At 40.4% G+C, this 72,089-nt stretch overlaps 1 protein-coding gene across 1 annotated transcript; it reads left to right on the top strand.

The window, feature by feature from the left end:
• Positions 1-17,830: 17,830 nt before the first annotated feature.
• LOC126299452 (V-type proton ATPase 21 kDa proteolipid subunit c''-like) lies at positions 17,831-69,892 on the top strand. The gene is made up of 7 exons (XM_049991366.1): positions 17,831-18,427; positions 19,164-19,212; positions 23,176-23,259; positions 28,671-28,818; positions 44,684-44,819; positions 57,028-57,143; positions 65,798-69,892. Exons 1-7 carry the CDS (start codon positions 18,367-18,369, stop codon positions 65,828-65,830), a joined length of 627 nt encoding a protein of 208 aa, XP_049847323.1. The 5' UTR covers positions 17,831-18,366; the 3' UTR covers positions 65,831-69,892.
• The last annotated feature ends 2,197 nt before the right edge of the window (positions 69,893-72,089 follow it).

Genomic DNA, 72,089 nt, shown 5'->3' with positions numbered 1-72,089 from the left:
CAACAACAACAACAACAACCATTTATGGAACATTTGAACAAGCTACACTCCTGGAAATTGAAATAAGAACACCGTGAATTCATTGTCCCAGGAAGGGGAAACTTTATTGACACATTCCTGGGGTCAGATACATCACATGATCACACTGACAGAACCACAGGCACATAGACACAGGCAACAGAGCATGTACAATGTCGGCACTAGTACAGTGTATATCCACCTTTCGCAGCAATGCAGGCTGCTATTCTCCCATGGAGACGATCGTAGAGATGCTGGATGTAGTCCTGTGGAACGGCTTGCCATGCCATTACCACCTGGCACCTCAGTTGGACCAGCGTTCGTGCTGGAAGTGCAGACCGCGTGAGACGACGCTTCATCCAGTCCCAAACATGTTCAATGGGGGACAGATCCGTAGATCTTGCTGGCCAGGGTAGTTGACTTACACCTTCTAGAGCACGTTGGGTGGCACGGGATACATGCGGACGTGCATTGTCCTGTTGGAACAGCAAGTTCCCTTGCCGGTCTAGGAATGATAGAACGATGGGTTCGATGACGGTTTGGATGTACTGTGCACTATTCAGTGTCCCCTCGACGATCACCAGAGGTGTACGGCCAGTGTAGGAGATCGCTCCCCACACCATGATGCCGGGTGTTGGCCCTGTGTGCCTCGGTCATATGCAGTCCTGATTGTGGCGCTCACCTGCACGGCGCCAAACACGCATACGACCATCATTGGCACCAAGGCAGAAGCGACTCTCATCGCTGAAGACGACACGTCTCCATTCGTCCCTCCATTCACGCCTGTCGCGACACCACTGGAGGCGGGCTGCACGATGTTGGGGCGTGAGCGGAAGACGGCCTAACGGTGTGTGGGACCGTAGCCCAGCTTCATGGAGACGGTTGCGAATGGTCCTCGCCGATACCCCAGGAGCAACAGTGTCCCTAATTTGCTGGGAAGTGGCGGTGCGGTCCCCTACGGCACTGCGTAGGATCCTACGGTATTGGCGTGCATCCGTGCGTCGCTGCGGTCCGGTCCCAGGTCGACGGGCACGTGCACCTTCCGCCGACCACTGGCGACAACATCGATGTACTGTGCAGACCTCAGGCCCCACATATTGAGCAATTCGGCGGTACGTCCACCCGGCCTCCCACATGCCCACTATACGCCCTCGCTCAAAGTCCGTCAACTGCACATACGGTTCACGTCCACGCTGTCACGGCATGCTACCAGTGTTAAAGACTGCGATGGAGCTCCGTATGCCACAGCAAACTGGCTGACACTGACGGCGGCGGTGCACAAATGCTGCGCAGCTAGCGCCATTCGACAGCCAACACCGCGGTACCTGGTGTGTCCGCTGTGCCGTGCGTGTGATCATTGCTTGTACAGCCCTCTCGCAGTGTCCGGAGCAAGTATGGTGGGTCTGACACACCGGTGTCAATGTGTTCTTTTTTCCATTTCCAGGAGTGTAGCAGAACTGACGGCAGACAATACGGAGTTGAGAAATGAATTAAAATCTAGAAGTGAGCGGGAAACCAAATCTGATCAGTCGTTGTTGCCTAGGATGCAGAAGATTGATCCAGCGGCCGCGAGTTTGATTATTCCGTTTTCTGGCTAAGCATCTGAGGATGTGCCCTCGTTTGTGGAGAACTTGGAGACTTCAGCGGTGATGAATGGTTGGGCTGATGAGTAGTTGTTACATGTAGCCAAGATTATATTAACGGTGAAGCAAAACATATGTAAGGTGTTCTGAGGCCTTAAGGAAGGCGGGAAAGTTTAAGCAGTTAAAGGAAGGACTTTTACTGTGGTAAAAAAAAAAACAGAATAGCGCTCGGTACTTTAGAGAGGGGTAAAGTGCAATGTCAAAGAGATAGGGGGAGACGATGGAGAAATCTGCTGACAGGAAAGGGAAATAAGTGAGTATACTTACGAGTTGGGTCAGAGCGATGAGGTGAATAGTGTTCTGTTGTAGAAGGCCGAGCAAAGGGCACTTGATGTATTTTTGAGAGCGTTACCGGCGCATATGTCACGGAAATTGCGAAAAGGGACTCCGAAAGACCATTCAGCTGACAATTCAATGTAATCGAAATAGACGTGGCAGCAGGCGTACGCGAGTGGCAAACAGTGTTTACAGTGGACGTGAAATGTTTTAAGTGTGGTCATACAGGGCATGTGCAGAGGCAATGTACCTAGTCACGGAGGAATAAAGGAAGGGGAGGATGGGGAAGTGGAGATTGGAGAGATGGACAAGCGTTAAACGACAGAAGGAGCCCAAGACCCACTTACGGGAGCTCCCGTTTAATTTCAATACTACGAATACGTACGCAGAGGTGGAATGTTCAGTAGTAGGATCCATAGGAACTAAGAAGTTTAAGATTTTATTTGACACAGGGGTGCAAGTGTCAGTGGCTACTAGGAAAATAATGGGACGAAGGAAGCTAGACCCACCACGTTATAGGATGCGTGGAGTAAGGGATAAGGAGGTCACGCCTTTGGTGTCGGTGACAGTTGACTTTTACATAGGCAAAGTCCGATTTAATGCATGCATGGAGATAGTACCATGGGTAAGCTAGGGATATGACATGATCCTAAGAGTAGATTTCTTGTATCAACATCATGCCAAAAATGACCTTAGACAACGAATTGTGGAACTTGGTGGAATATTATTTCAGCTAGGGGAAATTGTTTTCAATGCAGAGCTGTCACGAGAGGCGTTCAACATAATGAACAAATCAACTGAACCACGGAAATTAGGATTAAGGCTTAATTAGCATGCGTGTGTGTCTAGTGGCACCGGGAAGTCGCTTTGGGTAAGTGTGGAGCCGAATCTACCAGTGGTTACGCTATGTGTTATGGAACCATTGGAGGATAATGAAGTTTTGTATTCACTGGGTTGTTTTGAGATACGTAGTGTTGTACGCGTACAGGAGGGAACGACAGGCGAGTAGTTCCCGCGAACGTGGATAATTTTAGCGCTGTAGATGCGAATTTGAGGAAAGGAGTTTTAGTAGCAAATTTGGATGTGCCACATGACGACGACTGGTGTTCGAGAGGTAGGCAACGCAATCAACCACTAACTACCGATAGAGCTGCATTAAGTGACCAAATTAAGCCTTTGAAAGGAGGAGAAAGAGAGCATATGGGAGAAATATTGTGGGAATTCAAGGATTTTTTTCCGCAAGGGCCGTTACCAGCAGCTCCATTAGTTCAACATACGATACCAACAGGGAATGAAGCACCTGTTTACCGTAAACCATACAGAATACCGAGATAATTGTAGCCGATTGTGGAGGATTTCATTGATTAGAAACTTGCGGACGGTATTATAGATCACAGTGACAGTTGCTGGGGAGCGAGCATTGTCATTGTGCCTAAAAAAATCTATGGATGGAACTAAGAAATACAGGTTCTGTTGTGACTGTTGATACCTCAATAATAAGACAGTAATGGACGCATACCCCATTCCACACATATCGGAGACTTTGGATCGCTCAGTACTTTTCTACGATGGATTTGACAAGTGGTTATCATCAGTTAGAGGTGGCTCCAGAGGATCGTCCAAAAACTGCTTTCTCTACACCTAGAGGCCATCACCAGTACATTAGAATGTCATTCCGTTTGAAAAAAGCTTCGGCAACGTTTCAGAGATTTTTAGACAGTGTCTTGAGGGGTTTGAAACCACGGCAGTGTATTGTCTATTTGGATGACATTATAGTGTTTTCAAGTAGTATGGAGCAACATAGACAGCGGTTAAGGGAAGTCTTTATGACGTTAAGAGCAGCTCGTTTGACGTTGAACCTGGAGAAATGTCAGATCCGAGGTTGTTATAGACTGTAAGAGATTTTCGGGAATCGAAAACAGTTAAGGAATTACTCAACACAAGAGAGGGAGAAGGGGCATGTGGTCAGCACACCGCTCTCCCGCCCGTTGTCTGTTTTCGTGACCGGAGCCGCTACTTCTCGATCAAGTCGCTTCTCAATTTGCCTCGGAAGACCGGACGGTAACCAATCCAAGTGTTAGCCAAGCTCGACAGCGCTTAACTTCGGTGATCTGATGGGAACCGATGTTACCACTGCGACAAGGCCGTTGGCAGTAAGAGTACAATAGTTCAAAAAAGTTTATTAGTGTATTTTCCGCAATTTCATCTTATATATTTGTCGCAGTGCCAGAGGTAAAACAGAGGACTTCGTACGCAGGTATCGTCAACTCATAAGTGCCGTCACAGTTTGCCAGAAACATGGCTGCCACAGCGGCGTTTTCCACTCTCTCTATCTAAAGTCGACTCGTTGGGTGTCACATCTACCACCAGCACTTGCAACCCCACAAAGCTCAGGGTATAACGTCCAGTTTCATGTCCTGGAAGGAAGTAGTAAGGGCAAAACAAGTGAAAATTGTCTAGGAAACATGGACTCTAAAATTCATTCCTTAAGAGCTATGAGCAGTTGTTGAGTAGAAGAGATGTGTTTCACAGTACCTAAGATGAACAAGTGCTCATGGCTCTTAAAGTGTCCATTTTAGAGACCATGTTTACTTGACAATTTTTTTCGTGTTTTGGTCAATACTGCCACATTTGAAAAGTTTGTTGGTACAGTTCTGGTTCACCTCAGATGCACGAAAATTAAATCGAGGGAAAGAAAAGCTGAAGTGCTTAGGCTGATGAGAAGTCTGATACAAGAAGCAGAAGTTATTACCTCTATAACATATGTGTTTAACTGACTACACATGCTATTACAACAACATTTTAATTTTAAACTCCAAGAACTTAAGTCTCAAAATACAAGGTTTTGAAGAATTATTACAGAGCCAGTAGTGGGACTTAGATGCAAACACTGATCTAGAAAAAAGCGCCCAACAACGAAATATACAGGGTGATTCTTACTAACGTTTAAAAAATTCCAAAGCGACCTAGATGACGCTGAGACAAGAAATTTAATATAAGGCACATGGGGCAACAAATGTCGGGAAACACCCCAAAAGTAGCTGACAAATGTTGAACATGGGACGTCACCAGATGACGTACCTCATCGAACGTGCAGCGATTGAGCTTGTCGATCCTACCCTCGCCGATAGGGGGCAGTGGTACACATCATTCCACTAGGCTACTCTGTTTTTGACGAAACCTTTTGTAAATATGATCTGTTGTAAACCTAGAAGTGCAAAATTATTGTCCTCGCTGTAACCAAGCAAATGCTGTTCTAATTTCGTGTTTCTTCCCTTTTGTCCATTCTTTTTTGTTTACGGACTTCAATTAGGAAAGATCTTGTAAGTCATTTACTGATAGTGATACAATTCGGAAGCTTATTTTTATTTACTTGTGACGCAATACAGTAGGTCTTTGTTGTACTGTACTTAGCAATTAGCCATCGTAAAACGCGAGACCGATAAAGAAAACAATGAATGCGTACACAAATAATTGTCTATTGCTATGAGAAAAGTACTGCCTGAGAGGCGAAGCCTCGATCCCTGAGCTCGTAGGCCCGTAGCCACACTGACTGAGAGGCTGAACCACTGCATCATCTGGTGACGTAAAATGATCAACATCTGTCATCCACTTTATGTATATCCCGATATTTCCGACCCCAAGTCTCTTAAATTACTTGTCTCAGCGTCATCTATGTCGCTCCACGGGTTTGTAAACATTAATATGAATCACGCTGTCTATCTTTACATTGCAGACATTTGAAACATCTGAACAAAGCCATTCACTCGCGTATAAGCTTTGACAGAGCAAATCGTTTCAAAGGCTCATTATTCTGACAGAGGGAAAAGTCGCAGGCAAACTCCAGAATATTCGAAAGAAGCAGAGGTGGATCATGAATGAATAATTAATAGTGGAAGCAGCTATCTTGTTCTATATGCATCCAATGTGAAGGTAGCTAATTTTTATCACGAAAATTTGCATGACTGCAGGTGCAAATTCATTTGTACTGCATGTCGAGTCTGCTCCATCCATCAATGCACATGTTCATCAAAAAATCTTATGAGACTTAACTGCTAAGGTCATCAGTCCCTAAGCTTACACACTACTTAACCTAAATTATCTTAAGGACAAACACACACACCCATGCCCGAGGGAGGACTCGAACCTCCGCCGGGACCAGCCGCACAGTCCATGACTGCAGCGCCCAAGACCGCACGGCTAATCCCGCGCAGCACATGTTCATCCACAGACTCCAGAATCAGGAGGAATGTATAGCCTACTCATTTCGTCTGCCTTCACAAATGAAGCCAGTCATTCAGTTCAGTAAACGTCAATAATTTTCGAGCTGTTAATGGTCACATCAATGGAGATATATTACATATGTATGAAGAAAGGGAACTAAAACTGGAAAAAACATACACATGAACAAAAGTTTTCCACCACCCTGATATGTCCACATCATCATGTTACACACAGAAGGCTTGTCAATCAAGGAAGTTGCTTGACATGTGCACTAGAGTCAAAGTGGTATGGAGACGTAGTTTCTTTCAATTGACAGTTTTTGGGACGTACACCACACAGGCGGTCCACTTTCGACAGGTGCACAGGAGGATCGACATCTACGACTATTGACTCAAAGGAGTCATGAGCTGAGTGTTCCAGAACTGAATTTGGCGATCGAAGAGGCTACAGGACGACATCATGTATCGCATCAAACTGTAAGGAGTGATTCATGCAAATCTCCACTCCTAACGACTGTAGCGAGAGCCCTGTCATACACCATAACACTAGAGAGCCCGTTATAGACGCGCAAGAATTAATATAGAATGGACGCTCCAGGATTGGCGCTGGATGTTCCTTAGCGACGAAACTCGGATCTCTCTGTGCCCTGATAATTGCAGAAAATGTGTCTGGAGACAACCCAGCAATATCGAGCACCTCCATCACTGTGTTCCCCGTGTGGAGCCAAGTTCTGGGGTGGCATTACATAGCACCACCCTTCCCCTTTTGTGGTGGTTGAAGGCAGAGTCGCTTCTCTACAGTACAGGGACGAGAGTCTGTAACCAGTAGCAGGACTGTATCGCCAACAATTTCATCTTTATGGGTGATACCACTCGTACTCACCACTGTGTTCTCGTGAACACGTCCCTTCAGCATACTTGGATCACCAGAATAGAATGGCCTGCCTCTTCCTCGGATATGAACCCTATTAAAAGTGTCTCGGATCTATTGAAACGAGCTGTTTTTGGATGTCAACAACGACCATGTATTCTGCGTGACTTATGTGTAATCGTCTTGAAGAGTGGCACCAGTGCTCACTTGATGATCTCATCAATGGTATGCCACTATGGATTCAAGCCTGCATGCAAACAAGGGAACATTCCACCATGGACTGACATTCGTCATTAGGCTTCTGAAATCCACCTCCCCCTCCTCCTCTTCCCCTCCCCCACATGGGAAATAGACTATTTGTCGTTGCACAATTTTTTTTTTTGATCTGATGAAATGGACACATTGCAAATGAATGTGTATAAGTGCCTCAGAGATAATTTTAGTTTTCTGTCCTATGAATGGAGAAAAGTGGTGCCACATATTACACAAATCAACCAAAGTTTTGCATCACTTCTTTATTTAGAAATTCATGGCATAGAAAATAAAAATTGGGCCTGAGCCATGGATACATATTCATCTGCAATATGCCGAATTCACCAAATAAAAAAAACGAACATTTGTGTGACGACAAAATAACCTGTTTCCCATGGGGCGTGTGGGTTTTACAGCATTCATGAACAATGCCAGTCTATGGCCTACTGTCGTCTTGCTCGGATGCAGACCTGAATCCCCTATGACATATCATCGACGAGATCATCAGGCCAGCCTTGACCCAGCCTGTCCCACTCCTCAATTACGATTTTGTATAAGTTGCACAGAGTACATGGTCATTCTCGACGTTGAAAAACAGCTCGTTTCAATCTGTCCTAGGCTTATTCGATTGGGTAAATGTCCAGGCAACAGACAGCCCACTCCGTTATGATTATCAAGGAATACTGTAGGAACGTGTTCACGAGAATAGCACAATGAGCACGTAAATAATTATCCATCAAGATGAAATTGTCACCAAAATTTTGACGATGTTGCCCCACTATTTGTTGTAGAGTCTCTCCCCTCTACCGTAGAGCAGTGAAATTTCCCTCAATAACCATGAGATGTGTATAGTAGAACAACTGTATTTTCTTATAGATATAGGCTATTCATAGAACAATAAAAACTATTCTGCAGAACATCATTCCACCACCATCTTGTTGCACATGTGGGACACAGCGTAGCAGGAGTTCGATATTACTGGGTTGTCTCTAGACACATTGTGGTTATAAGGGTACAGAGAGATACGAGTTTCGTCTCTAAAGATCACACTGCTCCAATTCTGGAGCGTCCATTCTGTATGAGTACTTGTTCATGTATAACGGGTTCTGTGGTGGTGTAGTGTATGACAGGGTGCTTGCTCTGACCTTTAGGAATGGAGATTTGCATGAATCGTCTCCTTACAGTGTGATTCGATGCACGACGTCCTGAGGCCTCTTCGATCGCCGAATTCAGTTCTGTGACACTCAGCTCATGGTTCCTTTGAGTCAAACATCGTGGATATCAATCATCCTGTGCGCGTGTCAACAGTAGATAGCCTGTGCTGAGAAGGTCTCAACACTAACTGTCAATTGAAACCGATTCCATGTCTGCAGTAGCCTACATCACTCTGACTCTTTCATACTTCCCTAGTGGCTAGTTGGCAAGCCTTCTGTGCATAACGTCATTATATAGATCCGATTTTTGGCCGTAACTGTCCTTCGTGGCATGATGGATATTTAGTCTATGGTTCCATATACGTCTCTAAAGAGTAAATACTGGTGCTTCACTTTCAACTGAAATACTGCAGTCCACTGGAGTACGGCGTTCTACCTGTAGATTACGCTCACGTTAATTGTGTGTACTTGTATAATTACAAACAACGTCAGGGTGACTTTCTAATTGTTACAGGAACAGTCACAATACCATCACATCAACAATACATATTGGGGTGATGCTACACTTTTGTTGATGTGTGCACTTCAAGAAATCATATGCATTTGAGATACAGTACATTACTACATTTGTTACAAGATAGTGAATCGATATACTGAGTTTTACTAAGGGTGAGATATTTATTTACATTTTAATTGTAGCATTTGTTAGTGTTTCGAAATTCATACCGTAATTCTACTCTTGCCACTGCGTTTCAGTCAGTGAAATAATGCATAAATAGTTGTCCTTAATGTATCTGAAGAAGTTTTAATTTGTGCTTTGAGCTCTGCAGCTCAGTGCTGTGTTTCTTCTTGTTTCTTGGGAGTTGTATTTTCTATAGATATAGGCTATTCATAAAACAATAAAAACTGGTTTTAAGTGACTCGAAGACCGGCGGTATACAAGAAAAGACAACATTTTGTAACACGACTTTCGAATCAGCTGCTCTCACCAGTAGAGAATGTACATGTAATACAACAAGTAAAAGGCATTCCTTTAGCGAGTGTATTTGTGTTTAGTGTTTATACTACTGTAGCTTATTGGTCAGCATGTATAACTGTGATGTGGAGGACCTACATTCAGTTCACGACATGCCAAGAATGTTTCCTTGGTTGGGAGAACTAGAATGGAGTGTATTCAGCGTCATGAGACTAACTGAGGAGCTATTTGAATAAGAAAATGTGACTCTAAAGACTGAAAAGCTGACAGTAATGGAGAGAGTCCTCTAATGATTGCATGCCCCTCCAAATGACGTTATATTACAGTGCACCACATGCCAGCCAGTCAGTAGCGCATGGTCACATGTTTATTTATAAGCCCTTTAGCATGTTTACAATGCAGTTAGCTTTGTCAATTGAAAAACTATATATGTATATGTACTTTTAGTTAAATACATACTTTTTTAGCACGTTTACAAATTGATGATTCTCATTACATAATTTACATTCTAATGTATCTTATTACACATCTGCACATTCAGATATAAGTAAATACTCCATCTATTCCATTGTGTATTTGCATATTAATTACAAACATACATAAAATTCCTTCCAGTTTCACATTATGTGTATGATATATCTACATTCCACATGAATGGAAAAGTATATTATTATTACACAGCTATGAGACTCTCAAGACCAATTCACATTGGCCGCCATGTCACAGCACCATCATATGGGGGTTTATTCACACTGTCCATCACTTCAAGTCAAGTCATGTGATCTCAACTCTCATGGTTGTCCTCAACAGTTTTTTCGCGGGAATTGTGGTCTTCACAAGATAATTCTCAACTGTTTTTATGAGCAAAGTGCTCATAGACAATGCAATAGCATATCTACGTAGATGTTAGAATCCACTTTTATACGAAAATTACTTTTATCGGACACACATGGTTTGCAGCTTGTGCGGATTCCTTGTATATTAGAGAAGGGAAACAGAAGAGTGAAACAATGCAAAAAAAGATTGTGGTTCCAAAAAATGGCATTATGTGGAACGGAATGGGAATTTCATGCTCTCTACAAGGAGTCTGAATAAGAGAAATCTGCATTTTATAGATTTTTAGAAAGTCGAAGCACCAATTTTTTCATTTGTTACATCAAATCACACAAAATTACTAAGAGAAACGCAGTATTATGAGCTGCTGTAACACCCCAGGTGAAATTGGTCGCTATAGGGTTAATTTTAGTTTGCATACCAGTGCAAATTTTCATGTAATAGTCGTATCTCTCTCAATACATTTCCCTTCAAGATTTATAGGTTTTCTTTGCACCTTATATTTGGTTTTTAATAGTTCCAGTGCCTTATTTGTACTGAGGATTGCTAGTGAAACCATATAAATACTGACTATAGATGCTGGCAAAACTGTTTCACAAACAATCCAGAGAGCTACTTAAATGTCACTTCACAATCTATCTGATTCTTCCCACAGTACTTCTTTCACTTCACGTTGCAGTCATATTGCAATGCATTTAACTGCAAAATATTAAATACCTCACCGGCATGTATAAAAATCCACTTCATAAATGTAGTAGAGGGCAAGAGTTTTAGCATGTTTGTGTCGCACAGTTCAGACTGCTGCCTCACAGCTTCAATTAATTTTCGTCATTGAGTATGAAACCACGAATTTTAACAAAAGAAATAACAAAACAAAACAGTTTGTTACAAACAATAAAAATGACGAACAACAAAGATTTAGAATAACAGGTGATATCAACAACGAAAAGTACGACGAAACAAAGTATGGAGATGAACGAACGGCTGCGAATCGGGAGGAAACGAGAACTTAGATGTTAGCGCCAGACGTCATCCTAGAGCTTCGGGCTGAACGCTAGCAGGAAGAGCCGAACTGCTATAGTTTACGAAGCGACGCTGCAATCCATGCTCTCAAAAGAAGTGCCAGTAGCTTTCTCTTATTGCATTTGGTAGTGCAATCTGTGAAGAAAGCAGTAGCTCTTCGTTATTGTATTCGGTGATGTTGTTTATTCAACACGAATATGTCGTTCTCAGAATGTGGGATTAGGTACAAACGCAACAAAAATCTGCAGAAGCATGTTTCTAATGTTCACCAAGAGAAACTTAATGAATCACGTCATGAATAAAGCGACAGGTATCTTTTGCACATAGCTGTCAAAAATTTCAGTTTCACAATTTGAAACGACGTCATCGAGATCATGACAATGAACCACTGACTGACAACGAATTCCTTGTGTGTGAGGTCGCAAGTTCAGTGTATTGTAAGGCTCATTTGAGAGTGTTGTGTAAACAATTATCACAGGAAAAATATTAGTTGCTAATGAGTCACCATGTGCATCAGGAGGGCGAGAGAAAATGGGTGTCTGAAGTTGCAGAGATCAGCCTCCTATGGGATGTATGTATTAAAGTTCACAAAATGGACATCGTTAACAGTCAAGAAATGTTCGAAACAAACCATTAACTTGCTCCATGAACACACACTGAAAAATGGCGTGCTACAGAAATTACAAAGGCTCATGGCATCAAGATCGAAGGTAAACTCCTGGAGACTTACAAACCATACAAGACATTCAGCTAGGTATCCACTCTCAAAAAATGCTGATAGAATCAGACTGATGGAATGGGGTGATGAGAACTGATGGAATGTAATGGCATGCAACTGAATGCAACACGGTCTGTTGTGGAGCTTAACATGAAACAAGCTATCCTTTAAGGCATAGCAGATAGTGCGATAATATGTTTTATAGACATGGAAGAAACAGATATCCAAAGGCTGAATGTGTCCAGTGATTCCATGTGGTATGATCTGCAATGTCACAACTTTTTAGGAGGAGCAGTTTGTTCTGAAGGAGTATTGTATGAAGCAAAAGCAAGTTATTTTCATCGGCTATTGGCCAAAAGCATTGCGCATATCATAGCTGTAGTTCTCTTACTCCCATTTTCCCATTCTGTAACATAAATATTACCTACTGCCGCTGCAAGATCACACATATTAGGAAGGATCGTAGGGGACAGAGCACCTACAATTTCTTGCAGCACAATAAATAATTTTCAAGCCAATTTATCATCCAGATTAACAGTCAGCGTAATGGTTTACGAATGTGTTAAGGCATTAACGTTAGTTAACTCCCTAGGTACCCCTAATTTTCAGGATTCCTTTCATATGCATTTCTTCTTCATATTTCTACTGGTTGGAGTTGAAAACAAAACTGAACGATAGGCTCAATTTGATTGTCTTACCTACAAATTTCCAGGCCGATTTCACAAGTTTTCGGTGCATTTTCAATTTGCTGCTTTGTATGAAATTTCCTTATCTTATGTCTTTTAATTGTGTAGCACTGTTTGAAGTTATGCAACCATCCACTGCTTCCCTTGAAATAACTATAATCTACGTTGCACGCAATTTTATGTGCATAACATAGTAGGTCACTATCATGCACATCCTGTAAATTGTATCGACCATCCTTGAAAAACACAAACACCACTTTTTATAACAAGTCAACATTGTCCTCCCTTAAATATCCGTGGTTTTTCTTAGGCACTACATGGTCGTATTGCTGCGGACTTATTCGAATTCTGTTCATCACTTTTTTTTTTTTACTGTGCTGCAGATGATCTTCCATATGCGTAATTGTATTTAATATTTGCTCCTTGGATAATGATTGTTCTTTACTATGTTTCACTGGAGATGGGATTTGTGGCTCCCTGTCTGACAAGGATGATGAACTACATCACTCAACACCTATTTCAATATCACTTTCACTTGTTAAGCACATATTGTCATCATTGCACTCCTCATATATGTAGTTCACACAGTCGAGCATATACACCACTCCTTCCACTAACTCAGTTTGCAGAAACGCTATTACTTCATCTACCGCTTCTTTCTCACTCTGCGAAATTCCTTGGGTCCCTTTCTGACGAAATTTCAACTTTGGCAACTGTTGTTGTAGATACAATGCAATGTTTGCTTTGTTTATCGTTTCCATTGCTCTGCTTTGTATCGACACCATTAGCACTGTTGCACTGTTGTCAATTACTCGACAACTAAGCAATTCAACTACACTCTATAGTTTCATACTGCACTCACTAGCCGGCCGCTGTGACCGAGCGCTTCTAGGCGCTTCAGTTCAGAACCGCCCTGCTGCTATGATCGCAGGTTCGAATCCTGACTTAGGCATGGATGTGTTAGGTTAGTGAGGTTTAAGTAGTTCTAAGTCTCGGAGACTGATGACCTCAGATCTTAAGTAACATAGTGCTTAGAGCAGTTTGAACCATTTTTTGTACTCACCATTGGATACCTCCAATCCTGCACCTTGTTGCCATTAGAAGCCAAAATTGTGGTTGCTTGGTAGAGAATTTATGGGGCATCAAATGCTGTAAACATCATTGGCCTTTTGCGAACTCACACTCAAGGAGTTCCTTGTGGGACAATATCAGTCAAGTCTAGAATATGTAATTATGAAGTTCTTACAGAGCACCATTATTTTGAACACTCAGGATTGGCACAGTCCGAATAGCTACATTTTTCATCATTTAAATGGAAAGTAGAAACTGAGAAGTCTGCACAAGTGATGTTTGTAAAATATCACACTCACATTCTGCCACTGACAACAGTATGACATTATTACGCATGTTATCGCTCAGAGAATTCTGTGTTGAGCAAAGGTATCAGACTGCTCAAATTACAAGGCAGCCATAAAATTTGTGAATGTTGTGCAAAAATAAAGTCACTTGGGTCATAGGTAAATCTTGCCATGTCAAATTTGTGTCTACTAACGTTGACCACACACACAAATTAAGTCACTTGCGATTGACTGAAACTGAAAAGAAAAGTGTAACTGTGGATATCACAAATAAAGTCCCTTTCCGCACTCTGCCAAATAAAGTTTGAGACTCGGTTTCTGACCCTCAGCTTGAAAGAATTCACCTGTTAACAAGGCAAGTCTTATGTAACACTGAGCATTACCACAACCTGTGCTCTGCAATGGCTAGGCATCATAATGATGCTATCAGCGTAGATGCGTGGTGCATAAAGTTAATGAAGGGCAAAGTCTGTGTGAATTATTTTATAAACTGCAGGACACAATTAAGTAGTCACACCCAAAGCTGAAAAGCACAGATTTTCTGTTAATTACAATGAACAATGTGCAGTAATTGTGATTTTGAGGACATGACTGGTGTTGGATGATATGAGGCAAGGATTCCCATGTGTCCTCCTCACATCAAACAGAAGCAATCAATAAGCACTGTCCGTATTCTTCGAGTACACAGAAGCTGTGGTTGGAGTCATTTTACCAAAAATTATCATGTCAGACACGGCAGAAACTTTCTTTAATGGGTGGAAGGTTTCAAATGAAGCTCGAAAGAGGATACACTATTGCATGGGGCACTTAGACAAGGCCTGCAGGAAAAACATAAACATTAAATTAAAGGGGCCGAGAAAAACAAGAGGAGGTGTATGAGATTCTAAGGACGATGTTACAGGACAAAGATATTGCTGCATTTGAAATTATGCTACCTGCTGTAATACAAACTTAGAGCATGATTCTGATACAGCAGAATATGGAACCTACTTTCTGGTGAACTATGTCTGCAACATGAACTGCTGGGTATATTGCCACAGACCATATGCCAGACTGAACACGAATATTCATATCGAAAGAATGCATGACACTTTAAAATACATCTATCTGGAGGAAAAGCATGTTAGTCCGCAGCTCGTGGTCGTGCGGTGGCTTTCTCTCTTCCCACACCCGGGTTCCCGGCTTAGATTCCCGGCGGGATTAGGGATTGTCTCTGCCTCGTATTGACTGGGTGTTGTGTGATGTCCTTAGGTTAGTTAGGTTTAAGTAGTTTGAAGTTATAGCGGACTGATGACCATAGATGTTGAGTCCCATAGTGCTCAGAGCCATTTGAACCAAAAGCATGTTAGGTGTCTTGATAATGCTCTTTTTGTACTAACATCTTTTTTTCAAAAATAAAGTATGAGACCAGATAAGGATGATGATGAAAGGAAAACTCATCAGCAAGATGAAAGGTATTTGTCAGAGGCATAATTCGAGTGCAGAAATAAGGAAGGACCTCAATATAGGGGAAGATAGTGATTCGAAAGTGTATCTGACTCAGCTGTCATGGAAATTTATTTGATCAAAGACAATCGAGTGGAATGCAGCTGCAGACTGGTGTGTCCTAACTACAAATCTATCTTATGCAGGTATCTTATGCATGGAGACGATCGTAGAGATGCTGGATGTAGTCCTGTGGAACGGCTTGCCATGCCATTACCACCTGGCACCTCAGTTGGACCAGCGTTCGTGCTGGACGTGCAGACCGCGTGAGACGATGCTTCATCCAGTCCCAAACATGTTCAATGGGGGACAGATCCGGAGATCTTGCTGGCCACGGTAGTTGACTTACACCTTCTAGAGCATGTTGGGTGGCACGGGATACATGCGGACGTGCATTGTCCTGTTGGAACAGCAAGTTCCCTTGCCGATCTAGGAATGATAGAACGATGGGTCCGATGACGGTTTGGATGTACCGTGCACTATTCAGTGTCCCCTCGACGATCACCAGAGGTGTACGGCCAGTGTAGGAGATCGCTCCCCACACCATGATGCCGGGTGTTGGCCCTGTGTGCCTTAGTCGTATGCAGTCCTGATTGTGGCGCTCACCTGCACGGCGCCAAACACGCATACGACCATCATTGGCACCAAGGCAGAAGCGACTCTCATCGCTGAAGACGACACGTCTCCATTCGTCCCTCCATTCACGCCTGTCGCGTCACCTCTGGAGGCGGGCTGCACGATGTTGGGGCGTGAGCGGAAGACGGACTAACGGTGTGTGGGACCGTAGCCCAGCTTCATTGAGACGGTTGCGAATGGTCCTCGCCGATACCCCAGGAGCAACAGTGTCCCTAATTTGCTGGGAAGTGGCGGTGCGGTCCCCTACGACACTGCGTAGGATCCTACGGTATTGGCGTGCATCCGTGCGTCGCTGCAGTCCGGTCCCAGGTCGACGGGCACGTGCACCTTCCGCTGACCACTGGCGACAACATCGATGTACTGTGGAGACCTCACGCCCCACGTGTTGAGCAATTTGGCGGTACGTCCACCCGGCCTCCCGCATGCCCACTATACGCCCTCGCTCAAAGTCCGTCAACTGCACATACGGTTCACGTCCACGCTGTCGCGGCATGCTACCAGTGTTAATGACTGCGATAGAGCTCCGTATGCCACGGCAAACTGGCTGACACTGACGGCGGCGGTGCACAAATGCTGCGCAGCTAGCGCCATTCGACGGCCAACGCCGCGGTTCCTGGTGTGTCCGCTGTGTCGTGCGTGTGATCATTGCTTGTACAGCCCTCTCGCAGTGTCCGGAGCAAGTGTGGTGGGTCTGACACACCGGTGTCAATGTGTTCTTTTTTCCATTTCCAGGAGTGTATTATTCCATATCGGATTGCTGACTGGAAATGTGCGTGATATGACTGTATTACTGTTTCTCTATTTCAGCTTGTTCAAATTGTTCAAATGGCTCTGAGCACTATGGGAGTGTACATCGATAGTCATCAGTCCCCTAGAACTTAGAACAACTTAAACCTAACTAACCTAAGTACATCACACAACACCCAGTCATAATTTCAGCTTGTGCTTAGTGTCTGTAGCATGTAACAGATTGACGATAGCTTGGTTGTAAGAGCTTTAATGTGTGTATTCCACTTGAGATCACTCTGCAGATATATTCCTAGGAACTTAACATCATCAACTAATCAGTGCAGTTTGGGATTCGAGCCCCAGGACGGCATATGTGACTAACGGTAAATAAATGAGATTCAGGTTCACGTGACTGACAACTGATGATGACGTCAGCCGTCAAAACTTTCTTCCCATGAAACTTTGGTGGTGGCGTGGTGTAACGTGACGTGACGTGTTGTGACAGCCAGTATCGATCCCGCCATTTGAAATGCATTGCGGAATGTTTTGACGGTACGCAACTGATGTAACATAACGGCTAGTGTGAACTGGCCATTATTTACTAGAGATTAGGGTTTTCCCTCATTATATGTGTCCTTCACGTTACTTTGGAGGTATTTTTCCACTGAATAATATGTCACATTTTAAAACTATACCTATAATATTATCTTAAATTTGCTTAGAATGAGGATTTTTACTGATTGTGACATTTTATTATAAATTTTCAGACTTAGGTATTTGTGGCTATTATGTATCAGTGGATAGCCTTGAATACCACATGTCTAGCATTCCGTTATTTCTGGTACTGTGAATATGTACGTTCATTCTCGGGGGAAATTTCTATATATTTTCTTTGTCGTGTATTAAGCAGTTACGCGTATAAAGACTTGGGAGTGTCATGTAGAGGTGACTGAAGTGTTTATTGGAGGATTCTCTGGGGACCCTATCATTGTACGCATCTGATTGCTTTTTTCTGCACTCCGAAAACGCAGTTTATACCTAATTTTCCTTTAGGCGTGATTGATGAGCTACTATTGTTTTGTTACAGTTTGTTTACATAGCTTTTTTAATGACAATACAGTGTAGTACAGCTGGCTTTACTGGCTATGGTAGTACAGTAGGACTACCTTACTGTTGCACGCCACGTAAATCACTGATATTCGTACATCCCGCCAAAGCTAGGCTCAACGTAGGTGCTAGTCACGGGCTCTCCAAACGTTTTAAATAACACTGTACTTTACAACTTTGCTACATTTAAGTATTCGATTTATCGAAAGATCTGAAGTTTCTTGTTTCATATACTATGCCATTGGAACGAACTGCTTTATCTTGTTTTGATACTCTTTGTTGCCCGTGTCACATGATTTTCATCGATCAGCTGACAAGTTAGGGGTGTTGGTTAGGTGAGAATTCCAACCGGGAGGTGGCTATTTTTTTCCCTGAAAATGAGGTACGGGCTGGGATATACTTTTTTAGCGACGCTTTCGTCGGCGGTGACTATAATAGGTAAGTATTAACAGCTGGTATTATATTTAGCTGCCTTTTTGTATTTTATGTATATGTAGTGCACTGTGTATGTTTAGCTACGGTATTTATTTTCAGTACGAAATAGACGTTGATGCGTGTACGGTAGGACACAAGTTACAAAAAATGTCCACCCGACAGATGCGTATTGTGTTGTCACTTTGGTAGGCGTTGGTGCTCTCTTATAGGGGTACAAAATGTAAGGAAGAGAGAGAGCCTTCGACCTTTGTGATTTGCATGTATGGAGATTGCTAGAAGTTCGTATGCTGGTCTAGAGGAAATTACATAAGCTTTGTGGACTGCGAATATTAATATCAATAAGGTTCGTTCATGTCAGCATCCATGTCCCTGTACAGTGTTTACTGGTGTAAACTATTAAGCTACCTTATTAGAACAGAAAATACATAGCAGAAATCTGCTATTTAAAAACCAGGACTTTGCCTTATGTAAGCTTCAAATTATTTTCTTACTAATGCATATAACAAGTAAACATTAAAAGTTATATTCACTGTCCATGAACATACAGACTGTGTGTGCAGCTAACAAAGCTACACTAATCCCAAGGATTCTTTTGTCTCATAATTAGTATATTTGAATTGCTGTTACAGGTTTAGTACTGGTCACTTAACAAATTTAATTATTTTATTGCCAACTCATAACATTTTGAGTGCAGTCCCTGTGTTTTACTTTTCAGTAGTAATATTTTTTTCTGTTTCAGTGCTGTATTATGTTCTTACTGGGAAAGGAGAGAGGATTAGTTTTGGCTGGTAAGTTGAAATATTAAATTATGTTATGTAAATTCAGTTCAGTCTCATAAAACTTAAAAGAAGCACTTCAGATGTAACTTAAATTGATGTGTGTAGGTGTCACTTTCACTGAAGGAAACTGTGATACATACAAAACATAAGTTTAGCTGTGGTTGTTGTAATTCAGCATGCTATATTCCATTGGAATGATTGTGTCCCATGACTGACAGATATGGCAGCGCTGATTGTAACGTGACCTGGAGAGTTCTTAAAAATCCAAATTTCAGCTTACAGTGGAGCTGCCGTTTGTGTTATATTTAGCCATTATCCAAGTAGACTCAATGTAATTATAACGAATTAGTTGGACTAATGCTTGTATATGCATAAGTTGGATTGAAATATGTGTTATAACTACATTGAGTCTACAGCACTACTTATAATGCACTGATACCTGCACCGTCAGTTGAAATCTAGATTTGCAATAAAGAACGCAGATGACATTATGACTGGTACTGACCTTGCGTATTGGGCCACTGTAATTGTTCTTATGACACATTTTCTTGGTTCTTGGGTGACTTTTATCTTGACATGTACATGGTAGTGCATCAGTGTTTCTTTGTGGCATGTAACTGGAGAAAAGGGATCCTGCAGCAAATGGTGTGCTGTAAATTTTTAAATAAGTCTTCCTGTAAAAATATGCCGAACTGAAATAAATGATGGTTAATTAAATTTATAAAAACAGCAGATGCTACAAAAGTTAAGATTGTACAGCATGTGTGTCATATGGTGCACCGGGGCAAAAGAGCATAAGAATTACTCATCATACTGTAGCCATAGATGAACAGGTTATTTACATAAGTTGGAATATGCACTGATCTGGTGGATTCAACTTTCAACAACTTAAATTGCTGTGCTGCATAATTTAACGATGTTGTAGATCTACTAATATTAATGAAAATTTAAGTACTGTGTGGAAAAAACCAAATATCTATTTTGAGTGCCTGTATGTGATAAACAGAATCACAGCTGTTGCAATTTTTTTCAATTGCTTGTTATTGCCTTACACAAATCTCTATTCTCTCATCAGTGTGTGTGAATTTAGCTCATTATTAAAATGTTACTGTTTAAGCTGTGTGTGAAAATTGTCGTGTAATGACTACATATACTGTACTGTGTGTAGATTAATTAAAATTACTTTTTAGTTCACGTGTCACTTACTGAAACTTGGGCTCTCCAGTCAGAGCTGAAAATGTTGTACATAACACAAGTATTACGGAAATGCTCTGTGAACTCAAATGGGGATCCTGGTGGAGAGGGATGACATTCTTTTCACGGAATGCTATTGAGAAAATTACTGTTGACTGCAGAGAGATTCTACTACTGCCACCCACCGCTGCCCCCCTCCCCCCCCCCCTTTGGACATGTGTCGTGCAAGGAATGTGAAGACAAGACGAGAAGTTGGGGCTCATATGTACACACACATGCACACCAGACTTTTACCTTCCCGCCATTTGCAAATGCAAAAGGAAAGGGAATGACCAGTTGTGGTACATGTTACCCTCTACTCTGAACCATGTGGTGGCTTGCAGACTAGGCATGTAATTGTATACTCCCTGCTGTTGCTAATATGCAATAGTAAAGTATCAGTTCACTTGCAGTGTTAAAATAGCTGGCATGTGAGAGCCACAATCTGTTTAACTTTCATCAGCAGCAGTACATTTTATGTGTAGCAGCCACTGGATTTGACCATGTACTAAGTGAAGGGCAATAGAAAGCTGTCAGGGCCATGTTGTAGTAGCATATTTTAGACACCACCTAGCAAATAGTTGTAATTGGACTGTAATTAGACATAAACAATTTTTTTCCAAAGTTTTTATATCTGAGCTTTTTTGTTTGACCCAAGAACAAAATAAGGGTACCTAATCTGTACTGTTTCTCAGATGAAGCATCACAGTGGAATTTGCTAAGAAAACTATTTTCGTGTGCTTCTATTGTGCGATTGGTAGCATGTCACTTCAGCAGAAATGTAGTTACTTTTCATAAAAGCAACAATGGTTTTGCACTTGCGGTATGTGCATTTTAGTGGGAATAAAGGAATGTACTGAAGATAGCGGGGAAGCTGTAGTTTTCAGACTATTATGAAAATGATTCTTCGCTGTACCTGTTGAGTTTCTAAAATAAACATTTCTGTGTTGGATGGTGATTTCCTTTCAATGGTTGCTTTGTACATAGATTTGCAGAAATCTGTCGCATTGCCATCTAAAAATTTAAAGAGGAAGAGAGATTGTTAAATGTTGGGGACATAGTGCATTAATGGGAATAATTTAAGGATAACATTGATTTTAGGCCTTTGAAAGTAAGATCTTTTGCTCAAGTGTCAAAGGAAATAAAGTCTGAGTGACACTTTAAACTGAATTGATAAGATCTCTGGTGTAAGTTAGTAAATGTATATGGAAGCAATGACTACAATAAAATGGTTAATGTCATAACAAGCAGTTCTCATTGTTTGCCTTAAACCAGTTCTGTCATGCTACAGTTGAAACTGTCGGTGCAATTCAAAGGGTGTGGCTGAAAGAATAATTATATTTTCAAAACCTCTGATACAGTCACATTTTTTCTGTGTGTGATAGGAAACACAGCGTTTGTGTGAGGAAATGTAGTTGTTTCTTACAGTTCGTGCTAAATGCACTTCACTTGCTTTTCTTAATGGTATTGGAAAATTTGGAAAATTATTTGGAAAATTTTGTTTGCAACAACAGGATCCATAGAACTTCTGTTAATTATGTTAAGCTACATTGGATGATTTGATGTAGACTGAGGTGAGTGGTGATGTATGTTGGGAGTACTTGTAAAATTGTTAATGGGAACAAGTACCTTCCAATTTTGGGTGTAAGAATGTTTACTGAGTACCTACCCAGATTTTTGATAATCGTAGTTATGGAGCTCTCCCTGTCATTTTATAATGAAATATTGATCGATTGGAGAGGGAGTGTGTGTGTGTGTGTGTGTGTGTGTGTGTGTGTGTGTGTGTGTGTGTGTGTGTGTGTGGTTTTCTATCATTATATTCTTAAAGTTATAGAGTTTTACTTATGTGTATTCGAGCGTGAATAACTACATGAACATTTGTGTCACTGGGAATGATCCCTATTTTAAATAAGTTGTTATTGTAGAACAGTTGGCTTTAAAATATTAAGGCCACCTTTTGTGTCAGTATTTTAGTTAGAACACTAATGACTGTGCTGAAGGAATGGCAGGATTGTGTGTGTTTGGCACTGCAATGGGTCTGTTCGTTTGAGAACTTTTCCTGCATATGTGCTCGAGGATACTGAAAAAGGACAATAATTGTGCTTCATATGTGAATGTAGGCTCTCCTGGTATAAACTGCTGATGAAATCTTCTCGGGCTTCCATCCGGGTAGCTGTGTCGAAAATCCACAACGTGTTGATGAGTGTCATTCTCATTATCTTCTGGAAAAGTGAAGATGAGAATAACACTCATCGAAATGTCGCAGATTTTCGCCTTAGCTAACCGGTTGGAAGCTCGAAGATTTCATCAATAATTGTGCTGTTGACCACGCAGAATACTCATTACTACTGTCATTGGCGTTGGCTGTTAAACATTCAAGTATAAAATAAGTTTCGAATAGTCACGTCACATGATTCATACAATAACAAGTGAGGGAAATAGTTCTTAAAGGTGATCCTTTTCCGCATAGATACTCGGTGAATGTCTGGTTCCTTTTTAACCCCTCTAATAACCTGATACCTCATTCGCATTAGAGTAAATTGCATGTGTCAAATTTTTTCTGTATATGTAGACTTTAATTTATCCTCCAATTTGACATGTGTAAAGATTTCTCTCTTCCATGGTCAGACTAGTTTCAGTTGTTAACATTGCTAAATATTTTTGTTGGGATATTTCAGTTGATTTTTGTTGCACAACTGCTACTTTGTGCACCTTGGTTGGAAAAACTTTCCTTTGCAGGTTCCTAACGGAGACTAGCCCATACATGTGGGCAACAGTTGGTGTTGGATTGGCTGTTTCTCTGTCTGTGGTTGGAGCTGCACTGTGAGTGGAACCTCTTGTCTTACAGATGATTATAAATTCTAGTATCTCAAAAATTTAGAATGAAACTCTTGGAGGAAGCTGGCAGATATACATGCCAACATTCTTTTAGAAAGCTGAAATTATTTTGTCCATAATCAAAAGTAAATGGATAACAATACTTGTAACTGTTTATTGTTTATTAGTTCATTGTTAGAGTGCAGTTCAGATCAGTGTAGTAGTTATGGCATAGTAATGGTTCTGGCATAATGATGAAAGTCATTCTTCACAGAAAATTCACGAGTTATTCTTTGTGATGTAGTACAATTTCCATAAAATAGTATGTGTATGCAAAAAACGTTTTAAACTATTTTTAATTAGTTCATAAAATTGTAGCACTGCTGTAGACATTAATCAGTGAATAACTGAAACAACTATGAAACTGAACTGTTGTTCTGCTTTTTGAAAGATACAAGAACAAATATTACTTTCTATTTCATTTTTCTATCTGCACGTAAACTTATTGTTCCTAACATTGTTAATTTGTGTAATACTGTAGAGTATACATCCATAAGTGTTGTACAGTATACCAGTTCTGTATACTAAACCACAAAATCAACTTCATATGATGAAAATCTTTGAGACCTTTGGTATGAGGACTATCTTCCCCTGTTAACCTACCTAACTGTGTCCACAAATGGTATATTGCTGCATAGTCAACCCAAACTATATCTTTTCCCTGTGCCCTGAATTTTTGTTGTTTTCACCACCAATGCCATGATGTTCACTTCACAAATGCCTCCTGGACTATTTATTGTACATTAATCCTGCTCCTCCCTTCTAACAGACCATTGTAAGCACCTGAAAGAACTTTTGCTGCATGGAAGCTCTGGGAATTACTTAAGTAATCAGAAATTATCTGGAACTTCGATCTCCCCCCTCCCCACCCCCACCCCCACCCCCCCTCTACCCCCCACCTCCCTGCCACTCAGTATATTATATACTGAAGTGCCAAAGAAACTGGTATAAGCATGATAAGAATGCATATTCAAATACAGAGACGTGTAAACAGACATAATGTAGCACTGCGATTGGCAATGCCTTTACAAAACATAAAGTGTCTGATGCAGTTATTAGATCGGTCTGTGGTGATACAATGGCAAGTTACCATGATTTAAGTGAACTTCAATGTCGACACATGAGTGATGGGACACAGCACCTTAGAGGTAGCGATGAAGTGGGGATTTTCCCATATAACAATTTCAAGAGTACCGTGAATATCAGGAATCCAGTAAAACATAAAGTCTCAGACACTGCTGCGTCTGGAAAAAGGTCCTGCAAGAACGGGACTGATGAAGACTGAAGAGAATTGTTCAGTGTGACAGAACTGCAACCCTTCTGCAGATTGCTACAAATTGCAGTGCTGAGCCATCGAACTGTCAATGTGTGAACCATTCAATAGGTCATCAGCGATATGGGCTTTTGGAGCCGGAGGCCCACCTGTGTATCCTTGACGACTGTACAACCCAAGGCCTTAAGTGTTGCCAGGGCCTGTCAACACCCACATTGGACTGTTGATGACTACCATATTTACTCGAATCTAAGCCGCACCTAAAAAATGATACTCGAAATAGAGGGAAAAAAAAATTTCCCGAATCTTAAGTCGCACCTGAAATTTGAGACTCGAAATTCAAGGGGGGACAAAAGTTTTAGGCCACATCTCCAAATCGAAACAAAGTTGGTCCATTTTAATATGAGACACAATTAGCTCGAATGAATGACGATACAACTACAGTAGTTTGGTTAGAGTTGTAAGCTTAGCAGTTAAGCTTTACGAGGTAGCCATTGCTATGCGTCAGGCACTCCGTCCGTATTTATATGGATACCCTTCCTTTTTCACATGCTTTATCTGGTTTTAATTGATTCCTTATATTTCTTTGGTTTGCTAAGCGCTGCTTTCTTTGTTATAGGTGTTTACGTCACTCTAAGCTGAAAATTCATTGCTGTACTGTCATGCATTGTTTGTCACATTCTGATAGTGCATGTTTACGGCCTGTCACCACTCGCGGCATGGCTTGCTTTTGTGCGCGCTAAAATTGAGAGACAGGAATTGTCTCATTAGCGAAACAATGGCAAGAGATTGCTATTTGTTGTTACACTGCTGCTTTCTTTGATAATGATCAACAAGAACCAAATAATAGACTGCGTATGATACATGAGGATCTGAACGAGAGTTTAGCGAAAATTTTTGCAGGCGCATCTTTAGTGCATCACATTCTGCACAGAAATTAGCCATTTTAGATTTAAAAATCTAGTTAATTGCTGTGCTTCATTTCTGACTGTATCACCATTAGGCATAAGAACAATACGAATATAAACAAGACATGATATGTATATTCTTCCGCGTTTGCTGTTGTCTCACTCTAGTTTCGTAGTTTATTAGGCAGATAGGATTTAAATGAGATAGCAGCAAACACTAAACAATACATGGTAAAATGTTTACATTCATATTATTCTTATGGTGGAGAGAATACTGCATGTGATTCACAATTCATAAAAGTTCCTATTAGCAACCATCTCTTCTCACAGGTAGGAAAAAATTCAGAACATAGAGTTGGCCATATTGACAAAAACCCCAAATAGTCTTGCCAGTCGGATTTTCGTAGTACATTGAAATGCTGCTACATTCGAAGATAAACAATACGGAATTTGTATTTACTTTGTTGGATAATGTATGAAAAATGCAATGGTCGAAATGCGGGGTGGAGACAAAAGCTCGTCTTCGACCTTTCTTTAAATTTATTTACTGAGTCAGAGGATTTGGTGCCAGTATTTATCTTTGTGCCTACAAAGCATGCCTGTGTAGCGCTGCATATATTCGACAGTAGAAGTTAGTTGTGGCGGCACCCACCAACATTTTTCAGAACTTCCACTTACTTTGCACTCGATTCTAAGCCGCAGGTGGTTTTTTGGATTACAAAAACCAGAAAAAAAGTGCGGCTTAGCTTCGAGTAAATATGGTAGAAACATGCTACCTAGTCAGATGAGTCTCTTCAAATTGTAACGAGCAGATGAATGTGTACAGGTATGGAGACAACCTCATGAATCCATGGACCTTGTGTGTCAGCAGGGGACTGTTCAAGGTGGGAAGACTGTGCAATAATGTGGGGTGTGTGCAATTAGAGTGATAGGAGACTGACTCCTGATATGTCTAGATACAACTTGACACATACATAAGCATTCTACCTGATTACCTGCATCCATTAATGTGCATTGTGCATTCTGATGCACTTGGGCAATTCCAGTGGGACAATGAGAGACCCCACACATCCAGTACTGCTACAGAGTGGCTCCAGGAACTCTTCTGATTTTAAACACTTTCAATGGCCACCAAACTCCCCAGACACGAACATTATTCCCTGCAGAGTGGAAATCTCATTCTGGATTATTGCTCATATCTTTGATGCCTTCCAACGAGCTTTTCAGAGATGATCTCCACCCCCATACTCTTACAGATTTATGGACAGCCCTGCAGGATTCATGCTGTCAATTGCCTCCTGCACTACTCCAGATATTAGTAGAGTTGGTGCCACATTGTGTTGTGGCACTTCTGCATGATTATGGGGACTCTACACGATGTTATGCAGGTGTAAGAGTTTCATTGGTTTTTTAGTGTAGGTCTTGTGTGATCTTTTTCTGATTATAGTGGGCAATTTGCATACTGGGAAACTGTAGGATTTTGTGGTATTGGTTGGTATGTATTGTTGAACTGGTTTCTCTCAATTTTGCACATTTCTCAATTGCTGCCAATATAACTTTTGCCTGAAATTTCCACAGATATGAGCCTTTGTCTACTGTGTTATAATGTCAATACAATTTGTGAATTGTAACTATTTTTGTTTGGGGTTGACATCTTTATAGTTAGGCATAATAAATTATTGTATATGAATTTTCAGAGGAAACACTGCAGTGACAACCCATTATCATGCCTAACTTGGTGTAGGAAAACCATTTACATTGAAAGCAGCTTCCAGCTGTCTTGGAATGGATAAATACATGTCCTGTATTCTTTTTCGAGGGAATTTTACACCATACATTCTGCCAAATAATGGAAAGTTCAGCTAATGATAGAGGTGGATAGTGACCATGCATCCTTCTCTCTAAAGTAGACCACAAAGGCTCAATAATATGGAGACCTGGTGACTTTAGTGGTCAGGAGAATGGAACAGTTCGTATTCTTTCTCACAAAACCAGTCCTATGTAATGTGGGCTATGTAAACATGGACCCTGTCATCTTGGAACACAGCATCATCATTGGGAACAAGAATCGTACCATGAGAAGGACCTGATTAGCCAAAATGGTCGCACAATGCTGGTAGTAAAACAGCCATACAGTGAGACCATAGGGTCCAAGGAATACCAAAATACAGCTGTCCTTATTACTGAATCCTCGTCATTGTTCACTCTTGGGATGTAAACATGGCTAGGAGTTGGAGACAGTGTGTAAAGACTTGCAACACCAAATGACTTTCTTCCATTGTTCTCTAGTTCAGATTTACGGCTTTGGCATGACGTTTTCCTGTTATGGGAATTTGCATCCCTGATGAGTGGTTTTGGAATTCCAGGTCACCCTGCAGTTTGCTACTTATGGAGTTCTATCCATGTTATTTAAATGCTGACAGGATTTGTGAGCATGACATTCAGATCTGCAGCATATTTTGTGTCTGTCATTTTATTTGTTGTCATAATCCTCTTAAATGAGTCTATCATCACTCAACACACACTTTTCTCATGTTGAGATGCAATGGGTGATATTTTTTTTGCTTATCCTGTATATGGGATAAATTTTTGATATGTTGTAACCTGAAATGCCACACACACTTTGGCTAGCTTGGTTATGGAAGCACCCACCATATGAGCAGCAACAATTTCCCTACATTCAAAGTCACTTACCTATGAGTAATGCACACACAACTCCACAGAACACGGTTCCACTCACAAATGACGCTTGCAATGTATTGAGGGAATTGCATGCATGCCGTTCATGATCAAATCCAACACAACCTGCAGGCTTGGCTAGCATATGCATTTCTTGTGTTTCTGTTTATTTGTCCAACTTTTGTATAATTTGCCAATAAAATAGCTGTAATAGTGAAACACAACATTCTATTAGTGAGGCGGTGTAAATACTTAACTGTGTGCTTTACTGCATGCAAACAGTTTTGCTGTCATTGTGAGTAAATTAAACTTATGCACAAGACAGTTTGCTGGGCCACATGAGTTTGGCATTCTGATGATGCTTTGTGGAGTCTTTACTAGGTGCTGCACTGTTCATATTGATATATATTAGCCATAGTTGTGCACAGGGTTTTTCTAGATACTGTGATTTTTATTGTAATACAGTGATTCAGCTTTATTTTTCTTTTTCCTTACAGAGGCATTCATACAACAGGAGTCAGTATTATTGGTGGGGGTGTAAAAGCACCCCGAATAAAAACAAAGAACTTGATATCAGTCATTTTCTGTGAAGCAGTTGCAATCTATGGTCTCATTACTGCAATTGTTCTTTCTGGACTGATAGAGGTAATTACATAACAGCTTTTGTTCAATATTTGTTTTGTCAGCTTGTTTTGTTGCACCAGTTGGTGGTCTTTATGTATGTGTTTATGTATTTATGTGTACAGGATATAAACTGTAGATCTATCAGGTCAGAAAACTGTCAGATTGTCTTACAAAAATCACCTAAGCTACAGCGTGCACGTGTATCGACCAGTCAGGACTTGTAATATGTTGTTTGTGGCACTCCCTCCTACAGCTGTTCAAAAATTTGTGGCTACATGAATTGTTTCCCATATTCAATGTTTTTCAATCTGTTAATTGGTGTGTTATGGCACTGATATAGTTGTCCACTTACAAATTGTAAAAGTGACATTTGTGTCGGTTTTACCTCAAAACTTTATTATTTTATGCTGTTAAAATTCACAATTTTGTTTGTTTGGCCTTATTACTAAGAAACTACTGTGCTTGTTAAGTATGAATCAAATTGTAAATATAATTAATTCGTCCATAACATTTGAAAGTCTTTCGTTACCCTTATGGGGAAGATCAAATTAATGAGGTTAATGAAATAGTAATTAAGATGAGTGAAGACCAATGGAGGTGAAAGGTGGGAAATAATTCATGTACACAATCTTTTACAGTGGTAGGGAGGAGTGCAAATTGACAATGTACAAAAAACCCTGGTGGTTGAATATAGAGCAGGGGTGCATTTGAAGGTCACTTTCATATGTTTTCCCCGAATAACTCGAACTGTGGTGTCTGGTGAAAATGTCCCAGTACAATATTTCACTACATTACATTTCCTGCAATAAAAGGTCCTAGTCCCTTTTTCTGTAGGACTAATAGTTTGCATGTAGAGAGTGGCTGAATATTGGAAATCTTGCACAATGTGCATGCACTGTAGCTTGGGTGGTTCTTGTAGGCCAGTTTGAGGTAGTTTCCTGACTTGATAGACCACAAATGTCATATATCAATTTCTTTGTCTTGACTACTTCTACATCACTGTGCTACAGTGTAAAAAGTTTACATGCACTGATATGTAATATGGCGTGTCTGTAGTTTTACTGTAATTTTATTGTTGTACTGCAATATCATTTGTGTATTGATGTGCTTTGCAGTTCAATTTTTGCCACATATCAAGGAGGGAAACCAGTTTTGATTTCCTGTTCAAAATTGTACAATTTTTTGGGCTATACTATAGTTCCAACAACTTGAAAGACTGAGTGTGCTGCATAACATTATTTATATATTCAGTAGCTTCTTCAGGAATATTTATTTTTCAAGAGCTCATTTTGTTCCTCTTCATCTACCACTATTTCCTCATCACCGTCTTCTGTGATAAGAATTTTTTAGAGCTGTTGCCAAAGTAAAACTAGAGTGAGTTGATAGTCATTACTTTAAATGTAGTTATCTTGACTACATAAAATGTTCTGCATTTGAATTGATTCAGCAATTGCTGCTGCATTTTTGAGAGCTTTGACGAGTACTGAAGTATGTTGTTCACAACCTTCAAACCTTGCTTTGTTGAAGCACTTGGTGGCAGTTTCGGGCTTTATTTCTCATACTGCCAAACAAATCCAATTTACTGCATCCAGAACAGAAACTGAATGTGCAAGTGCAAATGTATTTTCAACTTCTTAAATGCTAAAAATAAGGAGACTACATCAATAACTGCCTATGACTGGATTTAAATGTGGAAGTAACTCCCTTGGCCATTGGTTGTGTGAGGTTGGTTGAACCTGGCTGGAATGAAGCCAGTTTCACATTAGATAACTTGACATTGGGTGGCAGGTTGCATTATCTAGGAAATGGAGGACTTTGTGATTTTCCTTTTTTTTTCTCGGATTTAAAGAGCCTAGCTGCTTTTCTCTAAGACCACTCACCATCCGTGCCTTTTTATCACTTTGCCATGTGACTGGAAGCTTACTGATGTTCATATTTCTGAAACAACAAGGATTTGCCACCTGTTCAATCACTAGTGGCTTCTCCATTTCACCTAACATGTTTCCATATAGCAGTATTGTGAATCTTTTCTTGGGCATTTTTCCACCAGTGTACTTTTCACTTTAAATTGCTAGAGACTAAGGCAGTGTGTGATTAAAGGTCCTGTTTAATTGGCACTGAATGTCTCTTTTTGGATCATAATTCGCAATTAGATGGTGCAATATTGTCTTCCATTCAGTTAAATTTTCCTGCACATTCTTTGCTTCCCCACACACTTCATTCCACACAAAGTTGTGTCTAGCTTTGAAATTGTTAAGCCATACAGTGAATGCCTTAAACTCCATATTCCCAAGCTCTTTGGCGACATTCAGAGCTTCACTCTGTAATGTGGGTCCAGACAAAGGTAAGTTTTTTGCCCATACACATATGAACTATTCCCACACAGTCTCGTTAATTCCTTCATTTCCTATCTTCTTTCCCTTTCTTTTCCCATTTCCTTTCCCATCTTTTCATTTTCCCATTCCTTTTATCACTTCATCCTGTAACTTATCTTTGTCTTATAAAGTTTCATATATTTTTGTTGCACCACATTTGAAACAATATTTTGTGCAGTGTGTTTGTGTGTCTCACTTGCCTCAACCACCTCCACCCTCCTACCCTGAGGGGCTTACTACTATTTGGTGAGTATATGCTTAGCTACATGGGGCCCAGCCTTGCAGCACTGCTTCCCTTTCAGTGCTGCATGTGTATCCTCCTGCTATTCTTTTCCTGCCCCCTTGAAGACTGAGTCATACTTTCTTCAGAAAACACATTTCTTGGCAAAACTGTGTATGAGTTCGTCCTGTCCCCTGTCCATCCTGGTCTTACCCTTCCCCATGCTTTGGCGTTTGAAGTCTCTTTTCCTTTTCTTCTTCCTCCCTGTGCATTCCTGATGGCCAGTCCACACGCTGGACGCATTAAATGTGACTGAGTAATGCGTAATTCCCAGCCCCAGGTCAAAACAAGTAGGGCTCATACATACCATCTGGTAAAGGCCAGGCACAGGGAGGGTTGATTGCCTGCACTGGTACCTTCATGTATGCGATGCTCCCTCTGTCTGGAGTTAAGGAGGCGTGACCTGAGGTGTGGACAATCACTTAAAATGGGTGAGTCCCTGTGAGGCCCCCAGCAGGAAGACGTGCACTATTGGAGACACTGGCAATCGTGCGGATTTCTCTGTGATGAGTTCCTCATATCAAAATTGTAAATTGGTTGAGATGAAAGAAGTGATGCCTGTCTCTACTGCACTCAAATACCTCATGGTATCACACATGGAAGGTGGTCATAGTTTCGTGACAGTTAAATCATTTGTTGTTCAGAACGGTATAGTTGCAGTTGCTGGTTCTGTGAAGTCCTGCTCTCATTTGCATAATTTGACCTTGCTTTTGGAGACTGTTAGTGCTTTTTAAGTGCAGAAACTGCTCAATCCAACACTTCTCCACAGCTATCCTGTTAAAGTAGAGGCTCACAGCATGCTGAATTGTTCCAGTGGTGTCACATAAACTTGGTTGCTTGATGGCCTGACCAAAGCTGAAACAACAGCCTATCTCACTGACAAGTTAGTGCAGTTCATATCATCACGAAAAGGGTTGATTAAGAATTAGTGCCAATGTGCACTCTATTCCTCACATTTGGCCATGTGGTACTTCCATCAAAAATTAAGGCTGGCCACGAAGCTATGTACTCCAAATCCCATGTGTTGCTATAAATGTCAGTGCGACAATCACACCCATCAATCTTATGATAATGCAGCCAAATGTGAAACCTGCGGCAAAGACTCTCATGATGGTGTATGTCCACCTCCCTCCCCTCACTGTATCAATTGCAAGGGTGATCATGCTGCTTCCTTCCATGACTACTACTACTTCCAGAGCACTACAGCCCTTGGTGAGGGTTGGCTTCTTAAATGATCTTGGTCCACATTTCTCAGTTGTTTGATGCTCTTTTCCACCCCCGGACTCCCATACTGGTGAGATCCACTATTATGTTGTCAGTCCATATTCTTCTAGGTCTCCCCTTTTGCCTAGCTGAATGGATCATTTTCTTTGGAATTCTATTCTCTGCCATTCTCTCAACATGTCCTAGCCGTTGTATTCACTGTGATTTCACAAATTTTAATATGTCCCTACCTTGTATTAACACTTGTAATTCAGCATTGTAGCACATTCCCAGCCTTTTCCTCCCTTATTGGACCACATATTTTGTGTAGTATTTTCTGCTCAAAGGTTCTTATTGCATTTTTATCATGTTCTTTTAATGTCCATACCTCTGACCTGTATGTGATAACTTGGCATATTAGGGAGTTACATATAAACAGTTTTGTTTCTCTTATAACAAGACTATTTCTGAAAAGTTGCACATTTGCTAAGTAAGCTTCGTTTCCTGCTTGTATTTTTTCCCTTAGAGCCTTATTAGGGCTCCCAAGTAGTTAAAAGAGGACACTCCTTTGAAGCATTTCTCATTGGTGTTTAGATCTTTAGGGATTCTTCTGGCCTCAGATTGTGACATTACCATATATATTGTTTTGTTTTCATTTACTATAAGGCTAATTTTTAAGGCTTCTGTTTCCATTGCCTGGTATGTTTCTTGGAGTGTATTCATCTTGCTTCCTACTATAGCAGTGTCATCAGCATATGCACGTATCTGATTAGTTTCCATAAATATGGTGTCTCTTTCGTTGATTTTATTTTCTACACTATCTAGGGCTGTATTGAATAGGACAGTGGAGAGACTACCATCTTGTTTCATGCCTGTAATAAAGTCAATGCTTTTCACTTGTTCTGCTAAGGGTCTTTACTTTTACTTTTGCTCTTGTCTCTGTTATTGTCATTCTGATTAGTTTTAAAAGTTTAGCACATATACCAACTACTTTCGGTATTTAGTGTAGTTGTTGTCAGTTTATGCTGTCAAAGGCTCATTTGAAATTCATGAATGGGAAATTGAGGTCTATATCATATTCATGGAACTTTTCCATCATTTGTCTTATCACAAATATTCTAACCTAACTTAACCTAATCAGTTGTTCCTTTGTCTGGTTGATAGCCATACTGATATTCCTCTAGTATGTCTTCTGCTCACTTCTGTATCCTTTTGCTTAATGTACGTGTGAAGATCTTATAAGCTGTGCTTTTGAGTTTTATACCTCTATAGTTTTCATATGCTGTTCTGTCCCCTTTCTTATAAATAGGGCTTATTATTCCAGTTTTCAAATTACCTGGCATAGTTTCTGTTTCCAGTATATCTGATATTAATGTGTGCAGTTCTTTTATTACAACCTCACCACCAGTTTTTATTAATTCAGGGATTATGCTGTCCTCTCCAGGGGCTCGATTATTTTTTTGACTTTTGCACAGCCTGGGAGACCCCTTGTAGTGTTGGCTTTCTTGCTTCATTGCCAACATTGTCTACTTCCCGCTCAGCTCCTTCCTCTGTGCACCTGTTTCTTCAACTTCTAGGCTGGTGCATAGTGTACCTTTGAAATATCTGCCAATCTTCCATCTTTTCTTCCTCCCTCATCATTTTCCCACCTTCACTGGTACATGCCATTATTTTTGGCTGGAATCTGTTCTTTATTTTGCCTACAGCAAACTCTTCTAGTTCTTGAAATTTCTTCTTAGTCCACTCTGTTTCTTTCTCCTTCAGTCTGTTAGCTCATCTCCTTAATTCTCTACATTGTTCCACATTATTTCTGGTTTCTCTCTGTCGCACATTTGTTTATGCCCTGTTCTTTTCATCTGTTGCTGACCTACAATCTTGATCAAACTGTTCCTGGGTTCTTGTGATCCTTCTTATGCCTATTATATCTTCTGCAGCATCTTTAATGACTTTTCAACCCTGCTCCACCCTTTGTCTACTACTCCTGTGGTCTTTTCATTGCTGAACTTTATGCTTAGTATTATCTGGTATTTTTTTACTTCAACAGGGATTTTCAATTTTCATCATCTTTCCTATTCTGATGCCATTTGTTATGGACAGTTTCTATCTCAAGACTGATTTTATCACAAAGTGGTGTGAGTCATAGTTTGGTCCTGTGCAGCTCTGTACATCTATAACTGATGTGGAGTGGTGTGGCATGGCGTGCAGTCACTAAAATATGGTCAGTCTGACTGCCTACTCCATTAACTGCAGACTTCAAAGTACTTGGATGGATCCTCTTGTGTGGGAAGCAGGTATTTTTAATACTCATATTATTCCTTGCTGAAAATTGACATACTAAGTCTCCATTCTCGTTTTCTTCTTTCCAGCAACTCTATATGGATGTCCATTCCTTCAGATTTTTGCATTAAAATCTCCTATTACTAGCATCACATCATATTTAGGTACTGCACAGCATACTTTTCAGTGTTCACATAATTGTTCTTCAATTATATCCTCTTTCTTCTGTTGGTGCATGTGCATTCAGTATTGATATATTCCTAACTTTCCCTCTTAGTCTGAATCTGCACATGCTTTCAGTGATGGTTTCAAATTCCTTCCGTGACTGTCCAATCTAAATCAGTGAGAGAGCCATTCAGAAGATCTGGGCAAAAGAAAAGTTATCTACTTACATTACTTGCAAGATGTTGGCTGTCTGCAAAACTTGTACGTCTGGCAATGGTAGTAGTTATCGCTACACCCAGACCTACGGAGGACATAGCTACATACACTTGTGACTTCCAGTTAAGTGCCACAGTTGTGAAGTCGTTCAGCTCCCAGGTCATGCCCTCAACTTCACCTGCTACTGGAGCACACCATACCTATAAACCTTCGCCTATGCCAGCTAAATCACATGCCTCGCATACAGAAGCACAAAAATCCAAAAAGGAGAGCTCCCATGAGAACTGCGTGCACATGTCTAGCCAGCCAATGTCTTGGTCTGCATCTGACAAATGCCAAGTTTCTAAGCAGTCAAACGAAGGCAAATAATCTTCCTCCTTTACCTCAGCATTCTTCTTCAGTGGGGTCACCATGCAATACCCTCATCTGGCTGACCTCCGTTTCACAGGTACACACTGCCAGCAACCAGTCTGCTGGCCAACTAAAGGTGAAATCTGACGCCTCTGTCAAACTAATGGACCCAAATCATCCTGCCTCTGAACCTGATTGTTGTGCACATTTGAATTCTGGCACTTGACAGCCACTGTGGTGACTGCCCCCTCGTTTTTCCTGTCTCTCATCGGATGTGGCTATTTTCCAATGGGACATTTGTGGCATCAGATCCAGTAGGGTTGAACTACAGCCCCTCTTGTGATCATACTTTTGTTTTTCTACCCCCAGGAACAAAGTTATGTCCTTAGGATGATTATCATCTCCCACACTTCCTCAGTCCGTTTTAACCTTCCCACCTGAGGTGGGGACTCTGGCTCATAGTCTCACCATTTCCTTGCACATCCAGATTCAAGCTGTTGTGTCTGTAGCTTGTGGTCTGGTGGCTAGTGTTGCTGGTTCTGGATCATGGGGTCCCAGGTTCAATTCCCGGCCGCTGTGAGGATTTTCTCTGCCCGAGGACTGGGTGTTTGTGTCATCATCATCATCATTCATGACAGTGGCTAGACTAGACTGAAAAAAAATTACACTAAAAATTGGGAATTTGTACAGGTGCTGATGACTGCGTATTTGAAAGCCCCCCGCCCCCAAAAAAAATCGTCATGATGCTGCTGTTGCTTTGTCTTTCTCTTTCTGGTTTCACTTTCACTCTTTGAAATGTCTACTCACCCTTGTCTTCTGCTGTCACCAGGGCAGACATTTCACAGCGTATTGCTTGACTTCCTCCTCCCTTGCTGCTTGCCTACTTCAGTGCCCACCATCCCCTTTGGGGCTCTTCACTCCTCTGTCTGAGTGTCTGAGAGGCTCTCTCTTAGTAGGTATCTTCAACCAGCTCAATCTAAACTGTTTGAAAATGGGTACACCCACATTTCTTTCTGATTCCATACACTCCTTTTCCCACTTGGACCTTTTGATTTGTACTGCTCAGCTTGTTCGTCGTCTCGAGTGGTCCATTCTCTGACACACACTCAGTGACCATTCTCTCTGTATCATTAGTTTGCTTACCTCCATCCCATCTGTGAATACAACCAACTGGCAGCTTTACAAAGCTGACTGGCACTCTACTCCTCACTGGCCTTTTCGATGAACACCATTTCCCCTGCATTGATGACCAGGTAGAATTCCTTACAAATGCTATCCTTACTGCTGCAGAATTTTCCATACCTCACACCTCTTCCTTGCTGTGAGCTGCCCCTGTTCCCTGGTGGATTGAGACATGCCGCAATGCAATCTGTGTGCTGATAAGAGTTCCCTGCGGTTTTAAATGATGGCCCACCATTTCAAACTGTATCCATTTTAAACAGCTATGTGTGTAGTGCTGCTGTTTTTTCAGGGATAGCAAAAAACTAGTTGGCTTTCTTTTCAAAGCTCTGTTTTACTCCATCTTCTGTTTGGCATAATCTGTTAGCTTTCATGAACCACAGTTCATTCCACAGTTCCTGGTCTATGGCGAACAGTGTCTGTGTAGATCTCTTGGTATCTCAAACACCTTGGGCTGATATTTTGCATGCATTTAGAGTTTCATCCACTACCATCCTACCTTCCTCCCTCTGCAACTGGCAATGGAGGCAAGGATATCATCCTTATCCTCCCAGAATTGTGACTGTTGCAATACTGCTTTTACTGTCAGGGAGCTTAAACATGCACACTCTTTATCTGGCTCAACCGCTCCAGGAATGGATGTCATACATTCTGATGTTGCAACACCTCTCTCCTGAAGGTTTATGCTTTCTTCTCCTTACATATAACTGCATTTGGGTAGATGCCACATTTTCCAGTCCCTGGTGTGAGACCATTGTCATTCCTGTACCTACACCTGGTAAGGACAAACACCTTCCTTCCAGCTGCCGTATAGTTTCTCTCGCCAGTAGCATCTACAAAGTAATGGAACATATGATTAATGGTTGGCTGTTGTTGTGGCTAGTCTCGGAATCTCCTCACTAACGCCCAGTGTGGATTCTTTTATCGTCGATGAAACTGTCGAGTCTTGTACTAGGATAATCGAGGGCGAGGATGTTTCTTGGTGGCCGGTATCCTCTCTACAACAAAACTGCACTGTATGCACAGGATTCTTTATTTATTGGAACAGAATGCTACTTATCTTTAAACTAGTTATTGTGGTACAAGCTTTTCCGTAATAGTCCACCTAAAAGTCTCGCTATAAACACTACTCTGGTGTCACTGAGCTAGAGACTATGACTCTGGCTGGGACTCCAACTGCCTGGAACTGTAGCTGACTCAGCCCTCCAATCCGTGGTGGCGATCTAAATACTGGCGGCACACTGCTTTTGTGTCTGTCATTGGCCTGTCTTCTGATAAGCACACTTGATTCAGTGCCTGGTATTGATCTTGCAGCCTCTCTGCTAACTGCTGTACTGGCAACAGCTTATGCCAGCACAGATTCAGTAGGCACTGCCCTGCTGTTGATCTCATCACCTTTTCAACTCATATTATGAACAATTTTTTGTGGAAGTGCAAAACGGTGGCCATATTTTTTGATTTGGAGAAGGTGTATGACACCTGATGGAGGATGGGTATTCTCTGTAGTATGTAAGAGTATGGCTTCTGGGGTTGCCTGCACCTTCTCCCTTTTTATCCAAGAATTTTTAAAAGACAATGTTTTTAAGGTACATGGAGGCTTGGCTTTCTTTGGACACTTTTATTAAACAGAACTGGGTGTTTCACGGTTCTGTGCTCAGCCTCATCTTATGTGCCCTATTATGGATTGTCTCCTGCCAGGTATCTCAGGCTTTCTTTTCGTTGAGGACTTTGCGGCCTATTACATCTCTCAATGGACCTGTCTACTTGAGCAGCGTCTTCAGCGATGTCTTTATGCTCTTTGTGTACAGCATGAACAATGGCTTCCACTTTTCTGCTGACCAGACTGTCTGTATGAACTTCTGGTGGTGCCAGGAGTTTCTTTCCCTGTCCCTATGTCTTGACCCATTCCTTTTTCTGTTCATTGACATGATTAAATTCTTGGGACTCACATTTGATAGGAAACTTAGTTGGTCTTCCCATGTCCTACTTGGCAGCTCATTGTACTCTGCCTCAATGTTCTGTGTCCTATGCAGCACCTTGTGAGGAGCAGATTGGACCATCCTCCTCTGTTTATTACTGGTCCCTTGTCCATCCAAAACTGGACTATGAAAGTATCGTATAGTCATCTGCATGCCCATCTATTTTAAGTAGTCTCAACACAGTCCACGATTTGCATCATATGTTTAGCCACTGGTGCCTTCTATACTAGTCCTGTTGAGTCTTTATGCTGAGATTGCTGACTTACCATTGTCCTACTGATGGAACATTCTCAGTTGTTGCAGCAGCCATCTGTCTTCTGTGCCAGGTCACACATCCTATGCTCCCTTTCTTTTGAAGATCCCGTTGACTGCCAGTATGGGCTGCACCTGTCTCCTGTTGCCTCCTGGAGTTCACTTTTGTTTTGCTGCTCAGTCAGCTTTGCTGTACACTCCCTGCCATGTTCCCCATGAGTGCAAGCTCTTCACTGCTCTGGCTTCATGCTGACATACAGGTTCATTTCAGACTCCATTCCCTTCCTAAGGACACTACTTCTGGTCTGGTGCATTGCATAGTTTCTCGCTCTTTGCAAGTGGCTTGCGGACAGTGTCTTCATCTACACCGACAGTTCCAAGACTACTATGATGTCGAGTTTGCCTTTGTACTTGGCGATGATCCTTTTCAATATTGATTTCTTGACCAGTGCTCGATTTTTACCATGGAGCTGTATGCCCTTTATCAGGCCGTTGTCATTATGAGCTCCCCACCAAATCGAAGAAGTGACAAGACTTTCCATAATTCAGCAGCAGCCATTCTGTCAGTAGCTGACTTAGCAATCCCCTATTCTTCAGGATACCCCTGTGGGAAGACAGTACCTGGTTAGACCTCAGAAGTTGCCAAGTCCATTAGAGATCATAGACAAGCTCTCCAATGCCATAAGCAGCATATATCAATAGAGGGCACATCATTGCCTTTAAATGGCTCCATGTCCAGGTCTGCCACTTAAAAAAGTGACAGAAGCAAGAATGCTGACAACGTTATGTTTCTACTGTTGGACCACATGCATGTCCTTTGCAGGTTTGTCCTCTGCATGTGCACTTGGTATTTCCTTGAATGATGCTGTTTTCACTGACCTAGTCACCGTAGCTGAACATTTTGCTCTGCATAATGCTCTAGCATGTGCATTGAGAACTAGCAATCTGCCTTTCATGGCTTTAAACAGTGGATTGAGCAATTTCACTTACTTTTCACTACACACTTCATGGAGCCCTACACTGCTCCATTCAGTGAGTGAGAATTCTTAAGTGCCTTAGATCTTTGCCCCGATACAGCTCCAGGACTCTACCACATCTACAACCAGAGCTCAAACATGTATCAGTGGGTTGTCAGCATCATTGCCTTACCATCTTCAACCATATCTGAACTGAGGGTGAACTCCCATCTCAATGGTGAGAGAGCATCATCATCCTGTGAGTGAAACTGGGCAAGTATCCCCTAGAGATTGACAGCTGTTGCCCAGCTAGTCTCTGTCAAGGCCATTCAATTGCTGATAATTTTGTTCACCTAGTCTGCCACCCAGACAGGTTTTTAACCGATGTGAACACCTTGTTGCTGCCTTCTTTGGCCTACAAAAGGTTTATTGACATCACATGACAACACTACATCTACACTACCTTATATTAGTGAGGTCTCTGGGCCCACTTCAGACTCGTGTAGCACCATACTTTCCATGTTGGAGTTGCTTTCCACAGAATCCCCTACATCAAAGAGGATGGGGTCTGGCAGGGCTTTGTATTAAGTGTCCCCTTCTGTTTAGTGGCCATAAATGATCTAGCAACAGCTGTAGCATCTTTAGTATCACCCTCCTATGCCGATGAATTTTGCTTTTACTGTTGTTCCTTTAGTTTAGAGTTTGCTGAAAGCTACAGTTACATTTACGTCTACATGTACACTCCACAATCCACCTCATGGCATGTGACAGAGGGTACCTCACACCAATACTAGTCATTTTCGTTCCTGTTCCACATGCAAATAGAACGAGGGAAAAACTACTGTGTATTTGCACCATACGAGTCTTAATTTCCTGTATCTTATCTTTGTGGTCCTATGTTGGTGGCAGTAGTCATTCTGCAATCAGCTTCAAACGCCAGTTCTCTAAATTTTCTCAACAGTGTTGCTCAAAAAGAATGTCATCTTCCCTTCAGCGATTCCCATTTGAGTTCACGAAGCATCTCCATAACACTTCCGTATTTTTTGAACCTACCAGTAACAAATCTAGCAGCCTGTCTCAGAATTGATTAGATGTATTCCTTTAATTCAACCTGGTACGGATACCAAGCACTCGAGCAGTACTCAAGAACATGTTGCTCTAGTATCCTATTTGTTGTCTCCTTTACAGATGAACCACACTTCCCTAAAATTCTCCCAATAGACCCAAGTTGACCATTCACCATTCCTATTACAATCCTCACATGCTCATTCCATTTTGTATTGCTTTGCAATGTTATGCCCACGTATTTAAATGACATGACTGTGTGAACTAGGACTGCACTAATGAATTATCTGAATATTCCTTGTTTGTTTTTTGTACTAATCCACATTAACTTAAATTTTTCTACATCCAGTATTAGAAAAGTCTTCAGAATTGATTAATGCTAGTATTTTTATTTTTGTATGGTATGTCAGCTGGTGCCTAAAAAAAATTATTTTGAAAAATTGATGGATGTTATTTTTGAAAGGAGCTTTCAGTTTCTCGTGCACTGAAATTCGTTCTTAAAAGTTTTAGTAAGCTTCACATTCAGTGCTTCATTTTTTATCACATAATCTGTACTCTGTCTGCTATACATGTCCACAAGTTTCTATTCTCATCTTCAGTTTCATTGAGACATTTTAAATCAGCATTATGATTCTATCACATTATTTACAAAGATATTACAACCACTTGATGGATGAATGCCATTATATTCTGCAAATAAATAAATAATAAATATTAGAGAAGTGAAAAATAGATTCTGTTCATTTTCCCCCTCTTGAAGTCGTCTGTATGTGACTACAATACAGAAACAATGCAGCAGTCTTGAATAGTGTTTCGAATTGAGCTTTTAACGTAAGTGCAAGATAGGCAGTAAAAAGGTAGAAAGACAAACTTCTGTGACAACTGGCATGGAAGAAATTTGCAGAGTGTCACATGCATTGTTGTTCTCAGTCCAGAGACTGGTTTGATGCAACTCTGCATACTACTCTATCATGTGCAAGCTTCTTCATCTCTGAGTAACTACTACAAACTACATACTTATGTATCTGTTTAGTGTGTTCATGTCTTGGTCTCCCTCTAAGATCTTCACCCTCTGTGCTTCCCTCCAGTACTAAATTGATGAACCCTTGATGCCTCAGAACGTCCTACCATCCGATCCCTTCTTCTAGTCAAGTTGTGCCACAAATTCCTCTTCTCCATAATTCTATTAAGTACCACCTCATTAGGTATGTGATCTACCCATCTAATCTTCAGCATTCATCCCTAGCACCACATTTAGAAAGCTTCTATTCTCTTCTTGTCTACACTGTTTATTGCCCATGTTTCACTTTCATACATGGCTACACCCCATACAAATACATTCAGAAAAGACTTCCTGACAAATAAGTACTCGATGTTAACAAATTTCTCTTCTTCAGAAACGCTTTCTTTGCCATTGCCAGTCTACATTTTATATCCTCTCTACTTTGACCGTCAGCAGTTATGTTACTCTCCAAGTAGCAAAACTCATCTACTATTTTAATTGTCTCATTTTCTAATCTAATTCCCTCAGCATCACCTGATTTAATTCAGCTACATTCAATTATCCTCATTTTGCTTTTGTTGTTCATCTCGGATCCTCCTTTCAAGACACTGTCAATTCCGTTCAACTGCTCTCCCAGGTCCTTTGCTGTCTCTGACAGAATTACAATGTCAAAGTTTTTATTTCTTCTCCATGGATTTTAATTCCTACTTCAAATTTTTCTTCAGTTTCCTTAAAATACAGATTGAATGAAACTAGGGATAGGTTACAACCCTGTCTCACTCCCTTCTCAACAACAGCTTCCCTTTCATGTCCATTGACTGCTATAACTGCCATCTGGTTTCTGTAAAAATCATAAATAGCCTTTCGTTCCCTGTATTTGACTGGTGCCCATGTGTTCCAACATTTTTACAGAATCCAAACTGATCTTCCCCGAGATCGGTGTCTCCCAGTTTTTCCATTTGTCTGTAAAGAACTCGTGACGTATTAAACTGATAGTCTGATAATTTTCACACCTGTTAACATATGCTTTCTCTGGGATTGGAATTATTATATTCTTCTTGATGTTGGAGGGTATTTCGTCTCTCATACATCTTGCTCACCAGATGATAGAGTTTTGTCATGGCTGGCTCTCCCAACGCTACCATTATTTCTAATGGAAAATTATCTACTCCGGGGGCCTTCTTTCGACTTAGGTCTTTCAGTGCTCTGTCAAACTCTTCACGCAGTATCGTATCTTTCATTTCATTTCATCTTCATCTACATCGTCTTCATTTCCACAATATTGTCCTCAAGAACATTGCCATTGTATAGACCCTCTATATACTCCTTCCACCTTTCTGCTTTCCCTTCTTTGCTTAGAACTGGGTTTCCATCTGAGCTCTTGATATTCATACAAGTGGTCCTCTTTTCTCCAAAGGTCTCTTTAATTTTCCTGTAGGCAGTATCTATCTTACACCTACTGATATATGCCTCTACATCCTTACATTTGTCCTCTAGCCATCCCTGCTTAGCCATTTTGCACTTCCTGTCAATCTCATATTTTAGACGTTTGTATTCCTTCTTACGTGCTTTGTTCACTGCATTTTTATATTTTCTCCTTTCATCAATTAAATTCAATTATCTTCTGTTGCCCAAAGATTTCTACAAGCCCATGTCTTTTTACCTATTTGATCCCCTGCTGCATTCACTATTTTATCTCCCAAAGCTACCTATTCTTCTTATACTACTGTATTTCTTTCCCCCGTTCTTGTCAACTGTTTCCTAATGCTCCCTCTGAAACTATCTACGACCTCTGGTTCTTTCAGTTTATCTAATACCCATCTCCCTAAATTCCTACCTTTTGTAATTTCTTCAGTTTAGTCTATTTTTCATAACCAACAAATTGTGGCCAGAGTCTTCATCTGCCCTGGAAATGTCTTAAGATTTAAAATCTTGTTCTGAAATCTCTGTCTGAAACCTTCCAGTGTCTGCAGGTCTCTTCCACATGTACAGCCTTCTTTCAAGATTCCTAAACAAGTGTTACCTATGATTAAGTTATGCTCTGTGCAAAATTCTACCATGCAGCTTCCTCTTTAATTCCAGCATCACCTTAAAAAATAATGTACCATTATAAACACTACTGAACCTGACATCCCACTGTCTAAGCTATTCTTATTACAGTACACAAAACCATGAGGCACTACACACTTCAGAATTTTGCAAAAAAGGGAAAGGTCCAACATCACTTGCATCATATTTGTAGTGTCGAAAGAATATCAGCAGTTTCAAGGACGATTCGAAGCATCGGAAGGAACCCTTAATGTTTCCAATCAGTAACTGATTCTTGTTACTGGGAATGAATGAAAAAAGTTTTGGGCCTGACACAATTATGTTGAAGATCAGAATCAATAATTTGAGTAGTGGCAGCAGTATGTATTTTCAGGAAATTCATTTCTTTTAAAATGTTTAAACCCCTTCTTGACTGGCCTTAATATATTTATTTAACTTGTATGTGAAATATTACACACACTTACTTTAACCATGCAGATCATGTGCTTTTGCAGATTTATTACTATTTATAACTAATTACAACTAATTTGTTTCAGAGTTTCAGTTGGGATGCCGTTCAAAGTAATATTGATCTGAAGAGCCAGAATTGGCTTTCTGGCTACATAATGTTTGGTGCTGGATTAAGTGTTGGTTTGGTTAACCTTTTCTGTGGAATTGCAGTTGGAATTGTGGGTAAGCACTGAACAGAACCATGTAATAAAATGTTTGACACACACACACACACACACACACACACACACACACACACACACACACACACACAATTTTTATGGTATTTTGGTAGATATTTGCAATTTCGTTTCTTTGGTATTCAGATGAAGTCTAACAACTCCCCATTTCAAAGGAAAATGTTAGTTTGTTTCCCTTTCAAGGGAATTTTTTAAAAAGTTAAAGCTTTTGTGCCCATTAAATAAAGTGTTCCCAAATTAGTCCAGTGTGGTGGTCAGTTGAATGATGTACGTTAACAGAAAGTCATGAAGAATAACTAGTACTCGAGTAGTTCTGTTCTATGGGGACAGTGTGACCTTGCACTTAAGATATGGCTAGTTGGGCATGTTAGTTATTTTCACAGAATAGCTTGAAAATTGTAACTGTACTAGGATACTGTGTATTAGGGTCTTCAGCTAATATATAATCAGTGTTGTTCCTACATGTTTTCAAACGTTGTCTTACCTTCTTCATGTAGGTCACATTCTTGGTCTTTCCTTATCTCCTGAAATAAAGTACACTTACGCAGCCCTTCATCACCCCTTTACCTGGCTGAATGTCCTGCCATCTCCATTTGAATGTCATATTGGTCATAATAGCCTTCTGCTCCAGTCTGTTTCGTGACCCATTTATTTTTCTCTTAGTAATTGCCAGTGTGCACCTCACTGTTGCTCTCTGAACAACCCTCAGTTTTGGAATGGTTTTGAATTGAAAGATTGTTCCCTGCTGTCATTAGGTCAAAACTGGTTATACACAGTGAATGTGAACTTTCCTTTGCATATGAGTCATAAATTTCATTTCAAAACTCTGTTTAGTTTGTCAAAAGCCCTGCAGGCAATTTTCTACTTTCTTTCGCAGAGCAACAAATTGGCAGTAAAATCATTCAGACTTTCGCTGCCATCGTTTGTAGAATTCATGTGGTGGTTGATTCTGTCACACTTGTTGTCTTTAGTTGTAGAAGGTGGTGTAGAAAACTAAAAAGTGAATAAATGAATAAAACATTTATTTACACTATTTATAGAGTAAAGAATGAAATACATATCATTGGATCATTGGATTCTCTGTTCCAGCAATGTGTCTAATTTGAGCACTTGATAGCCATTACAATATTAGTAGTGTCAAGCTGTGTCCTTCTGTTTTCACTGCGAGTGTACAGACAGCTGGGGCAGAGCTTGGTGCGCAGCATCTTAAAGATATGTGGAGGGTTAAATTTACATGCAGTGAATTGAGGCAAAGATGGCAACCCCTGAAGGCATCCATAGTGCCACCCATTGGAAGGTTAAAAGTCATGGAGAGAGCTTGGATTGTGGTGATGCTCCTGGTTCCTGTTTGTGTGTTTCTTCCACGGTGATGTGAGTGGCATGTGGTACATCCTGTGTGGTTGAGAAAGACACCAATGATACTGCATTCCTTCCTCCCCAAAATTGCACTATCTTTGCATAGTGTGGGTATGATTGATACTGTAGGGATGGTGATTGCCGTTTGCCATGGTGCAGCTGATGGAGTTGGATGTAGCAGCAGCACTAATCAATCAGTGTCCTGACTGTCACCTTATTAACTGCCAGAAAACTGGAGGTAGGATGTCCATCTAACAGCAAAAATGGGTGCAACATTTTTGCACTGCTGAGGATGCCATAGATGGTGAGATTGATGCAGGCTTGGTGTCCATGATGGATGTTACTGTGAATGGCAATTGATGTGGTGCCTGTGACCATGACCATGGCTGTGTAAATGGAAAGGGTCAACCTGCATGATAGTCTTCTGTTGATCCATGTTTCTTAATGTCAGGCTCTGGTGGGAAAGACTGTTAAAGTGCAGTAGTCTGGAGGTTGCAGGCACCTTTTCTGAAAAATGAGTCTGGCAGGATCACAATAATCACGAAAACAAAGTTGGTTTTGGTCCCATTGATGGATTTTTGTCCCACCTCCCTCCCCCAAGCAGTATTATTAATGTGGCCAGTCATCTGAGGGGTGGTACCAGATTCCCAGATGTGACGCTTGTTATAAACACAATAGAAAACTTTGTCCTTTGCGCAGAATTTCATTGTCAAGTTTGCCTCTGAAGCAGATTGTCAAGGGTGGAAGACATGCAAGAAACTGTGGTGAAGACCATCATGTGATGATTCTGCCATAAAAGCATCATGCAAAGGCAGAGTTTGATAACTGTTGAGAAACTTTCCTTCGAGTGTAAAGCATAAAGGTTGGACATGTGAGCCTTGAAAGTGTGAATTAAACTTTTGGTTTCACCCTCAGATTGTAGAGAGAACAGAACTATTTGGATATGTTGAATCCCATTTTGTTGACAAGTGTTGTAATTCCAAGGGAGAAAACTGTGGCCCACTGTCTGAAATGATAGTGGCAAGCTTCCTAAACTAAAGACCGAAGCAAGTGTGTTGATAATACTAAAGCTAGTTGTAGAATCCATTGGAATGACAAATGGGTATCTACAGAGTTCACCAATGATAATCAGCCACCATGTGTGCCAGAAAAGTCAATGTGGGTGCATTGCTGAGGAGCATCAGATCAAGGCCAATAGATTCATGATGTGGAACTGCCCACACATGCATCGGATTGCGCAATCATTTGTTCAGTCTATCAAGACAGAACCATGTACAATGCTGATGTGCTAGGTGCTTAGCTTCAATGATTCCTGACTGTCCTCTAGGTAAAAGTTCTAAAATGCATTGCTGCAGTGATGTAGGAATCATGACCCATCTTAGGAATATGTAATAAAATTACACCATTCTGAAGAGAGGCTGTTGCAATGCGCATAATATTTGTATGCTACTGCTTCTGAAATAGATTTCGAATTAAGATGCCAGCCCATGTAGATGTAATAGTGGAGCACTTGTAGTGATTGATCCTGTTGAATAACTTGATAATCAATGGGAAAAGCATGCAGCAGTTGTCAGTTAGATTGATTGGTTTGAAGTTCTGATGCCTTGAATTTGGATCACTTCCCATAGGTCACGTTCCATAGGCAAGTGTGACATTTTGTCGGCATTTGCATGCTGCACCATAGAGCAATATATTTCATACTGGTAAATCGAAAGAACTAAAGACCAATTTTGCAGTTCTGCACTATACAATCAGTTGAATTCTTTGTTGGATAAGAAAGAGCAGTTAAAAGCTTCTGATCTGTCATACAAGAATTTTCTGTCTTGCAGACACTGATGAAATTTTGTGATGCCATATATGTTGGCTAAGGCTTCCTTTTCCAGCTGATGGTAGTTGATTTGGGCCTTGTTCAACATCATAGACATGAAAACTATGGAGTGTTCAGTGTTTCTAATGTTGTGAGATAAAACTGCGCCTATTACGTGTGATCATGTATCAACGGCAAGTACTACCTGTTTATGCAGATTGTAGTGAAGAAGACCTAAGTGACTAAGCAGTGCATTTTTCAATGAAATGATTGTTCATTCTCCATTCCATTGGAAACTAATGGTTTTTATGCCTGAGGCGATGAAGAGGAGTTGCAGTTCGTGCTGGGTTTCAAATGAATTTAATATGGTTTGTTTTCCACAAACTGCCTGTAGTTCCTGTACCTGTTTAGGTGAGAGTGTTCTTAGAATAGCCTTTAAATTCTTAGTTGAGGGATGAGTGACATGAGCGTCATTGAAATGACCCAAATATTCAGTTTTATTACTGTAAAATGAATTTTTTTTTGCAGAATTTGCTTCAGTCACATCAGTTAAAACTTGAAAAAGTGTTTAAATTTTGGAGATGCTGTTTGGCGTTTGGACAAACACATGTTATTCACATAATTAGGAACCAATGGAACTTTGGATGTCACGTGTTGGAGAAAGTGTTGAAACAATGTGAGGGCAGATGTGCATCCGAAGGGAAGATACACACACACACACACACACACACACACACACACACACACACACACACACACTTGACCACCACAAATCTTTTATGTTACATCACCCAAAGGTAGCTGAGAGCAAGCTTTGGCTAAATAAATTTTGTAAAAGGATCATCCACCTGTATGCAGTTTGTAAGCTCCATGATGCAGCGAAGCAAGAAAGAATCAATAACTGTCTTGAGTGCTAACTTTGGCCTTAGTCTGCATGAAGTCTGACTTCCCTGTCTGATTTTCTTGTGTTAAATAGAGATACCCAGTCATAGTGAATTGGGTTTCCAAACACAGATTTGTTCGAGTCTGTAAAGTTCAGAAGCAACTTTATTGTGAACAGGATGAGCTACTGGATGTACACTGTAAAACTTTTGGTTTATTGAGTATAATGTATGCTTCAAAATTCTTTTGAAGCCCCAGTGAACCATTGAGCAAATGTCCTCATTTTTCACACAGTTTTTGAATGCTGGCTTGGGAAAACTGATTATTGATAGTATGCATATTGTCTTGAATTTCAGAACCAAGCAAATCAAATGCATTTATGGCAAAAAATATTGGGACTGGAACTTGATAAATTTGTACTATTTTTGTTTCTAGGAGTTCGTAGTGTGTCATTTTAGTCATACAATTAATTTTTGAGTCTGTTACCACTCTTATTCTATTAAGCTCTTGCATTCTTTGTTGAAGTTATCTGCTGAACTGACACAAAGTTCAGTGTTGTGTGCAAAATGAAGGTGGTTCAGATATTTTCCTTTAAAATTTAAGTCGTCTTTGTTTCCACTGTTTAAGCATTTAAAAACTACCTGTAGGACTGTAGAGAAAAGCTTCCTTGATGTGGGGCATCTTGCCTGTAAAATATGTACATCTGATACCAGCTTGATCTTCTGCTCAATTACAACTAGTGTTTTATCAGTATAATTGGTGATATTTTTGTAAATATATTTTAAATTACAGTAAGAGACTGGTATGCATATAGTTAGATTTCTTCTTTCTTGTGAGGTAAATAAGATTTCAGTTTCGGGAATTGTCTTCTTTCAAAAAAATTCTGTAAGTTTTAAAAATTCCATTTGTATTACTTTCCCTCAAGCTTTCATAAATTCTATTGAAACACCATCTCCAGATGTGTGCCCTATATGCCCTCTTAGCTGATGAAATGTGGTGTCTGCCCATTATAAGATTCTGTTTTGTTTTCTTCATACTTCTCTTGTTATCAGTTGTTGCTTTCACCATATGTTCATTGTACTCTTGAAGACATTTTTGAATAGTTCTTTTTAACTAAACATACTGTGTCATGCTTGTATTATTGCTTGCTTGGGATTTTTGCTTCTTCATTAATAACTTCCCTGACATCTTTCGTTCTGTAATAACCTTGCTTAATTTCATGTGACTCATCTCCCCATTCCTAAATAATCATCTTCTGCATTGCCAACTTCTACTTCGATTCTATGTGATTTTTATCTCCGTTTATCTTCTTTCTCTTTCTACAACCTCCACCCCTCCCCATTTTCCACCCTGTTTCTTATGAATATGTTAGAAAGTATATCAGCACTGACACGTCGTGTATAATCTCTTTATTATTTAATAAAATGTTACACTGTTCAGGAGAATGGTAGGACTGGGTTGAACTGTGAGTGGTTCTTGCTCCTTGCTAAAGTAATTTTTATTTTATTTAAACAAGTTCTGAATATTTATTTTGTCATAAAAATAGAACAATTTAGAAATTTAAGATAATTACTTTTTCAGACCAAAACTGTCACAATATGGGCAAACAAATCAACTGTGTAGCTACTCAACAAGAATTTACTCAACACCAAAATGCTCATGTAACAGTATGAAATTCCACTGCAGTGAACACACATGAAGCATCAGTGCTGCTTCATAATAAAAAAAATTGATTTTAAATACATACATATTAAATTACACTCAAAACTATTACTCAAGGAGCAAATTCTACTTCAAATCTTTAATAGAAATTTTATCATAAAAAATCCAAATAAGCATCACCTGCAACGTGACAGTTAAATAAGGAGCAGGTTGATTGCATTGAAGAAAATCAAGTGACATCAAATTCAGTGGCCAAAAGAATACACATCTGAAAAAAGGGAATTAAGAATTGACAGAAATGAAGCACAGCTTGGAAGAAAAGTACTGGTTTAATAATTTGTGCTTATTGAGCTGAATTCAGTCGGTACACACCACAGTGCACACCATGTAATAACATCTGCAGACCTCCAACACGAGAAAACAGCCCTGTCCAATAACATACTCACACATTCAATTCTGCTGTCTCCAGATTCTGCTTTGGTAACAGCCAGCCAGATAGCCCTGAAGAAGTATACTTCTCCCAGTCTTGCCATATCGCAAGTATCTGCCAACACCTTCTTCCTTGTTATCATTCACCATGGCATGCAGTTAAATCTAGTGGACGCTTCCACTGCTGAGCTCTGGCCCTGACAGATACTCGCTCACCATCCGAAACCAGACACCTCGTACTGCTAGCTGTTCTGTGAAGGTTCACTCGGAGGCAGCTGTGTAAAGATTCATATGGCACAGTGCCGCCACCGAACTGTTCGATCATGTATACCATGCAATGCCCCAGGTTTTAACATGTGGCAGCTGTGTGATGTCTTGTGATGGCACAAATGTGGTTAATTCCATTTGGTTCTTTCCATGTCCATTTTGTAGTTTCGTCTGGAAGAATGAATCAAACGTTTAGCTATTCTTCTTTGCAGATTATATCAAAGTAATGCCTTTGTCCTTTGTTGCTATATCTCAAGCCTCCTACCAAAGAATTATTGTTTAGTTTCCCATTGTTGCATTTAAACCATCAATTATCATCTTCTAGTGGAGTTTGCTGTCAACCAGTTACTGTAACACTTAATAGAAATCCTCTATTTCATCATCAGAATGTGGGGACCCCCCTGCGGGTCCGGGGGTTAGAATAGGCCCGAGGTATTCCTGCCTGTCGTATGAAGTGACTAAAAGGAGCTTCACGTTTCGCTCTTTGACACACCTGATATCCAGCACCGTAGCCAGTCCGTTGTGGTGGGGTCTCCATGTACCCTGTTGGTTGTAGCCCCCTGACCTCACAGGGATCACTCTGCTGATGCCTGCACCATTAACTCCCCACGTATGCCAAGGGGTAGATGCCCATCCCCCTTGGGCATCAGGACTCCCGGCAATATCCATCCTACCAAGTGACCTTTGCTGCGGCTGGGTGTCGCCCATGGGGAGGGCCCCTTGTTCGGAGTGGGTGGTATAAGGGCAGATGACACGTGATTTCCCTCCTTGTTGCTCCTGCACCAACTACCTTGGGAGTAATTCCACCCTCCCCCCCCCCCCCCCCCCCCCCTCCTCCGACCATCGAGGACCTCTCTTCCAATTCTAAGCCGGAGAAGCGCAAGTCTTCTTCGGTTTCTCTTGCTAGGAAGGGGTCCCTTGGGTCACTCCCTTCCCAGGTTTCTTCTAGGGAGAAACAAGACACTCACCAGTGGCTGAAGAGCCCGAAAGCAGCTGGTTGTCCTCAGTCCTGGAGACTGAGCCAGTGAAATCCTCCCAGCCAAGGAAATCCAAGGAGCAGTGAGAGAAATCCAAAAAGAAAACCCCAAAGACCAAGGAAATTGCAGTGGCACCCACACCATCACTACCTACAAGCTCTGCAGCTGAGGATGGGGTGAGGATTCTGGCATCTGCTGAGGATCTGGATCTCGCCGGACGCTCGCACACAATGGATATAGACTGCTCGGGCAAAAATCATTGGCAGTAGGTGACTCTGAGGCGTAACCTGCCTCATTTAATGTTCCATGTCTTTCCAGTCTCACAATGTCATCCTCCAGGGAATTGCGGCAATGTTTCCATTGCCTGGCTGAGTTACGGCAACTGTTAAGCTTTACACCTCCTATCTGCATTGCCCTCGAGGAAACCTGATTCCCAGCAATGCGGACCCCTGTCCTCTGCGGCTATAAGGGATATTACAGGAGCCATAGCGACTATAATCGAGTGTCAGGTGGAGTTTGCGTTTATGTCCTAAACTCGGTCTGTAGTGAACATGTGCCCCTTCAAACCTCTCTTGAAGCTGTGGCTGTCAGAATGAGGACAACACAGGAAATAACTCTCAGCAACATGTATCTTCCTCCAGATAGTGCAGTACCCCTGAATGTATTAGCTGCACTGATTGATCACCTCCCTAAAACTGATTGATCAACTCCCTAAACCTTTCCTGCTTCTGGGGTATTTTAATGGCCATAACCCCTTGGGGGGTGACACAATGCTTACTGGCTGAGGCAGTGATGTCAAAACTTTCCTGTCTCAGTTTGACTTCTGCCTCTTAGACATTGGGGCTGCCACACATTTCAGTGTGGCTCATGGTAGTAACTTGGCCATTGATTTATCAATTTGCAGCCCAAGACTTCTCCCATCTATCCACTGGAGAGCACATGATGATCTGTGTGGTAGTGACCAGTTCCCCAACTTCCTGTCACTGCCGCAGCGTCAGGCACATGGACGCCTGCCCAAATGGGCTGAGAACAAGGTGGACTGGGGAACTTTCACCTCTGCTGTCACCACTGAATCTCCACCACATGGTAACATCGATGTGATGGTTGAGCAGGAGACTAGCACAATTGTTTCTGCGGCAGAAAACGTGATCCCTCGCTCTTTAGGGTGCCAGAGGCATAAGGCAGTCCCTTGGTGGTTGCCGGAAGCTGCTAAAGCAATTAAGGAATGTTTGCAAGCTCTACAGTGGCATAAGTGGCACCCCTTCCTGGAACACCTCATAGCCTTTAAACGTACCTGTGTTCGCTACCTTATCAAACAACAGAACGAGTGTTGGGAGAGAGAGGTCTCCACCATTGGGTGCCACATGTCACCTTCCCAAGTCTGGGCAAAGATGAAACGTCTTTTTGGGTACCAGGCCTCAACAGCTGTCCCCGGTGTTACCATAAATGGCAAGCTATGTACCAATGAAAACGTGATTGCCGAGCACTTTGCTCGAGCCTCTGTGTCGGAGAATTACTCCCCACCCTTTTGCACACTCAAACGGCGGCTGGAAGGGAACGTCCTTTGTCACTACACGCTGCAGTGAATCCTATAATGCCCCATTTACAGAGTGGGAGCTCCTCGGTGTCCTTGCACATTGCCCCAACACAGTTCCTGGGTCTGATTGCTTCCACAGCCAGATTATTAAACATCTGTCATTTGACTACAAGCTACATAATCTTTTCATCTTCAACCATATCTGGTCCAATGGCATCTTTCCATCACAATGGCGGGAGAGCATCACCATCCCGGTGCTCAAACCCAGTAAAAACCCACTTGATGTGGATAGCTAACAGCCCATCAGGCTCACCAACATTCTTTGTAAGCTTTTGGAATGTGTGGTATGTCGGGGGTAGGATTGGGTCCTGGAGTCACGTGGCTTGCTGGGCCCATGACAGGGCAGCTTCTGCCAGGGTCGCTCTACCACTGATAATCTTGTGTCCATTGAGTCTGCCATCCAAACAGCCTTTTCCAGATGGCAACACTTGATTGCCATCTTTTTTGACTAACGTAAAGCATACAACATGACTTGGTGACATCATATCCTTGACACATTGTATGAGTGGGCTCTCCAGGGACCACTCCCGGTTTCTATCCAAAACTTCCAGTCGCTCCGTACTTTCCGTGTCCAAGTTGGTGACTCCCATAGTTCAGTCCATATCCAGGAGAATGGAGTCCCACAGGGCTCTGTATTGAGTGTCTCTGTTTTTAGTGGCCATTAATGGTCTAGCAGCAGCTGTTGGGCTCAGTCTCACCTTCTGTATGCAGATGACTTCTGCATTTCGTACTGCAGCTCCAGTACTGTAGTTGCTGAGCAGTGTCTCCAGGGAGCCATCCACAAGGAGCAGTCATGGGCTCTAGCCCACGGTTTTCAGTTTTTAGCTGCAAAGTCGTATGTCATGCACTTCTGTCAGCATTGTACTGTTCGTCCGAAACCCGCATTTTACCTTAATGATGATCCACTCACAGTAGTGGAGACATATCAATTCCTAGGACTGGTTTTTGATGCTCAATGGACTTGGCTCCCTCATCTTCATTAGCTCAAGCAGAAGTGCTGGCAGCACCTCAATGCCCTCCATTGCCTGAACAACACCAATTGGAGTGCAGCTCGCTGTACACTGTTGCAGCCCTACAGAGCCCTTGTCCAATCCCGAAGTGAATATGGGAGTGTGGTTTATGGTTTGGCAGCGCCTTCAGCATTGCGTTTACTCTACCCTGTGCACCACTGTGGGGTTCAATTAGTGACAGGAGCTTTTAGAATGAGTCTGGTGACCAGCATAATTGGTGGAGGCTGGTTTCCCTCCAGTGCAGATCAGATGTGCACAACTGCTTGTCAGTTACGCAGCACACATTCATAGTTCCCCTTAACATGTGAATTACCATCTCCTTTTCCCGCCCGCAGCAATCCATCTCCTGCATCGGCGGCCCAGATCAGGGCTAACGATTGCGGTTCACGTGCAGTCCCTACTCTCTGAACTGGAGTCCTTCCCCATACCATCTCTACTTGTGGACCATTCACGTACGCCTCCATGGTGTATGCCTCAGCCACAACTTCAACTGGACCTTTTGCATGGCCCTGAGGACTCCGTTAACCCGCAGCTCTCCACTGTCACTTCCTCTCAATTCTTGACATGTTCTGGGGCTCTGAAGGGGCTTACACACACACAGCTCAAGGGCTGATGGTCATGTAGGCTTTGCATATGTTTATGGAGGACATATTGAGCAGCACTCCTTGCCAGTTGGCTGCAGTGTTTTCACTGCAGAGCTGGTGGCCATATCTCGTGCTCTTGAGTACATCTGGTCATGCCCTGGTGAATCATTTCCCCTGTTTACTGACTCATTGAGCAGCCTACAAGCTATCTACCAGTGTACTTTTCTCGCCCCCCCTCTGGTAGCATCCATTCAGGAGTCCATCTATGCCATGCAATAGTCCCGCCATTCCGTGGTGTTCCAGGACACATTGGAATCCCCGGCAACGATCTTGCCGACAGGCTGGCTAAACAGGCAATGCAGAAACCACTTCTGGAGATAAGCGTGCCTGTAGCTGACCTGCGTTCTGTCTTACACCACAGGGTTTTCCGGCTTTGGGAGACAGAATGGCATAACAGCACACACAACGAACTGCGTGTCATTAAGGAGACTATGAATGTGTGGAAGTCTTCCATGCAGGCCTTTCGCAGGGAATCAGTTGTCCTCTGCCAGCTCTGCATTGGCCAATTGTGGCTAACGCACAGTTATCTGCTCCGTTGCAAGGACCCACCTCAGTGTCGCTGTGACTCCCAAATGACAGTCGTCCACCTCTTGCTGGACTGCCCACTTTTAGCCGCTCTGCGGCAGACTTTAACTTTCCCAGCACCCTACCTTTGGTGTTGGGCGACAATGCCTCCTCAGCAGCTTTAGTTTTACATTTTATCCGTAAGAGAGAGTTTTATACTTGTGTGTAGGTTTTAGCGCATGTCCTTTGTCCCTCTGTCACATCAACCCTAGTGCTTTTAATGTGTTGCCGAGTGGCTGGCTTTCTGTTTTTATTCTCGTGGTTGGCCAGCCACTGTAATCTGATTTCATGTTTGAGTCTCTTCTATTTCTAGCATCTCTCTATTGTTTTCTTGTCCTTTCGTTTCTTTTAGTGTTCATTGCCTTCCCCTTCGTTCTTGTGGCTTTTCCTTTCTTTCTGTTTTGTGTTGTATGTTTCATCCATTTTATTCTTGCACTTGTGACATTGTTTTATTAGGGAGAAGGAACCGATGACCTCGTAGTTTGGTCCCTTCTCCTGCCTTTAAACCAACCAACCATCAGAGTGTGGGGACATTGACGAATAGACGTGAATGATTTCATTTGTGTCTTATTTATTGTAAAAATAGGTCTTACTATTCTGTCTGTGATACACTAATATCTTTAATATTGTGAAAAATTGTGACCTGTTTAGCACATAAGGTGGCATATTCAGATTAAGTTTCTCACTGATAACACCTGAATGTTGGCAGGTTTCTCTGAGAGCACTACTATGAAGTTTGCTTGTCAGATAAAGGTGCATGACGTTTTGGTTGCATTGTATACGTTAACTTCAGAACTGTCATGAAAAGAACTAAAACACTATAAAACAGTGTGTGTAAAATTCTGATTAATGGTGCTAAACATTTCAGATAATTCAAAATTTTGTTCATAGCTTCACTTTGATGGTGATTTTCTCATTTTAAGACTGCAAAGTCAAACCTTTTCAGCATATTGCATTTGTTGTTTACTTGCTATATGAGTGTCAAATATTTTACAGGATCTGGTGCGGCCCTAGCGGATGCTGCGAACTCAGCATTATTTGTCAAGATCTTGATCGTAGAAATTTTTGGCAGTGCTATTGGACTTTTTGGACTCATTGTTGGAATTTATATGGTGAGTCAATTTGAAATTAGCTTTCTAAAAGCTGTATTAATCAACTGAGATTTGTTAACCGTCAAATATTTTGCTGTAAGTACCATTCACAAACATTTGCAGTCAAGTACTAATGTTGTTCATCTGGGACAGACATTGTGCATATATTTTATACCAGTAATTGTACATGTTTGTTCTTTATAAGTTTTGGTAACTTGGTAATATATAAGGGACAGCAAAATGAAAGTGAGACTACATTTTATCCCACAGTGAGAAAAGATGCTCAATACCTTCGTGGAAAGATGTTAGTGGTTGCATCAGAAATGTGGAGATTGCACGGGGAGAGATTGGGATTTTATGGAGAATGTCATCAAAACTTCTGTTGTTTACTCGGACACACACACACACACACACACACACACACACACACACACACACACACACACACACACAGAGAGAGAGAGAGAGAGAGAGAGAGAGAGAGAGAGAGAGAGAGAGAGAGAGAGGGGGGGGGGGGGGGGGTCGGGTCACTCTTTGCAAAAACTGAAGCATGCCATTACATCCAAATGCCCAGGAATGTTGATGGGTAGTGGCATTCTGTTGCAGCATAATGGGTGCCCACATGTTGCCAAAGTTGTTTAAACTGTGCTGCAAAAGTTCTGCTGGGGAGCCCGTACACATCCTCCTTACAGTTATGATCTCTTCCCATGCATTTTCTGTGGTTTTCTGGAGTCCTGGAGCAAGACATTTGTGGCAGTCGATTTGCTTTGGGTGGATAGGTGCATGTCTGGGTACAATTAAAATTGACATCCTCGTTTATACCTTGTTTCAAGCTGACAGCCTGTATTGAAATGTTTCACCATTCTGGCAAAGTACCTGTTTAGGTACAGTATTTCACGGCAGATAAAAGACGTCAGTCGTGCAAGAAATCGTGAAGGGGTTGTTAGGAGTGAAGGAAATGTAATAATAGCAATAATTTAGTAGGCCACACACAGCTGTGATTACTGCTATCCATTGAATGGTGCCACACCACTTTTCTCCGAGGGAAAAGCCAGTAAAGTCATGGCAATGGTCTACGAGGATTTTCAAGGGCTTATTCTGTTTGATGTCCTTCCTCATGGTGCAACGATCAACTCTGAGCTGTTCAATAAGTAAAACAATTTTTTTCTGAAATCATGTTGGTTCTGCTCATGATTCCAATCACCACATTATTTCGCATTCTTTAGGCTACGAAACTCTGTTTTCAGCATAATCTCTGTTCAATCTGACAACCTTACGCCACCTAACGGGGAGGACCTGTGTTGCCTGCATGGTACCACTCTACTGGTTGATGTTGGAACCCATGTCTTGGTGCATCAATAAAGTGTTGTCCAGTGGAACATGAAGGCATTTGATTGTGATCTGTTGGTCATCTTGAATGGATGTCTACATGTTCCAACATTGCAGGAGTCACAACAGCATGCAGTCGGTTGGCACGTGGGACATTGGACAAGTTTATGCAACCTTCTTGTGATGAGATGCCTCGCCCAATGCCTCACTGTGCTTTTGTTCACTGCCATATCTCCATAGACACTCTGTGTCTATGAATATCTGATATGCTCTGGTTTTCTGCAAAAAGAAACTCAAATGACAGCTCTCTGCTTGGGACACACTTCCTTTACAGATGCCCTTTTGAAGGCTACATATAGTGCTGCCATCTATCAGAACTTCATGAAACTATAGGGGCTGAAGCAAGAATATTCTGCAATGTCTCACAAAAAAGTCAATTTTTTTAAAACAAAATTGGCTGAGAAAAAGTGTTGCTTTACTTGCTGAATGCCTTCCCCTCCCCCTTAGAACCTGGTGTGGTGAATGTTCATCAGAGACAAGGGTATCATCAGGAGTATCCTGTGGCAGTATGAAAAGACTGCTGTTATTTTTCATGTACATCTATGATCTGGTGGACATGGTGGGCAGCAATGTGTGGTGGCACCTAGCTCTAAATGTAGAAAAAATTAAGCGAATGTGAATGAGCAGGAAAAACAAATATGTAATGTTTGGATACAACATTTAGTAGTGTCCTGATTGACACAGTCAAGTCATTTGAATATCTGGGTGTAACATTGCAAAGAGACACGAAATAGAATGAGTATGAGAGGCTAGTGGTAGGGAGGGCAATTGGTAGACTTCAGTTTTGTGTGGTTCATGTGTAAATATAGAATGCTTGTCACCTATTCTTGAGTACTGTTAGTTTTTGAGAGCCATACGAGGTTTAACTAAAGGAACACACTGAAGCAACACAGAGGCAGTCTGCTAGATAGGGTACCAATAGATTTGAACAACATGCCAGTATTACAGAGATGCTTCAGGAACTCAAATGGAAAGGGAGAGAAGGTGATGTTCTTTCTGAGGAGTATTATTGAGAAAATTTAGAGAACTGGCATTTGAAGCTGACTGCAGACTGAAACTACTGTTGGCAACATAAGTTTTGTGTAAGGACCATGAATATGAGATTATATGGAGGCATATAGACAGTCTTCTCTCTCTTGCTCTATTTGCAAGTGGAACAGGAAAGGAAACGACTAGTAGTGGTACAGGGTACTCTCCCCCATGCACACCATATGGTGACTTTTGGAGTCTGTCTGTAGATGTAGGGCCCAAACAATATCTGAAGAAATATGCCATGTCATAATCTTCATATGCTTTTAAAATCCCTGTTGTTTTTAAAGTCCTGGCAGGATCTCAAATAGTGAATGAATGTCACATCTTAATGTGCAGTTTTCATTTTGCTGCACAAAAATCTACATTCCTGACTGTCTTGTCTGTTGTCACAAATGCTAGTCATGAATACTGCCACAAACACTCATATGAAAGTCATTGATAGTTTTCACTTTTTTATTGTTTAGTGAGTTAATAATTATTAACCTCTTCTCAGAATAATTATGTTCTGTGCTTTAACAGCCCATATTGACAGTTTTCTTATTTCATTAAAATAGACCTGAACTGGCATGATAAGGCTGCAGTTCTTAGTAAGGTGCCAGTTTGGTAAAGTGGAGACTGGCTGGTTTACCAAACTGGCACTGGCTCCAAAGTGGAGACTGGCTGGTTTATGTAAGATGATTTGTAGGTTTGCAATTGTCAGCAACTTAGTACATATGTACTGTACAATTTTCAGTTAATGGCAGGTGTGTCCACTGATTATCAGAGTATATGTTGTGGGAGCCTATTATAAAGTTCAGTATGAATAAAAGTTGCTTTGCTGATACAAATGCTTATCTGTTGAGTAAATAACACACAATCGATCCCTGCCAACTTCATTCTTGCATTAGACACAAGCTGTGTGTGGATCAACATTGCCCTGTTAACTAAACTAAACAATATTCTGGTGCCATTTTGTATGTCATGTTCCATATATCATTTTTACGATTATTTTATCGATATAATGTGGAATAAGTCAGATTTCAAGAGAGAACGCACGAATTACCAGTTCTGAAACATAAACTCATCCAAGGAATAGGAGTTGTCCAAAAGAAATGATTTTAAGCTAGATTTAAAACTTGATCTGCTGCCTGCCAGACACTTTATGTTGTTGGGCAAATGATTAAAGATTTTTGTTGCTGAATAATGTACTCCTTTTTGAGCAACTGAAGGTCATTTTCCCCTCTCTAGTGTTGTACCCATGAACATAACTGTTCTTCGCAAATTGAGATGGATTATTTATAACGAATTTAGTTAGGTATTTGAACTGCACCATCACAGAACATATATTCACTAACTCCTTGAATAGGTGCCTAGAGGATGTCCTTGGGTGAACACCACTAATTATTCTCTCTGCTCTCTTTTTTGCAATCAGTACTTTGTGTCTAAGTGGTGAGTTAGCCCAGAAAACTATTCCATAAGACATTATTAAGTGGAAATATGCAAAGTACGTTAGGAGGTTGATCTGTTTATTATCAAGACTAGCGATTATACAAAGAGCGAAAGAAGCTGAACTTAATTGTTTTGAGAAGCTCTGTAATATGCTTCTTCAGTTAAAGTTGTCAACGTGAACATCCAAAAATTTGGAGAAATCTACCCTGTTAACTGAGCCCTGTTCATATGCTGCATCAATTGTCAGTATGACTATTTGGTGTACAGAACTGGATATAGTGAGTTTTTTAAAATTGAGTGAGTCTGTTTTCTGACAACCACTTAATAATTCTTTGAAAGACATCCTTAACAATATCTTCAGCTGCTTTTACAGGAATGGGATTTATAACAACACTCATGTCACCTGCAAAAAGTATTAGTTCTGCTTGCTGAATGTTAAGTGAGGGGTCATTCACATGAATAAGGAACAGCAGAGGACCCAAAATTGAACCCTGTGGGACGCACTTCGTGATAACTCCCCATTCACTAGAATTTACCACCCTTCTAATATTATTTGTGTTATTCAGCACAACTTCTTGCTTTCTGTTAAGTATGATTGAAACCAGCTGTGTGTATAGCCTTCAATTCCATTAAACCTGAGTTTTTCTAAGAGTGTGACGAGATCCACAGAGTCAAATTCCTTGGGAGATCACAAAAAATACCAACCGGCGATAATTGGTTATTTAGGGCTTGTGCTATTTAATGGGTAAAAGTGTATATAGCATTCTCAGTAGAGTAACCCTTCCCAAATCCGAACTGTGACATGCTGAGTAAACTATTTTCACTTAAATGTGAGACTACTCTTGAATACATAACTTTTTCGAATATTTTAGCAAATGAAGTTGGCAATGAGACTGGTCTATAATTATTTGTCTCTCTTTTCCCCCTTCTTATGAAGAGGTTTGACAATTGCATATTTCAATCTGTCTGGAAAAATTCCATCTGCCAGCAAAGCATTACATATATCACTAAGGACTCCTTATTGAATTAGAAAAACACTTCAAAATTCTGTTAGATTCCATCACCACCACATGAGCTCTTGTTTTTCAGTGTATTTATAATTCCCTTAATTTCATTGGGGGATGTTGGTGCTATTTCTAAAGGCCTAAAATCCTGGGGAATGACATTAACATTTTTTGCTTCTTCAAGTGAACCCTTTAACCCTATTTTTGCTGCTACATTCAGAAAGTAATTGTTAAAAATACTTGCCACTTGTGAATTATCACTCCATCATCATCATCATCATTTAGCTTTATTGCTATGGAATTCTGTGTACTGTCAGGCTGCCCCCATCTCCCGTTTGACAATATTCCATATAGATTTAATCTTTTACCCGCATTATTAATTTCTGTGAGAACACATAAGCTTCTCGACTTCTTAATGACTTTCCTTAAAACATTACAGTATCTTTTGTAGTAAGCAAGTAACGTCGGATCCTGACTTATTCTGGCATGTCCATATATTTCTGTCTTCCTCTTACATGATATCTTAATTCCCTCAGTAATCCATGGCTTACTTTACTTTGTAATGACTTTTTTTGCATAACGTTTCAGGAAAGCAACTCTCAAATATTGAGACAAATTTATGGTGGAATAAATTGAATTTGGCATCAGCATCATTTTCTGTGTATACTTCATCCCATTCTACCTCTTCTAAGCTGCTCTTAAAACTTTGTACCCTGTCAAGAGATGCAACACACGAGGAAGCCAAATGTCTGATGTACTGTTGTGCCATCAGAGTTCACTCACACAGTATCTGCCATGACATAGTCATACCTGATGGCTCCTCACACAGTGCCAGGAGTAATGATGCTGTGCTGTTTCAAATCATAGGTGGGACCTCTCCCCAGCTTGTTGTCATACTCCCAGATGATGGTCATGTGGGGTAGTGCAGAACTGTGATTCATCACTGAACACAGTGCAGTGCCACTCGTCAGCATTCCGTGATCCCTGGTCATTCCTAACGTGGCTGTTTGTGTTGTGGTTGGGTTACGACAGCTTACATGTAAGGTGGTAATTCCCTAGTCTGGCTGCTGCTATTCTCTGACCAATGGTGTGGGATGGTGCAGGGAGTCAAGTACTTGTTCTCGGATGGGAGCTGCTGATATGAAGGTGTTACAATGTGCTTGGTGCACAATATGGTGACCTCTCTTCTGGTGGTTGTGGTTGACTGGAACCTAGATGAGTATGCATGCCCTCACATTCACATAGAGTCCAACACTGAGTCACTGTCAAATCCAAATGTCCCGCAAACATGGATATTGCACAATTTGACCAGCTGTGCAAAGGGAAATCCACAGTGATGTGCTGCTGCCCCCCCCCCCCCCTTTTTCACAACACTGATGGGTGCTGATAAGACTGTACCTCACAATACATGACATCTGCGTCCTTCACAGTAATCAATCAACATCTGATGCTGTTCACACTCTTTATATAGGTTACCAGGGCTTGCAGCAACACTAAACATGAACAACATTAATGCAGTCCATAGCCTGTTCTACTTGTCACAGTCTGCCACTTTTGAAAGGCTTATGTTGTTACCATTAGTGCCCTGTGTGACTCTGATTGATATTCCTAAAGTGTATTAAATCTTCAGCCCTTCAACATAATTTTCATCTTGTGTTAGTGGAAAAAGTCGCACAGAGCTAAGTCTGGTGATTTTCTTTGTCAAATATTCCTGAGTAAGGTAGACTTTGTGGTCCTATATTGTCATACAAGCCTACCAGTCATTCTTCCACCATGTCTGTGGACTTTACTTCTCATGTTTCAAGCCATTTGTGGAAGAACATGATTATTAAACTCTCTTGAGCTTTAGTGTTAATCTGTGTGTCTGAACAATCCCATCAGTGTATCAACAAGGACTTTGTTACTCTTGACATGTTGAGCTTTTTTGGTCATGGCGAAGGACTCTTCCTTCGCGATGACTGCTGCTTGGTTTCAGGGCTATAGCCATAAACCAAACTTTTGTCACCACTTCAAAGTAAATTTGGATTGTCTTGTAGTTGTTTGTTCCCTGCAGAGTTCCATACAATGCTGCTTCAGATTGTCTTGAAGTAGTTGTGGCACAAACTTTAGCCATAATCCTTCTCGTGTTCAATTCTCCTGATGAAATAGACAAGAGGCATTGTCATCAGAAGCTGATATTTACATGTTTCTGAAATGGTCATACCAGTCAAGTGTCTTCCAAAATCTTGCGTCAACATTTCCTCCATTTCTGTAGTGGTTTTCCTAAGTTTAGAACAAACTTCATACTAGCACCCTTTTCTTTCAGATCCACCAGTGCAGAACTACAAACTCATGGTAACTTGACAATGGAAATATCGCATATATTTTCTTAGTTTTGGTATTAACCTTTCAGGTAATCCTATGAAAGTAGGAGGCGGCCATAAAGCTCTCACTGTTAGATGTAAGAATTTGTGGGAAGTTTATGAGGAAACTCCCATGTAATGCCTCAGTAGTTTTACATAACATGATGCAGCATCCTTTTGTTGCCACACTAATTATGTGTATTAAATAGGAGTTCAGTAACTCTTTTGTCCCATAGTCTACAGCATATTGCCATCCTCTGTAGGTGCAAATATTTTTTTTGCAGCAGTTGGGAGATTATCCTCATAACTGATGAAGCCATTCATTTGAAGGGAATACCACTGCTGAAAATGATTTTCTTCAGGAAGTTGATGTGGACAGTGACTTATTTATTTATTTATTTATTTATTGCAACAATCGGGCATGAAAAGTATGATACTGTGTGTTGCATTGATCTCAAATATAAACAATGAGACAGTGTTAAAATGCATTACTCCTGTTAAAATCCACTGTTTAGTGGTATAAACAAGATTAACTCCATAGGATCATGTTGCATTAACATTTAGGTGCTCATCCCCCCCCCCTCCACACACACACACACACACACACACACACACACACACACACACACACACACAGCCAGCAATAATAGAAAATTTTTGCTTCATTATACATGATAGTTCAAGTTTGAAGTAAATCTTGGATGTCTTCATTTTCCACGCTCTTTGTTCATAAATTCTGTGTGGACTTAGTGTTTGTGGTGCATACAAGATTAAAAGAATAAAATTGTTGTAGTAGTACTTTCACTAAACTTATGCCACATCTCATTTGCTGAAAAGTGTCAAAGTTTGTCAACAAATACTACTACTACTACTACTACTACTACTACTACTACTACTACTCCAAAGATGCTGTTCTGCTAATTTTGAATAAAAATATTGTGGGAATAGGTACAGACCTGGGACTGATTAAAAATTTAAACTGGGTAGCTTAGCTGATCAGTATTGTTTGAGGTTGTGGCTGGTTCCCTATGTGATGTGAGAATTGTGCGATGTGTAGTTTATTTTGGATATGGTCTTTGAGCTGTGGCTGTATCTTCTCTTAGAAGTTTCCTGATACATTGAGGTAGCTCAGATACCAGGAATACTTGTGAAACCATGGAAGCAGATTAGTCTAAATCTGATGCACACTTTCATTAGAAAGGAACATTTTGCTCCAATCTGTGTTTCATTTGAGCATTGTCAGATGTGCAAAACTTCACCAATAATAGAGGTGTAAAAATTACGTGTTTCTAGAAAAGACGAAAATAATACTGGTACCAGGTGCTGTTTGTCACAGTCTGTGTGATAAGTTGGAATATAGATGCAGAAGAGTGTCTCACTTAATGAATTCCTTTTTGAAGCTCTACTCCCTGTATATCTGTCTCACTTCAAAGCTAATTTGAATTTCAAAATATATATTTATGTATATTTTTAATTTCAGACTGCCAAAGTAAAGATGGGGGACAAGCAGTAAACAAGTGATCCATTTCAGCAGACAAGAAATATGGCTGTTTTTGGATTGTACAGAGACTTCATGTATAAATTAGGGGTGCTGGTGTACAGAAGTGTGAATGTGCTTTGTATATTTGTAAAAAATAAAGTGGGTGTAGAGAAGATAAGTATTATGTAATGAAAATGTATTTGTTATTACATTATTTTAATCAATTACATAGATGCGTGATTGTTACTCCTGATATGAACTGTATCATATGTACATAGTTTTCAAATTTGAAGTCTCTCTGTCTCACTTTGTATACATAATTATGCTTAGAACAACCTAGTGTTTATACCAGAAATATTTCATAAATTTGTGTTAATTTAATGAATCTAGCTCAAAATAGTGTGTGTAATTTATACTTGTGAAGTATGTGGGGTGATTTGGTAATGAAATATAGTTAATGTGTGAATAATTGAAGTACACACATTGTAATTAGAGCATCATTCAGTATTAAATATTTTGCAGTGTGATCACAATTAAGGCAGAAACTGTTGTCCAGGCTCTTCAAACTGTAACTTTCTTGGTTGGTAGAGCAAACAAGTAAATGGAAACAAGACATACATGAAATTGTTGTTGACACAGTGTGCTGATGACAAGATGATGTGGTAGGGATATAGAGGAATGGACAATTAATAGTCCATTTCCATCAGGGTTGAGAATGAGAGGGCATTACAAATGTCCGCCTGTATTAATTTTATCAAATCACTCCTATCCTGCTTGCATATTCAGATGTTAAATATTTACCTTGCACAGAATTCATTTTGTAAGTTTTGTCACCTGCATATTATTTATAGTGCTCATATACATGAACTATTTGTTGTACTGATTCACTGTCCATTATGTATTTCTCAAACTACAATATCAGTATTTGGTGTCAAGATTATGTGTGTCTCCTTTTCTTGTACTATCATGTAGGTGCCATCCACAGAATATTGTCAGCAATGAAATTTGTTATTTGACGTTGCATGTTGTCTCGTACATTGTAAGAATAATCATTTTTGCTAAGCTTAACCTCAGAGCTTTGCACAATTATCTATTAGTGATTTTGTGTTTAATCTTAGGCTTCTAAGTAACTTGATTGCTGCTTCAGATGAAGATAATCAGGAAGCAAATGAAATTCTTGCCTTCAGCTTGTGTTCCAAAAAGTTATGCTGAAATTGAAAATTGCTTTGGGGGGGAAAAATTGAAGTGCAATTTTAAGCATAGGACCTAGTGACAGTTCACTTTTGAAAACATGAATGCTGAAACCATAAGGATGTATTAGAAAAAGCACTGCCACACTGAACAAACAATATAATTATATCTGAAAAGATGTGGTAAATGAGTTTCTAATTTGATAGTAGTGCTTCATGTGACAAGTTACTTTTATCATCATCAATAAGGAGTGTATTCAAGTGTTATAGACACAATTAAGATATATAAATGGCATATCTTACCCACAAAGCAACTTTTAGTAGTACAACTTTTTCCACATATACTGAACTGTCCAGATACAAAGGAAATGTCATTTGAAAATTGAGATTTTGAGCAGAGGCGTTCTGCTGCAGTCGGATAACTACCTGTTAAATGAATTGTATGTAGAAGTAATTTGGGAGGAGATGCTGAAAATTTTAGTGGTATGTTGAATGCACTGTAGCATATAAGACACAATGCTAACATTTTTTTGTGAAAGTTAAAGAACACACACTGTAAATAAAATGTAGGGTGTGGAGTAGTCTGAAGTACTGTTCTAGTGCATATTTGCTTTATAACAGTATTAAAAAGAGGCATTTAAGGGTAAAACGGGTGTTCATTGTGCACATTTTGGATTTCATATATTGTACCCCCCACCCCCTTTCCACCCCCCTTTTTTTCCCCTCGATATATGAACTGCAGATTTAAGTTGTTGAAATGATGTTTTGCAATTTTGACAGGAAGCATGTTTAGTATGACTACCAATTAATTTTTGTACAATTTGCCACATGAGATTGTAAGTGTATCACCAGTAAAATATAGCTGGCTGGATGTACAATAATTTGTCAGCAGTCAGTTGTAGATGTGGACAATCCTTTAAGTAAAAACCATTTTACTGCAGACAAGAAAAATGAAATAATAGTTTGAGAGAAGAATTGTGATATACAGTAGTCATCATGAATTACAAGAGAAGATGAAGTACCTCACAATTTTTAGTTGATTTTTATAAGTAAATGGAAAGGATACTGTTTTTTTTTTGTGCTGTTAGTTTTTTGAGGTTTTTATTCATTTGTTCCTAGTTAAATCATGTCAGATCACACTACAATTGAAAATTAAGATACGAATGTAGTCTGATCTCTCACAGATTTTGTGGACACAGTTAATTTTGTTTGAAAATAATGTGTACAAACTGTATTGTCTTTAAACTTAATGAATGTTTAGATTTCCACATTCACGGCCCTATTTTTCTCATGAGTACGTTTCTAAGAATGCATTTACTTTGTTTTAAATTTCATTGATTGTGCAACTGGCTAAAAAGAGGTGAGAGAGATTGTCACCTGGGCTATGTACTTACGGCCCTTTGTGAAAGGCATCGGACGAAGACTTGAGCCATAATTTTGTTCCCATAATCAGTGAGATGCTTAATCATGATTTTATATTAATGACCTGTTAGCATGATACACCCTGCAAGCATTTCATATGAGCATAACAAAGGTGAGAGTACTATTCATTGTTAAAGTATGTAATATATATTATGGAAAAACTTGTACAAGATAATGCATCCAAACATCATTTTAAACATTGAAATTATGCAAGTTTATAATCTGAAGTAAGGTTAAAAACTTCTTGTTTGCACCTATCAACTGATCAGTTCCTCCACTGTACTGTGAGTGTTTGTTCATATTCCACCCAGGATCAAATTAGAAACTCAATATTTTAGTGAGATGGAGTAGATATAGTGTGAGGCATAAATACACTTTCCTGTGTCTTGGCAGAGCAGATATTAAAATTTTGGATTGTCTGTGGGAGAAAAGTTGGTTTTTAAAATACTTGTTCAGTAAAAATTGCAGTTTATTAATTACATCAACAATTAATCATAGTTCTGTTTATTAATGGACTTCGGTACATGTGTATGTAGGGTCATTTCTTTCTGACACATTTAATGGTAGTTGATGTTTAGAAAACATATCTCGTAGATAAATGCAAGTCAGCAGTGTCAGTAATGAAAGATTTTGGCAACAAAGTGAAACTGGGTTGAATTTATGTAGCCTGGTAGCTGTACATAATTGTTGTAATGATTTTCTCAGCTTTTACGCACAGTTGCAACTTGCAGACAGTATAGTAACACACAAACTATTGAATAATATGAAGTATAAATTGTCAGTGCACAGCTGTCTGTTATGGAAATCTGTAGACATACAGATCAGATGAGTAATCCATTCCTACCACTTGTACCATGCTTGTAATTGTTCTCATGGTATTTGTTACTTGTGCATTGTGATAGTAAGCATGACTGTTTCTGTGGTAGATGTTTCTATGGAACTTGAAAATCAAGCTGCCCAAATAAAATTACTGTGTGTGGCATATAATGAATATTTATGATGTGGCAGCTGTTTCAATAGGCTTCTGAAGTTCATACATGCTATGGGTTCTCCCTTCCCAGATTCCTGATATTTACAGGGGTGAGCAAGCTACTGATGTAAGATACAGTGGCCAGAAATAAAATCATAATTTCAAACATTCCATTCTCATGTACCTGAATTTAAAATTTTCTTTTCTTTTTATTATGGCATTAGTCATTCATGCAAATACATGTTAAAGCTGTTTCCACAGTATTGGTCTTCCAACTGTGTAAAAATAAACTCTGTACCACGTGAATTGATAATGAACCTTAAGGGTGCAGTCTATGCCACAATATGCTATTGTTGGTTTGTGTATATGGTTGATTTTTGTGTATGTGCAAATTTTGTTAAACCTTGCAAAACTTTACATTGTATGTGTGAATATTAAATGTTGGTACAGGGATTTTAATTGTCGACATAAAGCTGTCTGTATGAATAAAATAATAAACTTTGTAATAATTCAGCTCTGTGCTTGCCTGAACAGATGTCTGATTTTTGTATGTATTTGAAATTAAGATACTCTCTATCTTGCAGCATAGAGATGTAAGCTACCTCAGGAAGAACAACTCTTTACAAGATCTTGCACATTCTTGACTTAAAAAGTCAGTTAGACACTCCGGTTAAACCAATGTTTTTTTATTCTCAGAATATTTCCAGGCTGAAAAGGAAAATGGCATGTGAGTCTTTTTAAGAAATTAATGTAAATAAGAAAAAGTCCTTTGATTAAGACTAGTGAAGTACAGAGAAAAAAATATGCCATTCAAATAGTGACACACACACACACACACACACACACACACACACACACACACACACACACACACACACTTGAAAGAGGCAGTATGCAAAAGGTAATCATAAACTGTGATAACATGTAATGTTCGAATAACTTGCAGCACCAAATTAAAGTATTCTCAAAAACCACAAGATCTGTACCAATATGATTAACAGTAATAAAAGCTATTCCTGTTAGAGAAGTACACCCTACAGGAAGAAAATTCTGCCACTGTAGACAAAACAGATGATTCCCTTCATTTGGCAATACCATCAGAAAAATGTTTCAGGATCTGACATTAAAATGAATCAGTGGTTCAGGAAACGAGGTATCTGACACTCACTTCTTAACTGTGTATGTCAAATGTGAAAGTATTGCTTACTTGACTGGCTATAAGAGCATGCTTTAGAATGCCTGCTGGGTACAAGACAGATTATGGATGTGACTGAACATTCAAAAACTGGGATAGCAATTGAATACCAAGTTATACGAAATGAAGGCTGCAAAACTTTTAAGAATTTTTTTTTTTTTTTTTGTCACTACCTACCATTCAGTGTTAACTGCCAAATTGGAAATCAATAAAATGTCCTATACCAACATGTTTGTCTAAAATTGCCTATCTTCATCTTTTGAAGTTAGAACTTTGCACATATTGGAATGAAGATCAATGCTAAAAGTTTGCGTGCTGTGAGTAAATACACTTGTGTGGTCATTCTCTTGTCAGTTATCTCATAGTGTAATGGTTTGGGTAGTAGAGGGGTGATCTGCAAATGCAGTTTTTTTTTTTTTTTTTTTTTTTTTTTTTTTTTTTTTTTTTTTTTTTTTTTTTTTTTGCAAAATTTAAGAAAATGTTTCTCCAAACTATACAGTTCATCAGAAAGTAATTAAAGATATGGAGTCCTATTTCAGAAAAGTATTCAAACATTGAAATAAATTTTTGGAGAGTGATTTTTGAAAGAAAAAATTGAACTTTACTTCAGTGATTAATTTTGGCAGTAATATATATAAACACACACTTATAATCTGTGGGCATTGGTCACATGTTTCAGCTACAATCTGATTCCAGAAAATAAAAATTATTTTCGTGTGCTGTCATAGGGGTTAAATAGCAATTTCAGATTCTCAAAAGCAAGTGTTATTTAGCACAGAGGTACAAGCTTTCCTGCTGGCAGCTTCTGGTAGTGATGACTGTGCTGATTTTGTTTACAGTAGTGATGACTAATTGGTAATTTTGTAATTCAATATAGTGTGGTGCAATATTGCATTTGGTGGTTAAGTGGAACATGATACTGAGGAATCTTTCTGGTTCAGTGATACAAAATAGTAAGTTAACGGAATGTAATCAGATTGCTACAGAGCTGATAATATATAGGTGGTGGTGATTTTTTTATTCTTGTTTCGAGGGTCACTGGGGGCTGGTGACCCTTGTCTAAACTATGTTCTTAAGACAAGTGTTGCCTTTTACAAAACTTCACACCTTATCGAACTGCAACTGCATTGACGCTATTGCGACCATGAGCTACCAGAGTAAGAATATATCTGTGACCCACTTTACAAATTTGTTTGTTATTTAGGGGCAATTAAACATAGGAAAACTAACAAATAATGAATATGTTCTGGTGCCTAAATGTTTGGTCTGTTCCACTGTCATATTTTGTTGACCTTTGCTTGAGTAGCTGGCCGCTGTGGCCGAGCAGTTCTGTCGCAGGTTTGAATCCTGTCTCAGGCATGATGTGTGTGATGTCCTTAGGTTAGTTAGGTTTCAGTAGTTCTAAATCTAGGGGACTGATGACGTCAGATGTTAAGTCCCATAGTGTGTGGAGCATTTTGCTTGAGCAATTTTGACTTCCCGCTACAGGTTTGTTAGTCTAAGAATCTACTTTTT

This window comes from Schistocerca gregaria, chromosome X (assembly GCF_023897955.1).
Source record: "Schistocerca gregaria isolate iqSchGreg1 chromosome X, iqSchGreg1.2, whole genome shotgun sequence".
NCBI classification, from domain to species: domain Eukaryota; kingdom Metazoa; phylum Arthropoda; class Insecta; order Orthoptera; family Acrididae; genus Schistocerca; species Schistocerca gregaria.
The sequence above is the reverse complement of the archived record's forward strand: the minus strand, read 5'-3'. Positions and strand labels throughout refer to the sequence as shown.

Bases quoted from the DNA above. Each gene is read 5' to 3' on its own strand.
- LOC126299452 (XM_049991366.1), top strand. From the start codon at position 18,367: ATGAGGTACGGGCTGGGATATACTTTTTTAGCGACGCTTTCGTCGGCG. The intron at 18,428-19,163 runs GTAAGTATTAAC...TTTCTGTTTCAG, and splicing joins GTCGGCGGTGACTATAATAG to TGCTGTATTATGTTCTTACT. The intron at 44,820-57,027 runs GTAAGCACTGAA...AATATTTTACAG, and splicing joins AATTGCAGTTGGAATTGTGG to GATCTGGTGCGGCCCTAGCG.